We start from the raw sequence: 72,089 nt of genomic DNA on the forward strand, positions 1-72,089 counted from the left end.
GAGGTCGTTTCTCTGTGGGTGGTAGGCGGCGGTCCTGCGGGGGCTTGTCTGGCTGTATCTCAGGACTACATGAGTTAGGTCCGCAGTAAGACCGTACCTTTGTTGATGATGAAAACATCTGGGGCGCCATGAAGTAGGACGATGTTGTCCCACGAAAAGCTTGGCTACCCCAGCGGCAACGCCTTTGGACCGGGCACTTCTTTTGACGTAGCGGGTGATGTAGTCGGTAGCTACGACGATCCATTTATTTCCGGAAGTACATCCCCATTTGCTGGAACGCTTGGCGGTATGCTGCAGAGGTCGGCAGAAGCCGGCCGTGTCTTCCGTTGCTGACAGTCTCGGCCAGTGTTCACATTCGGAGCAACGTCGGTCCTGTCTTCAAGATATTTCATTAGACCTCTGAGCTCCGATCCCGAATGCTCTCGTTTAGCGAAGTCGTAGGCACTTAAAGTTCCCAAGAAGCAGTCATCGTCCTGTTCGTCCTGCGGAGGAGGGTGGAAGGAAGGCGCGAGACAGGTAGTCGGCCAAGAGTGCTTTCGAATTCTTAAATTCGCAGATTCCATCGTCAGAGGCGACCTGAAGTGTTCTTCGAGTTATCTAACCAACACAAGGCGTGAGGGTCGCTCCCAACTTTGAAGGGCCTGTCGTAGTGGTAGGGGCGAAATTTAGCGTGCAGTTCGCAGAGATAATGGCAACGCCCTCCTTTTATGTTGTGGAGTAGATGCGTTCCACCTGGGATAGCGGCCGGCTACCGCAACTGATAATACTTTTCAGTCCATTAGTTTTGCGCACAAGGAGAGCACTGAGGCCTACACTGCTTGCGTCGTTGTGGATTTTCGTATCGGCGTATTCGCAGAAATTCGCCAGCATCGGAGGCGTCTGCAGGCGTCGTGTCAATTCTTAAAAGACTTTGACATACCTCGTTTTCCACATGAATTCCACTTCAGCTTTCGTGAGGCCCGTTACTGGCTCGTCGATCAGGGAAAATACCTTGATGAGGCGTCTGTAATAGGGGTACAAGCCGATAAACCTGCCGAAGGCCTTCTTGTGCGCGGGTGCTGGGAACCGCGTGTCTGGACGAACTTCAGATTTCGTAATGGTGAGGCCCAAATACAAGAGCTCCTCGTCTGCGAAGCGGCACTTTTCTGGTTTCAGGGTTAGCCCGGATTCTTGATTGCTTGAAGTACAGCTTGAAGGCGGTGGAGATGTTCACCGAAGTTTGAGGCAACCGGCAACGCCATTATCCAGCTACACGGGGCACCTCTGCCACTCAGGACAACCAATGCTGTATTCATAAAGCGCGGAAAAGTCGCAGGTGGAGAACAAACACCAAAGGACATGACTTGGCATGAGAATAGTCAGGCAGGTGTCATGAAGGCTGTCTTTTCTCGGTGTCTCTCGTCGTTCTCGATTTCCCGGTAGTCGGTCTTGAGCTCAGTTATGTTTTTCTTGGTTCGTTTTCTCCTTGATGTGGGTTGAAGTCCCGTCAAGGAGATGATCGACGTCGATGAAGCAGGAGACAGATTGGAGGTAATAAAATCTTGAAGGTATATTGCAGCGAAATATTTACAGTCATATGTACATCTTGCCGAAGCACACTGATGATAACATAGACATCAACAGCGTCTTACTCTTCTACTTAACTTTTCTTAAGTTAGAGCTTAGAACACTGTTACTGCATACGAAGAACTGAGTCTCAATGTTGGACCACCAAGTGGTTACGGCCCAGACAAAAGTTGCGTCGTACAGAGTCTCACTGATCGATCAGTTAAGTGATTACAGCCTAGACTGAAGGGAAACGATTTCCGTCCAGTCTTAAGTACCTTGCAATAAACAAAGAAAAGGGCAGGTGGCCACTGGTGGTCCGCCTCAACATTCTCTTATCCAATCCGTTTACCCTTAGATTAAGCCACTCCCTACTTGGCTGTCCCCAATCTCGACAGCAGTGTATTTACAGTGTAGACAGGCGTTTGGCACTCTTTCCCATCATGGCTCTCCCTCTCCTTATCTCATGCTTTCAGGGATTCTCACGGTCGAAATACATCGGTATTGTAGCCCTCGCGCATTCACGCCATTTTCCCACACTCATCGAGTTGAACCCACGGGGCCAGTCGTTAAACGGTTCCGGGAAAGGAAAGGCGTTTGCGTGTCCTTGCCTCCCACGCATTCGGACCTTGCATTGCTGCGAAAGCACATGTCGGTCGTTAAAGTGTCCCCTCGAGCTACGGCGGAGTGCAGGAGATGTTTACCCGCCTCGTCATCCCACGCGTTCGGGCCGCTCTTCTCCAAGCCGGCCTCTGAGAAGACAACGGTCGCGTGACCGCAACGCCCGAGGGACAGAGGGGAGACAAGCTGCTCAAAGGAAGCCGTTCGCTTTGCATTGATAATTGCACAGCCAAAGACCATGCAGGGAGAGAGCCGAGAAAGAAGCTTTGTACAACGTACAGTGCCGCGCCGTCCCTTCTACATGATCTACTTATGAGCGGCAAACAGAACACGTGCCCCCTAAAGAGTACGCAGTGCTGTTTTACGCTCAATGATATGATAAAGCACTGCCGCGATTAGGTCTCTGGACGTTCTAACCATACAACAGTCTACACAAACATCAAACACAATTGCAAGACAACAAGACAGGAGAATACAAGAAACGTTAAGAAGTACATGCTAAACAATCAAGCACACCATTGCTGTTTCACGCAGTATGATCACTAATGTCTGTTTCTTGAATTGACAATCACACAGTCCACAATATATAGCAGCATGTGGGCAGGAACATTCACGCCCCCCCCCCCCCAGTTGGCATGGCACTGTTACTCTGATGGCCTCCATAAACTATTCTGGAGCCTCGATAATGCATCGGCATTCCCGTTACATACACCCTTCCGATGTTGTATCGACACAAGATATCGCTGTAAAGCCAGCGCCCATCATGTCAATTTCGCCCCGTGCGGAGTCGAAGTTGTAAGGTACGACAGCGGATTGTGGTCGGAAACGACGTTTACAATGGCACCGATAAGCCAGTAGTCAAACTTCTTTAAGGCCATATTATTGCGAACGCTTCCCTCTCAATAGTCGACCAGTGCATCTGGGTCGGTGAGAAGCGGTGGCTTGCAAAGGCGATAGGCTTTTCTTCCCCTTCGGCTGACATTTGCGCCAAACGTGCTCCCGCTGCCGTAGCTGATGCGTCTATGAAGAGCCAGTAGGGTTGACTCTGGAGTGTTTAGCGCCACGACCTCGCACAAAGATTGTTTGAGAATCTCAAATGCCGCCTGGGCTTCCTCCGGCCAGGGTATCTTATTAGGTACCGCTTTCTTTGTTAACAGCGTGAGCGGGCTCGTCACCTCTGCATATCCTCGGGCGTACTCGCGATAGTAGCCGCAAAGTGCAAACAGGCTACGTAGTTCCTTTTTGGCGCGCTGTTACCAGGTTCTTAATCGCCGCCATTTTTTCAGGGTCTGGTGCGTGTGTCCCTGAACCAACAATATGCCCCAGGTAATGTATGTGCGTTTGTGCAATCTGACACTTCTTCGGACTGGCTTTCAGTCCTGCCTCCTTTAAGACCTTAAGAATAATGTCGAGATGCTTTAAGTGCTCCTACCAAGTGCTAGAAAAAATAGCAATATCATCAAGATGTGCCACGGTATACATTTAATGTTGCGACAAGAGATTAATCACCATTCTTTGAAAGGTTCCCGCGGAATTTTTCAGCCCGAAAGGCATCACTTTCCATGCGTACTGACCCTCGTGCGTTACAAACACGGTGAATTTCTGAATCTTCTCTTCCATTGGTACCTGCCAGTACCCGCGCCTAAGGTCCACTGCCGTAATAAACTGCGCTCTGCCTACTCGGAAAATCAGTTCCTGAGGATTCATTATAGGGAACGCATCCGCTTTGGTGACGGCATTTAACGCCCTGTAGTCAACACACATGCGGGTAGTCTCATCTTTCTTTCCGACGCATACTACCGGGTGTGCGAACTCACTCTCCGTGGGGTAGATCAACTTCGAAGTCAAAAGTTCGTCAAATTGCCGGCTCACTTCCTTCTTTAATAGTTCAGGCACCCGAAAAGGAAACGCCTTTTTTGGCTGGTGGCCCAGTTCTATTTCTATCTTATGTTCGTCTACCTTCGCTATACCCGGGGTGCCGTCAAAGAGTGTACAATGTCTTTGGAACACCGCCTGTATTTCCGCCTGCGCGTCAGCATCAAGGTGAGCAACCCTCTCGCTCGTTAGCACTAGCTCTTCCCGCTTTATAGTGGTTGGTTGTGGAGTATATTCCACCTCCCCAAAATCACGGTCCACATCGAAGACTACCCCAATATGACTGACCCTTGCATAGTAAGGTCGAATGTCGTTGGCGTGGACACTTTTCACCTTTCCCTCAGGTGTTTCAACGCGGTAAGAATGTTCGCGCTCACGTCCAACCACTGTGAATGGACCTAGCCATTTAGGTGACATCTTACAATTCCGAACATTGTCGAAAACCACGACTGTGTCGCCAACGTTAAAAGCTTTGAGCCTGGTGCTGCGATTATAAGCACTGGCGTAACTCTCCTGATGAGATGCACTAGTTAGCTCAGCAATATTAGCGGCAGTCTCGAGTTGCTCTTTAAGTGGCTGCAAATACTTAGCGGGATTTTCTCTCAATGTTGCAGGCACCGGCATTTCTCCCGTCCACGTCCTCTGCAGTATTAGAAGCGGTCCCGTGGGATTCCTTCCATACAATAGACGAAACGGAGCTACTCCGGTTACCTCATGGGGAACTTCCCGATTAGCCCATAAAACCATTGGAATCAATTTGTCCCAATTCTTGGAGCCTCTCTGAATGACATGGTACAACATGTTTTTCAGTACTCGGTTCCACCTCTCTACAACTCCATTACTCTCTCGGTGTTCTGGGGTTGAGAATTTTGGTGTGCAGCCTAATTTCTCCAGCATCGTTTCCGTGGGCTGAGATTTAAAATTAGTGCCTTGATCGGAGCAGATCATCTCCGGAACGCCTGTGCGACTGAAGATCTCAATCAGTGCATCACAAGTCGCCTTAGCTGTCAAAGAGCGCAGTGGGACCACTTCTGGCCACCTCGTGCAAAGGTCCACTAAGCACAGCGCGTACTTATGCCCTCTCGCTGACGGTGTGTCCAGGGGTCCGATTACATCTACATTGACAACTTGGAAAAGGTGTTCTGGTCTAGTGAGCGGAGTTCTAGGCACCTTATCCGTGCGATGCCTGTCTGAACGAATTTGACATTCATGGCACGAACGACAATGCTCTAATATCTCCTTCGCCATACCCGGCCAAAAGAAGTTATAGCTAATGCGAGCTTTTGTTTTCTTTGGCCCTAGATGCCCCCCGCATAGTGACTCATGAGCTAAGTGCATCAGCTCAGTGCGCTTATCTTTGGGGACAACCAGCTGATTCACTCGGATGCCTGCTGTTGAGTAGCAGTGGTATAACAGTCCGTCTAAAATGAACATGCCTGATTTCACACTACGAGCATCTTCCCAACATTTTTTTCCGTAGTGTCACCCAACTGCACTTTGCGGAACTCTTCTTTTTCGCCTAATGACGCCTCCCTTTCTTCATCAATTTGCGCATCTTCCCCGGAAACGTCTTTCTCCTCCAAGGTAAGATTGCAGGCCACTACGTTTGGTTTCTCTACTGCTTGTCCTGCCACATGAGCAGGCTCGACCGGTGTTCGACAGAGTGCCAGAGAGCTGCTTGCCTTCAACATAAGTTTCCAATCTTCCTCGGTCAACAAACAATCTGTGCCCTCGACGAGCTCATTCGTTAACGCGCAGAGTAGGTCGACGCTCTGAGGTTGCGTCACCACTCGCGGACTATTTAATTTGACCGCCAATGTAGTGGCCTTGCCTCGACAGTTTTACCAAAAGCAGACACCAATATTACCGTGCCAAGCGGCTCTACTAAACTTCGTGGAAGCAGACTCTCCCGAATGAGAGTTATCTCGCCTCCCTGTGTCCAAAATCGCATCTGCGGATACATCTGCACATGATACAGGAATTACCTGCAGTTTATTTGTGCCTTCATCCTCGTGTTTCAGAGACTTCACCTTTGCGCTAAGGACTCCATCAGGTATTTCAATTTCCGTCTCGTGGGCTAAAATTACCTTTTAGACCTTCCGCTTTGTCTTAGTAGCCTTCTTCGGGTTGTTCTCCTTATCACTAGACTTCGGACACTCTTTAGCGAAATGGCTTGAGCCTTGACATAAGTGGCACTTCAGACCCCCTTTCTCTACTCGTGTCGCCGGCTTTTGCCCCATTTCTACAGCTGGTTGCTTTGAAGCACGCCCTTTCCATTTCGCTTGTTCGAAAGTTTGGAGCACTTTAGCGATCTCAGTTGGCCTAAGCCATCCCTTGCCTTCTCGTAGTCTCACATAATCAATACCCTCCATTCTAAGCCTCGATTTTATGCGGTCAGCAACCATGTGTTCTGCCATCACTTCTACCGTGTCGGCCAATCTCACTTGGATGTAGTAGAAGAAATACGTTTTCACGCGGGACGCGAACTGCGCCCACGTCTCTTCCTTCCGCTTTACTGCTCTTTCAAACCTCTGCAGATACTGTGCCGGAGAAAGCTTCAGTTCCGTCAGCACTGCCGCTTTAACTGACTCGTAATCTGCAGTCTCTTCAGGGTTGAGGCTACGCAGTAGGTAACGAACTCGTTCGGTTAGTGCTGGCATAACCAAATGCACGCGACTCTCATTCGGTACTCGGTAAGTAGCAAAAACTTTTTCTACCTCCTCAAACCATAATGGTACATCCGCGTCACTCGGCAGGCGGAACCCTTTCAGCACATTTGCACATTGCTGGATAGAGTCAAAACCCAGTCGCCTCTGATCACCCGTCTCCGACCCATGGTTGGACAACGTGCCATTAAGACGGTCAGCGTTCATTCTATTCTGGACTAGCCTTTCGTACTCAATCTGAAGATTGAGCCTTTGAATTTCAAGTTCGAGCGTTCTCGTATCACTTGAATTTGGCAAAACCTGAGATGCCTGCTGCATCGATTCTTGACTCGGAGTGGGCACTCTCGCCCCATCTGACTTATCAGAATTTAGAATACCATCATTTGATGGCTCTCGCCTCCGATCAATTTCCGCTACACTCGCACCTTCATCTCCATTAGGCTTCATTGTTTCAGCACCCCCGCGTGTTCTCACCATGTGCTCTACACATAAACTGCCATGCCGACTTGAGGAAGACGCAAGAAATCCTGCTCACCCTTTGCTCAATGCTCTGTCGTTCCTGGATCTCCTCCACGGCGCCGGAGTTGACTGCTGTGGGATCGTCTCGACGTTGCCGCTCGTGGCTGCTGGATGCCTTGCCTCTCGGGTCTTCTCAGCGCTGGTCCAGTGTATAATGCTGTAGAGCTCGCCGATCTCTGTCAGACTGCGCCAGCTATGCTTTTCTTGGTTCGTTTTCTCCTTGATGTGGGTTGAAGTCCCGTCAAGGAGATGATCGACGTCGATGAAGCAGGAGGCAGGTTGGAGGTAATAAAAATTTGAAGGTATATTGCAGCCAAATATTTAGTCATATGTACATCTTGCCGAAGCACACTGATGATAACAGACATCAACAGCGTCTTACTCTTCTACTTAACTTTTCTTAAGTTAGAGCCTAGAACACTGTTACTACATACGAAGAACCGAGTCTCACTGTTCGACCACGAAGTGGTTACGGCCCAGACAAAAGTTGCATCGTACGGAGTCTTACTGATCGATCAGTTAAGTGATTACAGCCTAGATTGAAGGGAAACGAATTCCGTCCAGTCTTAAGTACCTTGCAGTAAACAAAGAAAAGGGGAGGTGGCCACTGGTGGTCCGCCTCAACATTTCGCTATCCAATCTGTTTACCCTTAGATTAACGAACTCCCTACTGGGCTGTCCCTAATCTCGACAGCAGTGTCTTTACAGTGTAGACAAGCGTTTCGGCACTCTTTCCCACCATGGTTCTCCCTCTCCAGATCTCATGGTTTCAGAGATGCTCACGGTCGAAATACATTGGTATTGTAGCCCTGGTGCATTCACGCCATTTTCCCACACTCATCGAGTTGAACCCACGGGGCCAGTCGTTAAACGGTTCCTGGAAAGAAAAGGCGTTTGCGTGTCCTTGCCTCCCACGCATTCGGACCTTCCATTGCTGCGAAAGCACATGTCGGTCGTCAAAGTGTCCCCTCGAGCGACGGCGGAGGGCAGGAGATGTTTGCCCGCGCCATCTTCCCACGCGTTCGGGCCTCTCTTCTCCAAGCCGGCCTCTGAGAAGAGAACGGTCGCGCGACCGCACCGCCCGAGGGCCAGCAGGGGAGACAAGCTGCTCAATGGAAGCCGTTTGCTTTCCATTGATAACTGCACAGCCAAAGACCATGCAGAGAGAGAGCCGAGAAAGAAGCTTTGTACAACGTACAGTGCCGTGCCGTCCCTTCTGCACGATCGACTTATGAGCGACAAGCATAACAAGCTCCAGCGACGAGAACTACTTTGCGTTATGTAGTCCATGCAGAGCGTGGCCTCTCCGCGAAAAGTTTACACGACCGTCTTCGTGATTGTGTCCAGGCGATAATAACTGACGCAGAAGCGTTAGGTCCCAACCTTCTTCTTCACTAGCTCCACGCGAGACGACAATGGATTCTTTACGGCTTGATGATGTCGCCGCGCAGCATTTCGTCGACTTGTTTCTTGACGGTCTCGTGTTCTCGCGTCGAAACTCGTCACGGACCCTGACAGGTTGCTCTAGAACTTTCTTCTATTATAATGCGATGTTTTCCGACTGCTGTCTGTCGGATTTCAGCTGTAGACAAGAAGCAGGGCTCGAATATCAGAAGGAGGGCTTCGAGCTGCTCTGGCTCGGGCCTCGCAAGGCTCTTATCGACGTTGAAATGCAGTTGCAGACCTCGATTCGTAGACGCTAGTTCGGTAGCATCGAAGAGGGCGAAAACATTGTTGGCATTTCACGAATTCATCCATGTAGGCGACCGTCATAAGGTTGCGGCGCCTGCATTGGTGTCTGAAGTTTGTCAGCATTATCTTCGCTTTGCCGTCACGCAGTTGCGACGCAGGTCTGACTATTGGAAGAGCAGGTAGTGGTCGCCATCCATGATGCCTTTTGTGTCTCTGGGTTCTTCGGTGCCGACTGAAATCACAGCGCTGGAGAGAAACGGAACGGTGACCTACACTTCTGTAACTTTCAAGGCATGGTGACTGATTTTCCCATCCTGCAGGATGGTATTATCCACGGAAAGCGTAAACGACTGGGTTCTGAAGGGAATGACTACGCCGTGTTCATTTCGGCAAATCCATGCCTAGAATGAGTTCCCTCGAACAGTGCTGTAGGTCAACAAAGCACGCCGAATAAGTCTGGCCGTCAATCGTGATTCCTGACTTGCAGGTTGCAGTCGGGGTTTCAGGTGCCCTGCAGCCGTATGAATTTCTGCTTCTTCCCAAGGAGTATTTACTTTTTTCACTTTTTACAGCTTAGCGGCGAATGGGTCATTTAAGATGGAGTAGCCGGCTCTGGTGTCAGATAGAGTGGTGATATTGCTAAGGGCACTTCGTTTTGTCATTTTTATCTACTAGTCCGTTGCACGCGTAGCCTCCGCCTTGCGCAAGCCGCGCCCTGATGTCTGGGATCCTTCCAGATTATCTTAGAATCTTCTTATAGGCTTGCGCGCGCCAACTCGAACAGTTGAGATTATTCTCGAACTAACGCAGCCACCAGCGACCTGGATCGAATGTTCCATGTCGCATGTATAAATGTCCACGGGTCTTACCACAGGGCACTTTATCGATGGCCGATGGTCTGTTAGCCGCTATCAGTGTACCGTGAGTATTGCTGTAGTTTGACTTTTCGTTGTCAGGCCACAAGTTCGGCCAAAATAAAGTTTCATCTTGAACACCCCGACTGCTGACTTCGTCGACGTCACGACACTGCGAAAATATTGTTGCTATCAGTAAAGACATCGAGCTCGGTTATTCGTCGTCGTGTGTTACGGGTAGGTCGTTTTGTCGGATCACTGATGTATCGACTAGCTCTCACGCTGCTACGTCGTGTCGTCACGTCTTGTTGCGCAGGAGAAGTGCTCTCATGAAGGCGCTTTCTCGTAAACGGGGAGCTGTTATCTGATGATCGCTGAATCGTCGTCGTCGGTGGCAGAGGATCTTCGGCATTCTGTCGTACAGCAACCGAGCCTCCGTTGGTGGCTGCCCTTAGTTTTCCGGTCAAACACTGGTAGATCGACCCCTGCTTGTGCCGGTGAATTGCCGTTAATGTTGCGAGTTGCAGCGGCCGGGTGACGGTCAAATGGACTATGGTCATCGTTGCCACTGTGCACCGGGAATATAGTAGGCGATGTTCCGAGGTCGTTCATCTGGCTGCGGACGCGTTGCGTTCACTTCGAAACCAGGCAATCGTTTTTCATGGTACTGGTAGCAGCGGCACGTGTGGCCGGCTTCTCCGCAGTAGCCGCTCAGGGTGCGATTTTCAGAGGTAGGCCAAACGTTAGTCATTCTCGGTGCGCAGTGGCGGTTCACAAGAAGGCGGGATGGCGTAGATGGAGGCGGCGGCATCGTGCGATGGAACTGCCTCGGTGATAGCGCGCAGCTGCGGCTGTAATACCTGCGGGACAAGAAGTCACTGTCTGATTTCCTTGCTCACTACTTCAGCAGTCGACGTTTAGATCAGGCTGTTGAAAAGAGAGCTTCCGGAGCTCCTCTTGCAGGATAGCTTGCTTGGTTTTGTGCAGGTCGTCATTGCCAAGGGCTTGAACACCTACGCTGCCTGAAATCAGGCAACGATTATACTGTCGGGTGCGGATATCAAGCCTCTTCTCCACCGTCATCGCGTCACAGACAAATCTCAGGTGCTGTTTGGTGGATTCCGCATCGGTCCCGCGAAGAACTACTGCTTAACTCCTCGCATGGGGAAGCGAACTTTCTTGCGTGCATGGTAGGATACGTGGGCCGGAACAGTCTGGTCATTTCTTCCGTGAAGAGTACCATGTTTACGGTGGCAGCTGCACACGGGTTTCGAGCAGAGCCTCGGCCCCCTCATTGCGGACGACGTTTGTGAATGTGGCCAGGAGCCTTTCACGGAAAACGTCCCACGTTGTGGGGTGCGCTCTTATCCTAGCTTCGCCATGTCCTAGCTTCGTCTTACAAGACGAAGTACGCATGCTGAAGCAGATCCTCACTCTGCCCAGTGTTGAAAACCGGCCTTCCGGGTCGTCGGATAACGCTCCGTGGAAGGTTGGCGGTTTCCTCGGTTGTAGCATGACCGTCGCGCGCGTTGGCACAATGGCTGTTATCGTTGCCGTGGTCGTGGTCATGGCGTTCGTTTTCCGAGTCTTATAGGGTGGAGGCCCGTAGTTTTGTGGTAGACCATGTTGCCCGCGGAAAGCTGGCTGGCCGTGGAGGACGCCAATGTCTTCTTCGAGACTTGGGCTGGGTTCACGGTTTGATGGAGGCGTCCGGAACATGAATGAACGGCACCTCCACGAGATGTAACGTGGCTGCGACTTTGAAGAAGGGGGAAGTAAGCGTGGTCAAAGAAAAACTCCTTATTCGGGCAAACTTGAGCCTGGAAAATGAAAGACCAAAGTGCAAACAATACACACTGTTAGCTGATAGTGGCGAGAACAGCCGTGAGCTGTCGACTAACGTACCAAGCTGCAATGGGCGTCGCATTTATACACGTGCCATTGAAGGTGCTAGCGTTACTGATAAGTGGCCGCACAAGTTCCAAAATAAGCTCTAATGTTCACGTTGTGCGCGTAACCTTATCACAATAATATAAAATTATATGAATGGTTCCTAGTCATTTGGGCGTGGTTTGCGCAGGGCAGTACTAATTACATGAGCGTGGGTAGGGCACATATAAATAGATGGCTGATCCCTCTATCATAGGAAACGGTATAACACGAAAGTGAAACGTGTCGTCCCAGAATTAGCTGATTGTTTATGGTACATTGGTATATAAGGGCTCGTACAATGTCTACTGTTGTTTGGCAATTTTAGCACCGCTTACTGTGGACGCATTACCGTTCACGCCTAGTGGCAAATCTCCGCACCGACCACTAACGCTCATGATCATGATTTAACCTTCGCGGAAGGTGAAGTTCTTAGCATATACGTGGACACCGCATATGGTAAATCTCGAGCAAATATGGCATCAACAAGCGCATAGTAAACACTGATATTCGGTATGCACTCCTCCAAAGCGTTCGGAAACGCGAAGAGAAACGCTATGCGCGTCGTCTCTTCCCTCAAGCCTGGCCGTTAATTTTCACAGGGCAAGCGGGGAACGCGGTGTGACAGCCAGACGAGCGTCGGAGAGAGTTTTTCAGTATGGATGGATGCTTTGAGCAAGGCTTGGACTAAAGCCACCACCTCGCGGTGTGTGAAAGCGTTGACGAAAATACACTACTATTGGAAACGCGCCGAATGGGACGGTTGTAGCAAGGGCGCATTTTTTTTTCTAACCTGATGGCACATATGTCATTGTCCCGTTATAAAAAGAGCGTGCATAACATCCATCCATCCAATAGCAATGTGAAAGGAAAGTGTGAAAGATAGAAGGCGCGTTCATGTAGACCCCGTTATGTGTTCGGCGGTAGCTCAGTGAGCTAAACGCCCGCCAGCCATCGTAGCAGACCGAGCGGTCGCGGGTTCGACTACTGTAAACGGATCTTCTTAGTTCTTCTTTGCCGTCTGCTGACGTTCATTTCGCTGACGTATTTCCGTGACGGACATGCGTCATAGAAATTTTGGTGGACGCCGGTATAAAACACTTTCGTGTTTAAAAAAAGAGTGCGCGTGGCATTATGGAACACTGTAGTTTTGAAACCCGGTGAGCGTAACATTTCATTTACGTGTGTTGTCTTCCACGCTTTTCCCGGCAGCTCTCCGTTACTGCGCGTGTTCAGTTATATCGAGCATTGGCCATCTTACTAGTGCCTTTGGTTCAACTAGGTGGATTAAGTGTGGTGTTTCAATACTTTAACATAATTTCAACAACTTTTTAGCAACGCATATGGCGAGCTTTCTCCTAATAAAATAGGTCTCTACAGCCAAAAAAGACCATTGTAGTTAGTCACAACTGCGGTATTTGGTCGTAAGGGCCCCGAAGTCATAACCAGAGTTCTTCGAAAGGATAAAAATGGTTCTGCAAACGCAGTAGGCAAACCCTCACTAAGTCCTGTAAAAGGGCAGGTTATTGAAAAAAAAAGTCAGTATCGCCTCAAGGGCGAAGCAATGAATGCGATAGCAAGAAACTGGAATGTAACAGGAAGAACGGCAAGCAGCTAGGAACTTGCTGCGCGCTGCTCCAACACAAAGAAGGACGCACGAAATCAACCCACAGATACACTGAGGACTAGCGCGAATTTTCACAGTTGTTACTTCAACTGGCCCCTATTTTGGCTCTTCTACCTAGCAATTTACTCATTTCGAAAAATGCGGCCGCTGCAGCGAGCAAAGTGATCTTCGTGTGGTCAATAGCTTGAATGCAAACAAAAGTTTTAGAAATGAGGACACAAGAAATTCGCAGTGGCACGTGAAGCCACGGCTTGTGCTCCCTGCTCGCTTCGATTCTGGTCACTAAAATAAAACTTCATTTGGCTCTATTTCATACATATTCCTGAGGCTAACGTTACTGCGCAAACGCACTAATTTTTCCTTCTTACTTCTTCTTTACTTCTGTGTCCCTGCACCCATTTGAATATGATTTTTTGTGTCTGCGTATGTAATACATTACGTTTTGGTTGAGAGCTATTGTTGTGTGCGCATGTGCGGTTAGTTACCTGAGGCTTATATATGCATTCGCCTATGATAGAATAAAGCAGTTCTTAGCGCTTGTGTCGTACGTTTCTTTTCTTCGTTAGTGTCTTGTGCGCTCTCGCGCTATTTTAGCCTCAGGATTTGGGTCACGGTGTAGGTTATATATTATGATTCTAGTTCATACGTCTCATTTCTTCCATCCTGTTGCATAAGCCTACAAATGCCACAGCGTTCCCACTACCTCGCACCACAACTAGCCACAGGAAGCTCTTCTTCCCTGGCCGACTGGCCACGAGTGGCCCGGTGCTACAACTCCAAAATGGAAAACTAGCGTGGGTCGCCAGCGATACGACGCAAACGCAGGGCGCGCAACGCGGCAGCATGGCCCACGTCTCGCATACTTTTAATTTCGCCACGTGTGGCGTTCCGTGCATTTGTATTACGCTGTTAGTATCCTGCAGAACGAATGGCGCATGGCGCAATTGTCTAAGGCAGCACCTTGCGAAGCGGGTGTTCGCAGGTTTGAATCTGCGGTCACGCGCATCAAAAATTTTTCTTCTGAATAATTTTTATTTGTTTCTTTTATGTATATATGCATACATAAAAATATACAGGAATGACGGCGACGGCAACGGCTACGGGAAAAATCCGCCGAGAGTGTCCATATAATTGATATCGTAATGAAACGTACCCTGTCGAGTGGTGAAATAGAAGTTGATGAAATTCGGTAACTTTTTATTTATCAATTTTATGGCGTCTCCTTATGCCAGTGCGCTGCGGGAAAGTTCGGCGGACGGCTGTAGACAGAATACCAATTCAAACGGTTACGCTACAAATGATTCAGGAATGCTTTGGTAAACTCTACGATAAAGGTACGACACCTGTACTGCGCAGTGAAAAAATAAAGATTAACCTGTACTCATTAATAACGATGCACTCGAAATGTATACACATGACACTTTGTTAAACGTTACATCAGTAAATTATTCCGTGTAAGTTTTAATTGATAAGTGAGCGAGAATGTGAAGACGTCCCTCTTGTCATATGTTACCGTGTTTAGAGTGTATACCGATGTGAAGGGCTTTCGAAATTCACCAAGTTGGACGAACACAGGCTTTTCACTTTTCATGTCTTATGACGTATTCCCATAAATAGAGTCATGGCAACATGAAGGAACATAAATTTCAGGTCTAAAGTTCAGGTCTAAAGTTTCAGGTCTCAAATTTGAAGTGTACCCAAAAAACCCAAAGCTGAAAAAACAATCCCATTTGCGAATCTTACCTGGGCTGTAAAACAAGGCGCACTTTTCATTGAAATCCCAATATTCCATTATGTATAGTTGACCTGCATATATTAGAGGAGGAACAGTGCGTCTTGCCAGTTACAGAAGTCGGCACAACAAACATGCAAATTGACGCATCGTATTTGTTACTAGCAATGAATACGCAACATTATAGTTGGAGCTGGTGAAAAACAGGCAGTCTTATTTGCATTTCAATTGGCCCTTTGGTATATTAGATTATTGACATGGGCAAACATAGAACTCGCAGAAATTACGTCGATTGAGCTTTGTTTGTAACCACCATGACTACATTGTCTTATCTGCAGTACAACTTGGTTTCACAAGCAGTTTCAATTGCCGTTTAACCGAGCAGTGTTACACTGCTAACTGCAATTACCACAGGGCTAACGGTATTTTACTGACACAGGTTGTGGGAGTGCGCCAGTACACCTAGGTTTCACCAGCTTTTCAATGGTATTTAGCCGAACAGTGTTACAGTGCAAACTGCCATTTAAAGCAGTGTTAGCTGTGTTTCAGTGGCACACTGTATGAGAGCTCGTCCTGTGTACTTCTTCTGTCCCTTGCTCCTTTTTGTGAGCGCTGCACAGTCCTAAGTATGGGAGCTAGGTACTACACAACGGTATCACGAGCAGTTTTCAATGCCGTTTCGCCGAGCTCTCTTTTAATGCTAGGTGCAATGTTTACCCCTGTGTGCAGTGTTTTAGTGAGGCACACTATGAGAGCGAGCTAGCGCACATTGCTTCACGAACGCTTTTTAATACCATATAGTGTTACATTTTAAGCAGTGTTGTCAGTGTTTCAATGCCCCAAGGTGTGGGGGCAAGCTAGTAGGTTGGCTACGTTTAAAAGGTTCAGCGTAAAAATCGGCCGCCGTGGACCTTGTCGCTCCCTGTCCGCTGTGTCTAATTTTTTCGCTGAATATTTTACGATGATAGTTAGAACCGCTGCATTCAGCATTCACATTCCAACGGCGATTCACTTCAAGGGATATTTTTTGGACAACTCATAGTATGTCGGCGTCTGCATATAATTCGGTTGTACCGCGATCACAAAGAGCCAGAGCTCTAGCTCTCAAGGGGCCTGAAACGACATAGAGATGTGGTAAGTGCTAGTTATTGTTCATGAAAGAAAGTCGTGCGTGCAGACACGGGCACTAGAAAAGAGAACGACACGGCACAAACACCGTTTACCGACCCAAATTGCTCACAGGCGCAGAAAAGGAAGCAGACACACGACACTTGAGCGCATACTTAAGTCCGCGCCTCCTGTCAATCCGGTATAGGTACATTTCCAGTTATTAAGTAATGAAGCAATTAACTTACGTTATATTCAAATTGATAAAACGCTAGCGTACGCCTGCACATCATCCACAATTATTGACATGCCAAGCCTCGACCATAAGACTCGTTTCTTCTTTATTGTGCCTCTATAAAACTGATCGTTCATCGAATTTGGGCATGCGCTCAGTCTCGTTAGTTTAAAAAAGTGAGCTGGTGCACCCAGGTTAGCAACCTTGTATGCTCCATAAAACCCTGTTTAAGTCTGCCCTACTGTCGGCCCTACTTTGAAGCCATTGTATCTAAAAGCAAATTTATCTTCCACACAAATGGAGCAGTTAGACATTTTTGCGTGTTTTACGAAACGAATATCTGTCCTACTTTTAGTATTCACCTGGTCATTGTTTCTCCACTTCTTCGTTTGTACTTATCTAACCTATTGGCAACCGTAAAATAACATTTCCACGCCAACTCTACATCGAATAAGGAATCGAGGAGTTCCCAACCATTAACCACAGAAAATAAAATAATCGGGCAGAGGCGCACGCACTCTTGGAATCGATGTAATGCGAAGCAGTCAGCATGGTGCCGCATACGCCGTATTGATTGTCTTTGAGGAAAATCGAGGCAATCATGTCATGACATGTTGTTCATTATGTCATGTTTGTCATGCATGCATGTATGTAAAATGCGGTATACGCCATGGAAATGAAACTTGTCATGTTATGTACAATACACATGAATTTTTACATAGATAAGGCTGCTGAAACGGCTGTCAGCGCACCATGAACGTGGAATATAAAACATGCTTTGCATGACATGCATATCATGATTTTCATGTTACAACCTGTCATTTATGTTCGCAATACAGTCACGTCACGCCACGCAAGTTTAGGTACCATGCTAGCGAAGAGATCGGCAGTGCACCATCGGCATGACATATCAATTATGCCGTACATGAAATACATTTCATGATTTTCATGTTACGACCTGACGTTTATGTTCGCCATACAAGAATGCCACCCCATGCCATTTTCGATACATAACCATTTAGCGAAAAGCCCATGACTGCGCATGAGCATGGCACGTACATTTTGCCGTACATGGCATGAATTTGATGAGCTAACTGATATTACCTGTAATGTATGGTCGTCATACAGTCATGAGACGCCGCAATAATGCTGGTATACATCAAGCTAGTGCAATGGCTGCGAGCGCACCATGAGAGTTGCATGCTAGTCATGCCGTACTTCACACACACTTTATGATTTTCTTGTTGCAACTGGATGTTTATGTTCGCCATACAGGCTTGTCTCGTCTTGCCAATTTTGGTATATATATCCATTTACTGAAACGGCCTCGAGTTCCTCATGACTATGTCATGCAAAGCATGGTGTACATGATATGCATAACATGATTTGCATGTTAAAGCCTTTCATTTCTGAGAGTGATGCACTGTTGTCACGCTACAATTTTTGTTATATATTATGCTAATGACACAGTCGCGAGAGAGCCAAGACCCCGGCATGTTAATCACGCCGCGCATTAAAAGAGTGTCATAATTTTTATGTTAAGACCTGTAGTGTATGATCGTCATACAGTCATGTCACGGCATACTAATATTCGTATACATCAAGTTAGCCAAACGGCCGCGAGCGCACCATGAGCGTGGCATGTAAATCACGCCGTACATGACATGCACTTTATTTTGAGTTAAGACATGGGGTATAAGTTTATTATACAGCCATACCACGCCATAGTAGTTTTGGTATGTATCCATTCACTAAAACGCCCGCGATTACCTCGAAAGTGTCATGTAAATAATGTCATACATGACAATGCATGTCACGATTTTCAGTTGGTCCCAACCTCTCAGTTGGGACCTTGAGCGTATCTATCTATCTATCTATCTATCTATCTATCTATCTATCTATCTATCTATCTATCTATCTATCTATCTATCTATCTATCTATCTATCTATCTATCTATCTATCTAGTGCGACTTGTACGACTTGTGCTCTCCTGACCGTTTCGTTGATCGGATATATAACAAAAGCGGTATCTCATAACATGACTGTACGAAGAACGTAAATCACGGGGTCATAACATGAAAATAGTGGCGTACATGTCATGAATGGCATTATTTACATGTAGTGGTCGTCATGCTCTTGCGGCCATTTCATTAAATTGATCTATACCAAGATTTGTATGGCGTGACAAGAGTGCATGGCCAACATAAAGTCACAGCTCCTAACGTGAAAATCATGCCACGCATGTCATGTACAGCATGATTAACATGACATGGTCTTGGGGCACTCATGGTCGTTTTATTAAGTGGATACGTACCGAAAATAGTATGACGAGACATTGCTGTATGAAGAGCATTACTGAGAGGTGGTCGCATGAAAATCATGATAGGCATGTCTTGTGCGGCATGACACACATGCCACGGTCACAGTGCGCGCGCAGCCTTTTGGCCAGCTTGATATACACTAAATTTGGTATTGCGTGAAGTGACTGTAGGGCGAACATTGAATGACAGGTTGTAACATGAAAATCATGACATGCATTTTATGTAAAGCGTGATTTACATACCACGCTCATGGCGTACTCGCGGCCGTTTCGGTAGCATAATATACACTAAATTTGGTATTGCGTGAAGTGACTGCTGGGCTAACATTGAATGACAGGTTGAAACATGAAAATCATGACATGCATTTTATGTAAAGCGTGATTTACATGTCAAGCTCTTGGTGTGCTCGCGGCCAGTTCGGTAGCTTAATATATACGAAAATTGGCATTGCATGACGTGACTAAACGACGAACATAAGCGAGAGGAGGTAACATGACAATCATTTCATGCATTTCATTTACAGCGTGATTTACATGCCAAGCTCATCGTGCGCTCGCGGCCCTTTTGCTCGCTCGACAGCATCGGAATTATGCTTTTTTTAAAATGGGCATTGCCACGTGCCCTTATTCTTTTACGTTTGATGTGATCGTGTTCACAAAAGAGAAATAGACAACCACCTGTTTGTAGCAGGAAGCGACAACGAAATTCATACGGATTTCTCAGAAATAGAGCGTCTTATTCGCCACAAATTGCGTCCTGGTGTGGAGTTCGAACACGGAACCAAGTTCTTTCCGCGTCGGTCGCTCTACCATTTGAGCTAACCAGAAAGCTAGCTATTGGCAGCGTGAGGGTGAATTCATCGACAACTCGAAGCAACTGGACCCTTATTGCAAATCAGTTCTGCAGAATCCCGCAAAGTGGCGGAAGGGTTAAGATACGGAAAATAGACAACCACCCGTTTGTAGCACAACGACAGAAGGAAATCAATACGTATTTCAAAGAAATATACCCTCTTAGTCACCGAAACATTCGACCTGGTCTTTCGCGACCTATAATTTTGCACCCACAAAAACTGTTACCAGCACTTATCGCAGGTCACACCGAAATGTTCTGTCATTATTACGCGCTGGTTAGGAATAGCTAAGTTTATTCTAAATATTGCTTGGGTACCAGCAATAACGCTGGGATGTTCCATAACACATGTTATGGCACAACAGCTAACAGCTCGAAAACATAGCGAGCAGCACCCGCCCTCGTACTCTGAGACGGATTAACGGGCTGTCGGCAAGTAGGTCCCGTATAACTGCAAAACGGTGTTTTCGTGGTATAAAAACAGCGCAACCTTGTGTCAGAAATGTAGTCAAATTATGAGATTACTTTATAAAGCCTGCAATTGGAATAAATTACGTGTTTTTTAATAGCGGAGCTCTTTTAGGTCGAGGTTAATCCGTGGAGAGCGTCGTCCGCAGTTTCGTAGCGGAAATGTACCACAGAAGCAGCACAAGCTGCACTACTCCCCACTAGTCCACTAAAAAGAAGTCCGCGGAAAAAGTCTATGTGCCACGGGGAGATAAGAAAGAAAGAAAGGTCAGAAAGAAATAGAGAAAGAAAAGATGCAAAAGAAGACTTCGTAGAACACATTTGTTTGGGAGAGTAGGAGGAAAACATGTGTAAATTCATTGATACTGCCGCGGATTTGTCTATCAATGTGATGCCACCAGCTCTGCCGTTTAACCAGCCTTCGGGACGTTAAGTGAGTGAAACTGCTCGAAATTTTAGTCGGCACCGTTTGATGTGTGCAGATAGGCTTCTTGCGAGAGAACTGCGAATGACTAGCTCTCATTATTATAGTGTAATCATCGGTCGACTGGTACGTAATTGGTCTGGCCCAACGCTTGCAACGCGCAAAGTTATTTTCTTTTTTTACCGCGTCATTGCAGTTTTTAATGTTTTGTATAATCCGCAGCTATTGTGTATGCACGCACGGCATACCTAAAAAGACAGATCTCTTAATTATGTGACACATGTACAATGAGTCGGTACCACCAAAAAAGGTTGCGAATTTTAGTGTATTTATAGGCATGCTAATGAAATTGCATACTTTCAGCTTTAGAGCGTTCTGTGCCACATGCATCGTTTAATACCATCAATTTATGCCATGAATACGCTGTTTAGCCGTACAGCCTAACAAATTTAAGGATAGCTCATTCGTGCTGCAGAAACGTATACCATGTCTAGGAAGCTTGGCGCAAAAGCGGTTAGAGAAAATGAGGGCACAACTCGGTTAATGACTTCGAGACATCCAAGGCACTCGTTCATAACTACAAAAGCCAACCAACAGCGCCGGGGGCGTAGAGAGAAATTTTTTTCGGGCGGGTTCAACCATACTTCATGTATGTTTGTGCGTGCGTTTGTATGTGTGCGTGTATATATACGCAAGTAAAATTGAAAGATTTCGGGGGGGGGGTTGAACCTCCCCCCCCGGCTACGCCCCTGAACACCGCGTACAAAAGAAAATACTGGTAGTGCCGCGCACAGACATTCAAGTCTAAGCAGCAATACATAGACAGCGTGAATAATACCAAAATAATCAAATGTCATTTACGCATGGCTGTTGTAACGATTTTCCCCGAGTCCTTATACAACTCGAAAATTGAAAGCAGGACAAAAAAAAACGCCAGGCCTGCGCTGAAATCGCAGCACAGTCACAGCGAAAGCTGGAAGAGCGGCGTTTCTAGAGCACATTGTAATGCAGTAACGCAGTAAATGCACTTTGCCCGGTTGTGCCGCAGCATAAAATCATTTCCCTGTTGATTATTTCGATTCATAGGCACCTTCGTGTAAGTAGTGTGCCCGCATTCGTGTTTGGCTTCTTCTAATTTCGCAATCACCGTTATCTAACGTACTACAAACCACAGACTGGAGGAGCCACTTGGCTACTTGGTTTTCCTGACGTCCGCTTGTAAGTGCCTACATTTGCTTCAATGCCTTCCACTGCATAAGGAGTCGATAGCGGAGACCAAAAGTGGCAAATACCCAAAAATAAGGTCTGCAGCCTGTTTTATTTCTTTAAGAGACTTGAACAACGCTTTGTTCAAATGCTTAAGGCAAGCGGGCGAGACTCTGATGTTCGGCCCCGAACACATAGCGCCATCTGTCGCAGGAAAGCGCGCAACGCTAGCGAATCGTTGACCGAACTTGAGGACTAGTTTACACACGTCTCTTTTTTGGGGCAATGGCCGGGGTCACGGCGCATGCAGCTAATATATTGACTCTAGAGGAAAAGCTCCCGATATGGCCCATGCAACGAAACCTATAACCGCATGGGTGCCGCCATGATGGAACAAAACGAACGTTGCCAGATCCTGAGATGCTCGCGATATTTTACGGTAGTAATCACTTTTAATCTACCAACCCAAGCCAGCTACGCCATGTTGGCTCTATGTCAGGGAACATCTGCTGTGTTTTGATGCGTGAAGCCGTGTGTTAGTGTAGCGTTGTCTGTGCAGCTTACGCGATTGATGTCAGCTAAAATTTCTACCTTCTTGTGCATGCTTTTAGTAGGCACGCCCTACTAACAATGCATAACGAATAGTTTCTCCGTTCCTTGGCACAACGGCCACTTCACGGATTCACAGCTCGAAGCCAAGAGCGTAGGCCGTGGTCACATGGTGCTTCGACTTGCAATGAAGAGACACCTGTAGCCACATTCTTATTCAACCCGTTGCTGCCATATGTACTTCAAGGCAGAGAGCCATCTAGCAGAAAAATGTCGATTGCAGCATGCAGCGGCGAATATTAGTGAGGCGTCACCCGACAGCTTCAATCAAAACTAAAGTTACACGGCACATGAACTTTTATCGCCGTTAAAAAGAAGAAAAAGGTCACACTTTCACGGCAAGGGAGAATCAATGAAGGCGATAGCAACAAATTGTTGTGTTATACGAAGTGAGGCTGGCAGCTACCTGTTTTGCATCCGATCTCGCGTAACTACAAAACGCTGGTGTAAGAAAATACTTCCACTCAAGGGAGACATGCGCTTCGCATAGTCGCTTCGCGTTGAAAGCGCAGCACGAAGAAGGGTATAGGCCTAGTGCACTGCAGTTTCGACTGAACAAGGGGCGCCTCCCGCGGAGTGGCGCGCTACTAATCAGTCGCGGCTGAGAGCGGGTGCATACGGGCGGAACCATACCAGCTCGAAAGGACGAATCTAATTCGCGGTCGAAAAGGAGTGTATCTATGTATTGTTGCGTGTACGGCTGTCGCAACAGCTACAGAAACACTGTTGGTAAGCTGCCAAAATACAATTAAATGGATTTATATGGAAGGCTCACGAGAACGAGCGACGACAGCGTCGGATAAGGGCGGTGCGACGTGCGAGATAAACAGACGCTCTTAATTTTTGTAATGCTTTCCTTGATATTACTGCGCACATTTGCTCGTTGTGGTCAAATTCTACCTTCTTTTAGCCACGACGGAGGTCTTCGGCAGCTTGTGAAGCACCAAAACCGCATATGCAGTGCCCACTTCTTGGGCAATGATGAGAGAAGCTCGAAAGCCCTGAACTCTGCCTGTGTGTTCCGACACGTTTTCCTGCGTGCAATGGGAATGGCGACAGCGTGACCCTGCGACGAAGCGTTAAATATCTTCTAGAAGGGACACGGCGGTGGCCAGAGCGAGGCGCATGATAGGTCTGTGCAGGATGTGTGTTCGCACTTGTTGACAAACATAGACAATGCGGCGGCAAGCTTACACCATCCTCGGCGTCCAGCCTCGCGTGTTTACCTTGCTCCCATAATGTGCAATTGGTTCTATAGACAGCTGGGAAAATGTACAGAAATCATCGAAAAGCCCGAAGGAACAAGCCAGCGTGAAAAAAAGCGAGAGGACCGAACGAACATTTTTTCTCTTTCTTAGCCCGAACACCAACTAACACACGGAGACTGTAGCGAGAACGCCTGCTGAATAGCGAGAAAGGATGCAAAAGTCAAGTGAAGTTCTTCGCGTAATAATGAGGTAAAAAAAGCACCAGCCGAGCGTGCCGAGCATTGGCGATGATGTTAGATGGAGGCGCATCTTCTTCTTTTAATTTAATGTAAATAATACAAGACCTCGATAAAACTTTGATAACCTGAAGGCGGACGTCCTAGTCGACGCTCTTCATCTGAGCAGCACACTTGCAACTTACTTGGAGGGCCCCTTTGCAGACACAGTTTCCGCCCTGACTCCGTAAACATGATTACCGGCGTAAAGATCACTGTCGGGAAGAAGATTGCTTTTTATGATATCTTTCTACGCATTCAGTTCCGCGGAATCCACACAATCATGGGCGCTGCTCGTTCGGCAATGCCATTGCTCTGCTCACACACAGTGGCGTTCGCACAATGTCACGATGGGATCGCGCACGCGGCCGCTACTCGCGGCGCTGACTGTCTTAGCGCCGCAGTGCCACCATACCAGCTATCGAGGCCTATGCGAGCCGCCCGCTGTGAGGGCTGTCGAGATAGGGCGCGCGCCAGCGATCGCGACCGCGCGAGTGGCTTCTCGCGCGACAACGCCCCCCCCCCCCCAACCCACACCTCGCGTCTTTTCATGGTCGTTAAAGACGGCGGGGCGTTTCCTGCCTGCTTTGACGGCAGGCCTCCCGAGCCGGGTGATGTTATCGCATGCACCCTCCGAGCGACGGAAATAGGTCGGCTCGTTTGATCTCTGCTTCGGCCGCGTCCGTCGCCCCCGGTCGCGCGCTTTTACCCGCGGTAGAACATACGATGCGTGGGGGGATCTCACCAATTTGGACTTCATACGGGAGGAACATGACGGCGACGGCGGCGGCAACGGCACCGGCGATGGCAAAAACCCGTGGAGATTGTCCATGCAAATGCTATCGCAATAAAACAAAAAGCTTCAGTTGCGCCTAGCTGGTACATAACTTTAAGTGCTTGTCTCATATCTTCTTTGCCTTCTCTCCTGGTTAGCACTGAACTTTTCGGCTTGAACGAAAAAAGGCTGTCACATGAAGCCGAGTTGTTTGTATGTGGCGACAGAAAACGCACACGACGGGACACTAGGACAACTCGGATATACAGGACGCGCAAACCAGCGCAATCTGCTGTGAGCACACACTCGCGCGCCCGCGCACTCTCGAGTGTTGATGATGATATAGCGACGCCAACTAGTAAATTACCCGAGAAACGCTCCTTTCCGCACAGAGTAAATTGCATAAATAGCCGTTCTATTCTTTCGTAAATGCATTCAAAATGAGCACAAAACTGTATCCGCACGTTTTGGTTGTGCAAATGCGTCTTTGGGATTGATTTGGCGAGTATTGTGAGTGTTGTATAGCGCTAATTTTGGCCCATCTCTAAAGAAATATGATGTGAACAATGGCAACGTTCCAAGATGTCAGCGTTCCTGTGGTTAGTGGTCTGGCAGCCCAGCTTTTCCTCCAGAGTCAGTATATCACGGCGTAACTCAGCTCACGCGTGCGCACGCCCGAGAAACCACGTGGGTCGGCGGAAAACGTTTCTCCATTCGCGACAGCCACAAGAGGGAGCTGTGTATGAAGCCTGCGCAAATAACGAAGTCGCTGCTTTGAAGCAGCAACAAAGCGCGTCGCTCCATTCTCGCACCTTTTTTTTAATGTGTAGCGCCATAATTGACTCAAATTAGCTGGCATTTCGAGCAGTTGCGCTATCGGGAAGAAATAATGTATTTGAATCATGCATAGTCATAATCAAAGTTCTAATTAGTCATATAACGCGTTTTGTTAACGCACAGCTTGCGCAAAAGCTATGCGAAAACGCCAGGCCTGCGCGGAAAGAGCCGTAAAGTCACAGCGAAAGCTGGAAGGGCGGCATTTCTAGAGCCCGTTATAAACTCTCTTGAGCCTAGTAATACAAGTACACTAGCAACGTACCCGCTATGCCACAAGTCATTATTGTTGTGAAGTTGGGAAGCATCCACCACGATAATATTCGTCATTCTGTGGAGAAGGGAGGCACCATCTGTAAGGCATCACGTGCACTTTGTTGATGCCACGGTTGATGACGATGAAGAATTATGGCTGAGCCCTTCCTAATGGGTTGGAAGCTTTAAACGACCACTATACTCCATCTCACAATTACCTTGCAGCACTGCCGAAGCTACGAGAAGTACACAGACAGTTCTCTTGCACAGCATATATATACACCTGGGGTTCTTTAATAATATTATCTGGGGTTTAACGTCCCAAAACCACGATATGATTATGAGAGACGCCGTAGTGGAGGGCTCCGGAAATTTTGACCACCTGGGGTTCTTTAACGTGCACCTAAATCTAAGTACACGGGCCTCAAACATTTTCGCCTCCATCGAAAATGCAGACGCCGCGGCCGGGATTCGATCCCGCGACCTGCGGGTCAGCAGTCGAGTGCCATAACCACTAGACCACCGTGGCGGGGCCACACCTGGGGTTCTTTACCTAAATCTAAGTACATGGAACTCAAGCATTTTCGCCTCCATCGAAAATGCAGCCGCCGCGGCCGGGATTCCATTCCGTGACCTTCGGCTCAGCAGTCGAGCGCCATAACCACTAGACCACCATGGCGGGGCACAAGCAGCAAGGTTAATGGTCCTTAATGTGTTTGGTGCTGTGAAAAAAGAAGTTTGTGAAAGCGCATGTATGAACGCTGTCATATAAATACCTGCGTTACTCATAAACGCCAGGGAACGCTCCGCCTACAAATGAGTTTATGAACATCGAAGAAACGGCGATGTGGCGTCCCCGAAGAGGTTGCGTGGCGGCACAGGACGCGAACGGAGAAAGAAACTCGACAATTTTGACTTGAGCGTGCTGCGACAAGTAGTGCATGATCAATTCGAGAGGAGCGAAATCCCCACGGTGCGAAAGCTTTCCTATCACATCAACCATGATTAAACTCTGCCTTTACTTTCACCCTCAACAATGCATCGCATGCTGAAAATATATGTTTTCGGTTTAAGAAACGGTCCCGCAGCACCCTCTTTATTGAGGAAGCCCACATAGCTCAGTGCCGACGCTAGTGCACACGACAGATAAGGTGTGGGTCGACGAGAGTGTGAAAACTGGGGAACTAGCAAAAAAGGCAGGACTTCCAGTTGGGCTGAACAACCCAAGCGGCAAGGGGCCCCGATTGATTGTCACGCACTGCGCAAACAAGAATGGCTTTGTGCAAGGTACCGGAGGAATATTTCAACGAAAAAGAGCACAGGAGACTATCACGAAGAGATGGACGCCCCCACTATGAAAAATGATTCGAAACACCTCCACTGCCACTCCGTCCTTCGAACAGCGTGATTGTCCTCGACAACGCGCCATATCACTCCGTGAGGCAAGAAAAGGTCCCCCGCATGAGTTACCTCAAAAGGGAAAAGTAGGCGTGGCTTTCAGAAAAGGGGGTTCCATGGAGTGACGTTATGGTAAAGTCAGAGCTGATGAAGCTTAGACTGTGAAAGTAGATGACAAGTCATATCGTATTAACTGTATTGCTGCTGTACCGGACACCTCGTTTTTAAGGCTACCGCCGTATCACTGCCAGCTCACTCCCCTAGAGCTGGTGTGGAGCGATATGACGCGCTTTGTGGCTTCTGCGAACAGGGCATTTAAAATGGAAAAGCTGAAGAAACATGTTGCCGAGGCCATACCACAAGTAAGGACGCATAAGTGGAAGAACTATGTTAAACATATGGTTCAGGAAGAAGAGAAGATGAAGGAAATGGACCACCTCATTGACGATGTAGTAAACAAACAAGCAGTCTTAGTCAATGTATGGGAGAACACGACGTCTGACGAGGAGGACGGCATGGACGATGAACACTTTGACTGGCAGTGACTTCTAAAAGTTAAAAAAACTTTCCCGTAACATTTTCTTTACCAGTTACGCACTAAACATTGCAGCACGATTTTACGTTTAAATCATGTTTTGTTTACTCACTTATTGCTCAACTGAGGACACGCACAGTACGTTACACATTAAGGCACCCACAAACTGTAACGGGAACTGAATATTGAGCTGTCGGCTCGTCAATATCAAGCTCCTCTCGGCAGTACCATAACTGAGCCGTAGTGACTTTATTTGGAAGATATAATGATACACGCTGCACGAATGCTGTAATATACGTAACATTAAAATAGCCACACTGAATGTAGATGGGGGCGGGGCCGGGGGAGTTATTAGCCTTATTTATTTATTTACATTTTGAGGCGTGAAAACAACCTATGTCAACTGCGGAGAGCAAGTACCGAAAAGGCAGGCGAGCCGACGCTAAAAAGACGCCCAGCAGACGACGAGCAGACGACGCCACGCGGATGAACGCATCTTGAGGGGCTTTCGCGTTACCCATTGGCTTAGAAGCATTGCAGCTTCCACAGTGCTGCAAGATACTTCTGAGATGGAGTATGGTTACGTAATTGGCATTGTGTGACGCCCGGTCGTTATTTAACTCTTCTACCACGCTTTATAACATACCTTAAGAGTTACCGTGAGAATGAAAGACAGATAGGGGAATAACTTTATTGAGCCCATGAGAAAATGGATGGGAGCCTTATGGGCTTCGGTGACAACCAATAGTACACCGCTAGTACACCGTGAGCACACTGCAACTTCAGCACATTCTTGCATGACAATTGCGCACAGCTGTTCACTTGCTAAGCTACTCCACAAAGACTTATAGTAAACCTGTAGCCACACTTCAAGCTGCAACACCTGCAACACTTTTTCAGCATGGCCTGAAAACGCTGCCGATCGGTAGTCGAGGCTCCGGGGATCAGGTGAACCAAACGTTATATAGCAGCACGCGACCTCGAATTGACAATTAACCCTCAAAATCAGCTAGACATTGTTCCCCGTTTTCTGGACAAATGATGCCATAAAACCAAATGATCGTGTCATAAACTGCAAGTTCATGGCCATTGGCTTATTTGAGCATCATAAGCTGCATAGTTGCCGCGACAATCGCAGGATGTGATGGGCAGTTTCGAGCATAGTAAAGGCGTATTTTATAATTAGGCATCAAATAAAGTTATTTAAAAAAAAGCACTTTTTTCAAAATACCAAGCCATCCAATACGTTCCACGGCTCTCTTAGCGTGGTATATCTCATGAAAATAAGTGCGACTTAGTAGAAATTCAATATGTGAGCACTATGAAGAATCCTGTATAATCACGCATTAATAACCCAAGCGTCGCCGCGGGGCGTTTCGTAGATTGCGAAGTGAAGTCAGTCGATGAAGGCGTACATGAGCCAGTTTTGCTTACCTCGCTTCTGTGTATTGTCCTGGATATCCAACGCAGGTTTTGCACTTGGTTTACCGTATGCTTGGGCAGATACGTTGACCAGGACCGCATGTTTAGTACTTCTTTGCCTTCAATGAGAACCGTTATGTATTAGGTGATACAATAAAAATAAATAAGAATAATCATTTTGCTACGTTGTTTCACTGAAGCATGTCAGACGAAAGCAGAACGGTACGTTTCAAACGCCCTTGAAAAGCACCCTTGAATTGATAACATTTTTATTCTTGCTCTGTAACAAAATGAAAAATATATAACAATGCGTGAGCAGGTTAGCAAACATAGAAGTTGCTTGTCGACCAATTCTATGTGGTTCGTGATATCATGCCCCACAGAGGTGCCCTGCGAAGTGCTATCTGGATCTTCGCGTGGCGCATTTACCAGTGTCCACAAGTGAAAGCACAGATTGGTGCCTGGCAAAGAAAACCTTTTGTTTGAGGGCTGCTTTTCAGCGTCCGCGCGTGGGTTTCGCGTCCCCCGCTGTAACTGAGGAATCGATTCGTCCAGCAGAGGGTGAGAGAGCAAACGCACTGCGCAGCGGATCATTAATGACAAAGATCAGAAAAAGAGTGAGAGCAAAAATCAGAGGAACGTAAGCGGAGGAACTTACAACGAAATGAAGTAGTAAATCTCTCTTAACTTCGTAAAGTAAACTGTGGCCATCTCCTCCTCTCCACTAGTTCCTCCTCGGTTCTCCTGCGTTTCGCGCTCCCCTCCTCGAACGTGACACCACGTAATGTGGTCCAGCTTAGCACACTACGGCTGAAAGCATGAATAATAATAATATCTGGGGTTTAACGTCCCAAAACCACGATATGATTATGAGAGACGCCGTAGTGGAGGGCTCCGGAAATTTTGACCACCTGGGGTTCTTTAACGTGCACCTAAATCTAAGTACACGGGCCTCAAACATTTTCGCCTCCATCGAAAATGCAGCCGCCGCGGAAAGCATGAATGCGCGCAAACCAATCCCGTGCGCTTTAATAGGGCCCTAAACCACCAATGTGGCGTGGCTATAGGAGCAATTTGGAATGCGTTTTACGCCTCACAAAAATATGCAGCCGCAAGAATTATGCAAAAAGATGTGGTAGCAGTTAAGACTGTGTGAACCTGAAAGAATAAACCAGTCAAGACGATGACGGACAAAGAAGAGAAGTGCCACACACAACGACTAGACCATCAACTATGATTTATTAGCAAACAGCACCATCCAGGAAAACTAGGGGCGCATGCGCTCTTCATACAAAAGCAATGGCTCGTTTATCTTTTGGCATGAAAAATCCCACAAATTACATTATTTTTTAAGTGTGCTTCGCTTATGTCCTGTACTTGTACGAGGTTGTAAAGTACATGTGTACAACATATACAGTGTAATTTAGCGATCAACAACAAGCTTTTAGGAAATGAGGACATGTATCGAGAAACCAAAGTGCGTATTAAGTGAAACACGAAAACGTGTAGTGTTTCTTATGTTCTCTCTAATGACGAATTAGTAAATACTCAACGTTTATAGCTGTATTTACGGCAAATGGGGAGAGATTTCGCGCTACAGTGATTTTAAGCGCACGTTTTTAAGTGGCTCGGGAACTTGGTTATTTCACACGCCTGGTCTCTACGTGGTAAATGGGTCCTGCTACACTTTTCCAAGCAACCATGGAATGAATTCAATAAATGAACTTATATACCCACGAATCGACCAACGAAAAAATTTTAAGAATCCGTTCAGTACGAGCGGATTTGCAAAGATTTGTCAGACACTGCAATTGCTTTCTCTCTTCTCTCGTCCGGACAAAGCGCTGGAAGCTAAGCAGGGAGGGGTGGCGCGGAGGAAGAAGGTACGTGACACGCGCCTCATGACCTTGAGCAGTTTCAAAGACGACAGTCTTTCTTGGGGAACTTAAACGCAGAAATTTTGGTCTGTCTTACTGTTTGTCTGTCCGTCACCCGATTCAGCCACCCGGCCAACGTTTAGCCACTTGTGGAACGCCCAGCCATCTTGAATTGGTACCGCCGTTCATACTTGTGAACATTGTTGATCAAAAAATGCCCCCACCTCCCCGAAGGGAATAGTGCGGAAATGCGAATGCATTTCTTGCGCCGAGAGAGGGTACCGTTTCCGTCAGACATTTGCCTTCACCGACTTCTGCCATCGCCTTGAGAAGCGCCCAGCCAGCGAACGGTCGAGAGTGAGGCGCGAGCGGAGAGGAGGAGGAGAGGAGACGTCATAAGCATCATTTTTGTCGAGAAAAGAGGAAGCGCTCTTTAGCTGATTTTGAGAATTTATAGTAAATCCCAGGCCACGTGTGGCGCTCTAATGTTTGGCTCGCGTGTTCTCGGGAGCCTCGACTCCCAATAGGCAGCGTTTTCTGACCACGCTGAAAAAATTTGCAGTGGCTTAGCTCGGCTATGCCAGGATACACGTATCGTTAGCAAAGGTTCAGCTGAATATTCCAAGCTTTCCAGGTTGTCTAGGATTATTAGCCTTCTTCTGTTCATTCTTCGTACGCTGAACCGCTAATTGCCAGGCAACTACTTCGGGATCCGATGTGATAAGCTTCTCGGCTCTTCTGCGCCGTCGAGCAGCATTTGCACTCTCCTTCTCCATGGCGTTACCCTCCTGCAAACGCCAGTTAGAGGCACTATCAAGCGGCCCCAGCGCCGTGTCAGACGGCGACTGCAAAGCGAAGGCGAATAGCTGCGCACGGCACTGTGCGTATGGCTACGGCGGCACTCCTCTCGAATGCGGCGCAGACGAGCAACGGCGAGCCGCGCGCGGCGGTGGCGGAGTCTGCGCGCGTGCCGCCGCCAGCGTGTCTGCCGCGCCTACGACGCAAATCCTCCCGAACCCGCAGACCAGCAGCAGCGAGCCGCGCGCCACTGTCGGAGAGCGCGTGAGATGCCAGCTCCGGTGACCCAGCTGTGTGACAACACTGATCCTCGCGCATGCGCAGCACGGCTCATGACCATCCACGCGAAATCGGCTCCGGCTAGGCAAGTGTAGCTAACGCTACAAAAGTGTTGCAGTGGCCCTTTAGCCCCATCAGGCTCGTTGTCCCTCTAACAGGACCAGAAAGAGGTTGAGTCCGAGGTTCTGAATGAAAGCTCAGTTTCAGAGGCGATATACCCAGTGTTCATGTCGGAGGGGAAGTACTGCGGGACCATCGGCACATAACATATAGCATTTTTAAATGCGAAGCATTTCTTAGCGAACCTCAGGCACTTTGGCCGTATCTATCTATCTATCTATCTATCTATCTATCTATCTATCTATCTATCTATCTATCTATCTATCTATCTATCTATCTATCTATCTATCTAGCCGCCTACGTCTGGGTGCTCTCCTAGTCGTCTCCATAACTTTTAATATACCAAAATTGGCCTAGCAGGGAATCGGTGTATGACGAACACGATTCACTGGGCTTGACATGAATAACGCAAAATACCTGTCGCGTACGTCATGAAACCCTTTCTCTCAGTCACGTGTGGCCCATACCCGTAAACCAGAGTTAATGTCATGCGGGTATGTGCCACAGGTGATACAGAGTCTCAACCAACACAGTAACCGCGAACACACACATTGACACGCAAGGAAAGTGATAATAATAGAGAGTTTGAGAATTGGGGCCCCAAGGAACTTGGGGACCCAAGAAGCTTGCGAGCCGCCAGTGCGCATGCACAGAACCTAAGCCACTCTTGGGCTGTTGTGTTCGCGTTGACCCGAGACGCAAAAATCGAAAACTAGCGTGGGGCCCCAAGGCGTCTTGGGTCACCAGCGAGAAGACACAGACGCAGCACGCGCCACTCCGCAATATGGCCCGTGTCTCGCATGATCTTAAATTTCGTCACGCGTGGTGCTCCGTGCGCTTGACCCAACGAAACCTGCGTTGGCCCAATTCTCAAACTCTGCTGATCATCCGAACGCAAGAGCAGGCTGCCCAACGCAGCTTGGGGGCCCAGCGTCTTGGGTCCCCAATTCTCAAACTCTCTAATATTAACTGTTAGGGTTTATGTGCGAAAACCACGATATCATATGAGAGACACCGCAGCGAATGGCTGCGGAAATTTTGACCATTGGGTATTTTTAACGTGTACCGAGACCGCACAGAACTCGGGCATCTAGCATTTTGCCTCTATACCTGGCGACAACTTTCTGTGGCAGCACAGCTAAAGCTGCGTGGGCGGAGCTTCTGCACATGTGTTACTACGCCAAGTAGTCCGTTCGCGGGCGATTTCGGTTTTGGTTTCGCGAGCGCATAAAACATGTGCGTTTCCACACGAGTATTTATGGCTCATGAAGTTATTTGGGAATTTATGCAGATAGTTTATTCACAGATGTAGTCGAAATCTACCACATGACTTGATATACTTAAGCATGCAGTACAAATACCTGGAATCGTTGCTGAGCTCTTCTGCAAATCAAATAATATAACGCTAATGTGCTAGCGGTTCAAGTCCACGTGCAAAGCGAGCACCATTTAGTATTGTTTACATTTCTTTTTTTGGGAAAGCGATAGAACATTTTGCATTGCGAAGGAACGCATGAATCAGCTTTATTAAAGCGGTCGGTTTTACTTTTCAAAGAAAAAAGAAAGCCACAGCCCAGCAGTAACTGCGCAATCGGAAATCTTACGCAAAGGTAACAAGCCATTTTCTGAATTTCGGTGCACACAGGGTCGACATCGTCGTTTTCCTACATTTGGAGACGCTGTAACTTTCTGGAGACGCTCACGTCATTTTCTCAGGGGACGCGAAGGCATCGAAAGGCTTCAGATATCTTGGCCACGACCAGTCAGGAGCGGGCGTCTCACGTGTGTGATTATACAAACGGGTGAAACGCGTTCCTTAATCCCGTGGTCAAGAATGTTTTTTTTTTGCAAATTGCAAATCACGCTGTCAGTTGCATAATAGACATGAACGCGTCTGTTACCGAGGCAAAGCTGTGCATGGGTGATTTTGTCACCGTAAATCGCTCTCATTCAAAACGCCAAAACACCTCCCGCCGTAGAAGCCGATGGGCACGGTGTTAGACGCAATCTTCGGTGCGACTGTATAGTGCGACTTCGGTGCGACTTCGGTGCGATAGTAGGCAACCGAAATACCGACCATGTCTGCAACGCATTTTATGAAGTGGGCCACTTATTTTACGTACTGTTTCCAATCGCAGTTTTGCTTTCAAGCGGCTCTTCTTGCTGAAGACTTGAAGGTCACCGTCGTCACTGTCAAGGAAGCTATCGCGATGAGAGACCCACTTGCGATGGTGGTATCACTTGCACACTTCTTTCTCGGTGATAGTATGGGCAAATCAACAAAATAATTCACAACGCACCACTGTCTTCGTTTCTTTCTGGTCGATGAACACAGATCACCTAACGAACACGCGCTTATGCTCACTTGCAAGCTTCGATGTGCACATGTTGCAGCCGAGCGACGCCATCGTTGTTTAGTGGGGACGGAAAACGTGAAACGGGACACCAGAAAACCTGAAAACTCGAAAGAGCGAAAATCGCTGATCCTTTACGGGATTATCATTCTTACTTTCAACGCAAGCAATCTTGAACGTAATACCTATTTCTTTTCTTTTTATGTTTTCTTTTATGCTACGTATTCTACAAAAGCTAGCGTTCGCGGACTACATACAGAAGCGGAGTAAAAAAGTGCGTGGTTCGGTTGCGTAGCCTTCGCTGTGCTGCCAGAGAAAGTTGTCACCAGGTATAGAGAACTGCGACCGCCGCGGGCGGGATCGAACCCGAGACCTTCGGGTCAGCAGCCGAGCACCTTAACCGCTACCCCACCGCGGCGAAAGCAAAGTGAGGAAACTGAAGACAGAACACCCCTGGAAGACGCTCAAGTACCATCAACTCGTCCACATGGTCCGCAACGTGGACCGCGGGAATTACGCAAAAACTGGCGTCAATGCTTCCTACAATAAATCTGCTCAGATACCCAGGCCTCTCATCATTACCGGTGTTTTGAACATTGATTTATCAAGACCCAAAAATGCTTGGTCCTTATATTGCGTGAAAGATGGATTGGATGTGGAGAGGGCATCAAAAGACCTGACTGGCGTGTCCATGACAGGAGGCATCATAGATCATTTCATCGTAGGAGGCATCCAGGATTTCCACCAGCTGTACTATACCTCGCACTTAACTACACTTAGACCCCTCGTAACCGCGATCATGAACGGATCCGATTAACAAGTCCGGTCCAGCTGCTGGTGCTCACTGATCACGGTGATGATGACCTTGTTCGAGAACTGTCAAGAAGCCCTTCTACACATACACACGGGTTCGTGAAACGTGCGTTTGTTCTCCGTTATAACGAACAAGTATAAGCATTACAGCGGTAACTGTGACTGTAACGTATGTGCAGTGCGCCTGCGCGTGCCATTCGGCAGCGTATATATCTAGGGAAACCTTCCTGAATACGCCTGTCCTGTGCATCTGTGTTCGTTCTTTGTCCTGCACGGATTCGCACTATCCAGTATTGAAGAATATGAGCACTACGTATCAATTTACCACGTCTAGTGTTGGTAACACCCATGTGTCTGTTGCCATCGCTACGCAATTGTAAACAACTGGTTATATAATAGATATGCGACTCTTCAACATATGAGTGTGCGTATACCACTTCCATAATTCTCTAGCGCCATTCCGTAACGTTTCGCTCAGCGTGAAAAATTACGCCACAACCACAATCCCGCGCATGCTTCGCATAACATCGATTCCCACGGTACGTGGGATCTGCCAAAATTTTTTTTCTCGATTCGTTGGCAAATCAGCCTGATGAAAATCCGCGCGAGCAGGTGTCACACATGACATCGTTCTCAGGTCTGAGGAGGTTCAGGAAAGCTGACGACGTACAAAAATACGCATGCCAATGCATCTATGTGGGGATGAAAAATCGAACGCACGAGCATGCCCCTGCTAAGCGATACCAAGCGCGCAGACCAAACGACTCATTTTTTAGACTTGTCATGGTGATAGCCTGCTCGCATATTGTGGTGTCCTGGCCACGCACCCTGGAATTAAGAAGTAGATCCTACGCAACGCATATGGGGAGTGCTGCGCTAAATTCAATTATATCGCTTAAAAACGTAACATTGGCCGATGCGAAATCTCAAGTTTCATCGGGAGCTTACGCGAACACTAGCGATATTGCTGGAAGGTTCGTTGACAGCTGTGTAAAATACAACGCGCTCTGCAGGTTACCGACTGTCGAGGATTGCGACTGCCACTATGACTGTACAGAATCCTATGGATGTACGTTGGGTTAGTTTTCAGGGCACAGGTTCGCCCATTGGAGGGTTTCGTATCCAGCAGCGTGACTGTCGTCTTCTTCATGGTCACTAATAGGATAAAATATGCATATCTAATTTATTTATGAAGAGCAGACCATGTTCATAAGAAGGAGATCCAGTGAAGAATACCGGTGACCTCTTGCGAATACGGTAGGCATTCCCCGACCAGTACAGGCATTTTACCGCTGTCCCTAAAGCGTAAAGTGTACAACCGTTACATTCGACCAACCCCAACATACGAAGCAGAAACCTGGAGTATGGAAAAGAAACTCGAGGAGATGGATCATGCGGTCTGCGGTGGAGTGAAACATGATATGCGTAACATGAAGAGGCCGCAATTGAGCAACGTGGGTCGCAGAAAAAAACAGGGATAGCTAACATCCTTGCTGACATGCACAGTGCACAATAGGTAGCCGATGGTGTGTATGGACGATGAAATGAATAATAAATGTGGAGAAGCGCTGTCGAGGCTGGTACGATACTATGTGGGGTGATGAAATTAACAATTCAAGAACAAACTCGAATCAACTAGCGCATAAGCACGCAACATGGGATCATTGCACGAGGCCTTTGTCCTACAATGGACGTAGACTAGTATGATGATGATGATCAGGATGATTATGAAGAAAACGATGGTGATGGTGGAGGTCTTGATTTACTCATTCTTGCTTTAAAGTTTGCGTAAGAGTTGGTTAGTTAAGAAATGGTTTTTAGCGCCTCTTAACGGAAGCAAATGCGCATGGAAGACAGGTTCACAAGCTAAGGTCAGTTACATTGTGAGGCGACGGAAAGGTGCGCTGCTTTCTCTCCGTGTTGTATTAAATGTGAAGCATTTCTTAGCGGACCTCAGGCACTTTGGCCGTATCTATCTATCTATCTATCTATCTATCTATCTATCTATCTATCTATCTATCTATCTATCTATCTATCTATCTATCTATCTATCTATCTATCTATCTATCTATCTATCTATCTATCTATCTATCTATCTATCTATCTAGCCGCTACGTCTCGGCACTCTCCTGGTCGTCTCTATAAGTGTAACACACCTAAATGGGCATAGCAGGTGATCAGTGTATGACGAACACGATACACTGGTCACGACATGAATAACGCAATACGCCTATCGCTTACGTCATCAAACCCTTTCCGTCAGTCACGTGTGGCGCATTGCCGCGTGTCACAGTTCATGTTATGCGGGTATGTGCCACGGGCAATTCACAGTCTCAATCAACACAGTAACCAGGAGCATACACATTGAAACGCAAGGCCAGTGAGGAAGCTGAAGGCAGAACTCCCCTGGAAGACGCTCGACTGCCATCCATTTCATTTCTTATGAGGCTGTGCGATGGCCTCATGCTGATCGAGTATGACGTCAGATTGATTGGGAGCCTCTTTGTGACACGCGAAGAAGTCGCCGCTAAGTGCCCTGACGGCACACGGCTATACTACAGCAATGCGGACGTCGACCACTATATCGCACGTTGCCACGTACGACGCTGCGCGCAACGTGTTGCGTCATCCCGCATGCGATACGATAACTGGGCATGAGAATGAGCAGGTACACAGGGATGCCCAGACCAAGGTGGCGATGATGAACGCAAGAGGCGTGGTTGGAATGGCGGCCTCAATTTGCCTGACCGTCGGTTAGCCGTTCATTATCACGGCCAAAATCGACGTAAGCGACGGCCTCGTTAATGAAAACATGGGCACCTCGTGGTACATCGAGCGTTGGGAACACGGCAACCAAGCGCGACTGTGGCTTGAACTTGCAACGTCCACGGCACGCATTGTCGTCCCAGCGAGGACGAAGCACATGACTTCTGCACATCCCCTAACAGCACTGAAATGGGTGCCCGTGGTAATGCGAAGCACCACAACCACGATATACACCAGAAAAATATATTGTATAGGACACAATATCCCCTTGCCCAAGCAAACACCATAATTATATATAAGTCACAAAGGGCCACATACGCCCTGGTAGTCTACAATTACGACAAGCGCCAACCACTGAAGATGGTCTACGTAGCCCTTTCCTGGGCTGGCTACCAGCCTCGACGGCCTATACCTCACCAACGCAAAAGGTGACTTCAGGTGGCGACATGTCGCCAGCTCTACCGACAGCCAGTCTGTCGACTACATGACCCGGCTAGAAAACAGGCCTCTAGATATTGTCTTGGACCGGGCTACTACCTTCATGAAATGCCACAGCCACAAAAATCACCTCAGGCTCGCCGCTCTCAACGTACAGTCTGTGCACGCACATGTGCAGGACCACGAAAAAGACGCTCTGCTGACAGGAACTCGCGGGTTAGCACTTTCGAAAACCTGGAGCGATGAGCGCAGTGTGTCGTTCACAGCGAGCGGCGTCATAGCAGGTGTGGATGCGTGGGCCCATATAAGAACAGAGTGATACGCAACTTCAACGTAGGCCGCATCCAACTTCGACGGCTACCATACACAGAACACACACAGACAAGCAGCAGAACGGCGAGGTCTGCGTTGCGCACATCTGTTATATAACAAAGACTTTCCGCTCGCCGCCATCTACACGAAAACGCTCAAATACCCCTTCCACACATGCACAGGGGTTCGTGAAACGTGCGTGTGTTCTCCATCATAATGGACAAGTATAAACAATACATATCATCGTACCGCGCCTTCTGTTATTAATACTCATGTTGCTGTTGGCATCGTTACGGAACTGTAAACAACTGGTTATATAACACACGTAAGACTCTTCAACATATGTGTTTGTATACCATTTAAACATATCTTTAGCGCCATTTCGTAACGTTTCGCTAAATGTAAAAAAAATTGACACATGCCATGCCTTGTGAATATCGGCCTTGTGCAAATCAGTCATCAGTAGTCGTATGCTGCATTTTTTATCTTTGAGCCAAGCGTTACGAGGTGGATCCAAGTGTTCGAAGTCATCGAAGAGGCCTCCTGATGCCTCTCCTGAGTATTTGGATAAGCCCGAAAAGCACTTCTCTCAATTCCACAGTCATAAAGTGTTCCTAATAGGGGACCTTAACTTGCCAGGCCTTAATTGGGAGCACTTTCAATAATTTCCCGAAAACCGTAATCATTTAAATTGTATGCTTAACATAATGTTAACTCATGATCTAATACAAATAGTTTGGGAACCAACACGAGTCCAAGGAACTTCGAAATCTCTGCTCGATTTGGTTTTTTGGCCCAGACTCTTATCAGAATGTACGGTTCAAGTTGTGGAAGAATTTTTGATCACTTTGTTGTCAGTGTTTGCTTGCGCGCTATTGCTGCTATCAAATCGAATAATTCTGTGAAGCGCTCTTTCAAAGACTACTCACGTACACACAATGCATCTATAATAGAAGATTTGGAAACGTGCCCAACTAATTTTACCGACACTGATGTCAACACACTTTGGTGCCGTTTCAAGGACATGTGTCATTACTGCATGGATATGTTTGTTCCGAGCAAACAAAAACTAGTTCGCAGGCAGACATCGTGCATGACGCGTGAGATCATCCACCTGAAGCAAAAAATAAAGAGATTAAAAAAAGCGCGCATGCCTATCGGTATTCTAAAGAAACTTAAAGAAAACCTTGCGTGTGCGGTACGCTCTTCGAAAGAACACTATTTCAGTACAGTGCTGCCAAACCTTATTTTAGAAGATCCCAAATTTTTGGGAATTATATAGGCGAAAAAAATATGCCAGTGTCTCACATTTCTATCAATGGTTCTATTGTTACTTATTCTGGTGACATTGCGTGTCATTTCAAGGAGTATTTTCAGAGCGTGTTATCTTATTCTGTTATTTGTCCACAGATTTACACAATATTCCTACCCTCTGATGTAAATTTTATTTCTTACCCTGGCGTAGTTTCTATCCTGCTAAATTTAAAAACGAAATCTTCATGTGGTCCTCACAACCTTCCTAACATGTTCCTGAAGCGATATGCTGAACCTATTCCAAAGTTTCTTCGTAATATTTATCGCAATTCTTTACTTCATGGCAAACTACCGGATGACTGGAGGGTAGCCAGAGTCGTGCACGTACACAAGAAAGGTAATCGGTCTGTATTAGAAAATTATCGTCCCATATCACTTACATCAACCTGTTGTAAACTAATCGATCATTATAGCCAATCAAAGAAATAAATTTTTATATAAACATTCAGTCCTCTCAGTTACCAACACGGGTTTAGGAAACGCTACTCAACAGTTACACAATTAGTTACACTTATACATTCACTCGCTTCATATTTTGATAAAAACGGCCAAATTTATGCAATATTTCTTGACTTTAGCAAAGCCTTTGATAGCGTTCGACATGACAAACTAATTCTAAAACTCAGACAGGTTGAACTTCCGGAAATTTTGATTTTCATGGTTTAGGAGCTATTTGACGAATCGATCCCAGTGTGTAGCAGCTAACGAGCGGCAGTCTGGCTATCTTCCTTGTTGGCTCCGGGGTCCCTCAAAGGAGTTTATTAGGACCATTGTTGTTTTTGCTGTATGTTAACGATGTAGTTACTGTCATTGAACCTAGCATTCAAATTACATTGTTTGCAGACGACTGCGTGTTGTTTCATGAAATCACTTCAGCTAACGGTCAGTACCATCTTAACTCTGCTCTTGATAACATTTTCGAATGGTGTAACACACAGGAGATGAAGCTTAATGTTAAAACCATCTATCTTCGTTTCTCTCGCCGAAAAGCTCCCATTTCCTTCACATACAGGCTAGGCTCATTACCACTACGTGAAGAAACACTATACATGTACTATACAATACTTTATCGTGGAATACACATATATAGATAATGTTTGTTCTTCTGCATACCGCAAATTATACTTCTTAAAAGATAAGCTCAAAAATTCGCCTCCAGCTGTAAAAGTACTTGCTTATAATACATTAATTAGGCCAAAACTTGAATATGCATGTGTTGCTTGGGATCCCTTTACTAAAAGCAACATTACCCGTCTCGAGAATGTACGAAGAAAAGCTGTAAGGTTTGTTTATTCAAAATTTTCTCCGTATGACTCACCCACTGAACTAATGCAGACTAAAAGCATTCCATGCCTTACACTTAGAAGGAAAACCGCACGTTTAGAATTTCTTTACCTTCTTCGGAATCGGAAATTAGCAATAAACCCTTCACCCTATCTTTCATCTTCAACATCAAGACATACTCGCCACCATCACCCTAATTCAATGACACCATATTTTACATGAACACATTTATTTAATTTTTTTTCTCTCGACCTGTAACTGATTGGAATAATTCTTTGTTGCCTTTTTTCACATTGTGATTATTTCAAACCGTATTAATTATGTTTATGTATGCTCTGTTTATTGTTCTTGCCCTCACCCTGCTTGGACCTGTATAATGTCCGCAGTATTGAATGGTGAAAGAAGAAAGAATATGATCACTTTATTGAAGGCACTACCACGTTCGACGAGTCGCTCGACATGCCGCTCCCTGCGAGCCATGTGAAAAGTACAATTTTTCTTTGCTCAAAATGGACATGACCAAAAATGAACTTGCACTATATTTCTAGCCTGAGATATCATTGTATTTATGCCAAAACAGAGCATCAATGACTTCAAGATAAATATATATTTAATTACAACATAATTAGGATTAGTTACAATAACACACATACACTAACATATTATGGCAATATATTTGCTGCAGTAGACTACTGAGTGGCTTCAACGAACGCTGTATCAATTTGACACATTTACAGTCAGTTCCGAGGTGGCGTCTGAAACGGCTGAATAAATAAATAAATAAATAAATAAATAAATAAATAAATAAATAAAGATATTGTGTTCGCACCTGCACATAATGCTTTACGCCGGGTCTGCAAAAGAGCTCGAGAATCAGCACGCTGCTCTAAGGTCTCAACGCTACAGCAGCGCGGAAGCCAGGAAAGAAGTACGAATGAAGAACTGATCTACTGGAACCATCGCGGGCGCAGTTATCATGTCCAGACATCTCGTGCGCAAAGTTGCGCCTTGTATATCAAGCGCAGTATGTGTGCAAAGTTGTCAATTTATCGCCAGTCGAGCAAGTAGCTCACCGCCTTCGAGGTAACACCGACACAAAATGCGTTGTGTGTCGGCTTCGAGATAACGCCAAGCATAGCAAGCCGCCTTTGACAAACAAGGACTTCTAGTGGAAACATCGGCAAACATCGGCAGCCTATCCGCACACTTTGTGTTTCCATCTGTCAGCCCCCGTCCTGAATTTACATGTGAGTGAATTTCATTGCATGTAAGTCAAATTTACACCTGCGACATACTTCAAATCACTGATGAATGAAATCCGTGAGACGCAAAGCAGCGCCATTCTTGCATTCTTGAGATTTCGTAACGAAACACCGCGCTAGTGAAACCTCCGTAACGACAATATGGTGGAAACAGGATTCGCTCGAAAGGCAACGCGCGCACTGAAATACGCAGAACGGTACTGTGCGTTCCAGCAATTCTCATGGCAACCGACAAAGCTAAAAAACGAAGAAATCGAGAAAACAAAACATTGCCTGCGCGTAGGCGAGCCCACCTGTTTCTGTAGAGATGGCAAGACCACAAACACAAATAGGGACATGCGCAGACCTCATCGCCTGTCCTTGCTAGAGGAGTCCGGCGAAAACTAAAAGAATGGAGAATTCCGGCGGAAATATAAAAATATATGCTACTGCGCGACTTTGATTAGGTTAGATTAGGATTAGAGCGGCAACAATACCAGGATTAGAATTAGAGCGGCATTTTGCATAGACCTTGCATCTTAAGATGCACAGTACGTTATTAGATGTATGGCAAGTACTGATGTAGATACTCGTTGTATTAGATGTGCCGCGACAGAAATTCAACATACCCAAAGAATCTAAGATAGATGTATCTTCGACACTGCTCAGCACTGTTCTAAACTTACGACACTGTAAATTTTAATTTGAAATAAATGCGGACACTTCTACTAATAGTACACGGGTAGTTATGCAAGAAAGAGACGACCATTCCCCAGCAACACACTAGCTGAGGGTTATATGATTTTACTCTTGCACCTTCAATCCAACTCAGCAGAATTATTCAGCAACTGAGAAGGAGGCTATTGTGGTAATAAAGGGCTGTGTGTTACTTGCAATCTCACATCAACGGTAGAAAATTTGCCGTATATGCGGATCGCCAACTATTAACGGACATTTGGATATCTCAGAGCCTAGAGCGAAATTGGCCCGATGAGTTATCTCGGCAATTGCGGTAAGTTTCTGCTTCGGCGCCGCGAATGGTAGGGTCGTCTCATCGATGGCTTTTAGGTCAATAGCGTCGGCAGAGGTAGCAAATGTATTTTTCCTTCACGGTCTCTCAAACGTATTTTTCCTTTGCGGTGTCTAAACTACTGCTCAAGCAGCAGGCTGTAGTGAACACTCAATGGCGCTCTGGGCGATGTTTTCTGCATCACTAAAGAATGATCGATCTACGTTTATTTGATACAAATTTTCTTGCAGGCATGTAGAAGGTCATGCAATGTTATCACACAAAATCGATGTCAATTGCTCGTTGGTTTTCGGGCTTCGTTTACATTGCTGCGTTTTATACACTTACGTTGTAGCTCCTTGACGCTGGGATCTGGTGAAAGTGTAAGAATTTCCCTGGAGTGTCTGTTTCTTCCATTGAACACAGTCAATATTATTACCGAGAGATTGGTTGCTGTCCTTCAGCCAAATTACTTGGTCCGTATTCAGAAACTAGAAAATAAAGACGAAATGCCCATTTTCCTCTGCGATTACGTTCTGCCATACAAAAATACTATAATTTTGTGATAAGTATACACAAAGCTGGTTGGTTTTTACATTGCAACGGCACCCCCTTACCTTACCTCTCACCAGTGTTCTGCAATACCTCATATTATAATAATATTTGCTGGGTTTTTATTTCCCAAAACTACGATAATATTATGAGAGACGCCGTGCTGAAGGCGTCCCTAAATTTTGACCAGCTGGCGTTCTTTAACGTGCACTTAAATCTAAGCACTTGGGCCCCTAGCACATTTCCTAGCACATTTCCTGAAATGCGGCCGTCACGGCCGGGATACGATCTGCTCTCCAGTACTTTACGTAAAAAATTGTGGCACCGTTCAGCACAGCTTCAGAGAAGTTAATAAAGGGTACCATAAACACTTAGTACTTCTTAGTCTACCAAACGACCTGGTTGGTAGTAACGTTGACATTGTCTCTTCTTCTTTTCCTACTAGTCTTTATTAATAAGAGCGGAGCTCTTTAAGCTATTCGACGCGCCGGGCAGTGCGAACAGAAACTGCCAGCATGATGAACCGACACGCGCTCTCTCTTCTTCCTCTTCTTCTCCTCTGTCCTCGCCTTCATCTTCTGCTTCGCTCCCAAAACACGTCTGCCGATTTCTCCGGCGTGGGGTGGAATAATTCTGATGGTTGGGAGAACGATCACAGAGTGAGATAAAGGAAGAGAAAGAGAGAAAGAAAGAGAAAGAGCAGTTCTCGGCGAAAAAAATTTCTTGGCGAGGCAGTATTCGAACCGGCGAACCCACAATTCGAAGGCGAGCGTCGTAACCACTCGGTTACCCAGGCACGCTAGCACTGGGCAGCATATTGCCGCGCGTCTTATGTTTCATGAGTTGAAGCTACACGCTCCAAGACTGTCAGCAACGCTCAGCGCAAACCGCGCCACATTGTTCGCGAAACTTCCCGATCATTGTAGATCGTTTTGTTAAGATTGCGCGCCGCACGCGAATGTTCCAGCTTTGTCGAGAGATGACGCCGCCACCAGCGATATCGCTGGAAAGTTCGATAGCGCCTGTATAAAAGCCGACACGCTTGACCGCTTGTCAGTTGATCGACGGACGACGCCCTGTTCGCCGCTATCATTGTACAGCGTGTATTGCTGTAGTTCTAGTTCTCATTTTCCGGCCACAAGTTCGGCCAAATAAACAGTTTCACCCTGCAACGGCCGACTGCTGTCTTCGTCGACGTCACGACCACGTGACATCTGGTGGAGGTGCTGCTTCATGATCCGGACGCCACCGCGGAGCGCTGACCCAAGCCCAAGCCGCGAAGAAGACGACTCTAAGGACAACCCGGTTCCTCGAACCAGCCGCCGGCAGAAGGGACTACAACCAGAGTACGGGCTCCTACCCGAAAATGCCAGGCAGCCGAAGACCGTCACATCGACCGCCGAGGCGACGACAGACCCCCTGCCACCTACAACGGTAGTGATGCAACAGCCAAGGGAGCCACCGACTTTCCGTGGATCATCGTTTGAAGACCCGGAGAGCTGGCTGGAGACGTACGAGCGAGTCGCCACCTTCAACCACTGGGACACTGAAGAGAAGCTGCGCCACGTCTACTTCTACTTAGAAGACGCCGCGAAGACGTGGTTCGAAAACCATGAATCCAGCCTTCAATCCTGGGACCTCTTTCGGACGACGTTCCTCAATACCTTCGCGAGCATCGTCCGCAAGGAAAAGGCCGCTGCTTTGCTAGAGACAAGAGCACAGCTACCGAATGAGACGGTCACTATCTACACGGAAGAGATGACGCGACTTTTCCGCTTGGCCGATGCTGCCATGCCTGAGGAAAAAAAGGTCCGCTTCCTTATGCGGGGAGTGAAACAAGACCTCTTTGCAGGATTGGTGCGGAACCCACCGAAAACTGTCACAGAATTCCTAAAGGAGGCTACAACAATTGAAGAATCCCTCGAGATTAGGACGAAACAATACAACCGCTCAACCCTGTCGACAGGCTACACCGAGGCGCACTCGCTAGGCACCGACGACCTACGGGAAACCATCAGAACGATAGTGCGGGAGGAGCTGCGCAAGATGTTGCCTTCAGCGCAGCCTCAAGTGGATTCGATCGCCGACATGGTCCGCGAGGAAATCCAGCAGTCGCTGGGCACCCCCGATGCAGCGCAGCCGCAGCTGCAAGCAATGAACTATGCTGCAGCAGCCCGACGCAACGCCCCCGCTCCTCCACGCCCACGCCAAGACGACACACCGCCGCAGTACCGTCGCCAGACGCCGCCGCCGCCACCGACGCCCTACCGTCCACCTGTCGGCCAGACGCCGGCGCCGCCACCGACACCCTACCGCCCACCTGTCGGCCAGCGCTACACCCCGAGGAATACCGATGTCTGGCGCGCCACTGACAACTGCCCGCTCAGCTACCACTGCGGGGAGGCCGGCCACACGTACCGCCGCTGCCAGTACCGTCAGATGGGGCTACGCGGATTCGCCGTCAACGCGCCGCGCCCGCAGCCAGGCGAACGGCCTCGCGACATCGACGACTACCTCACCGGAACACAGTGGCAAGAACGACGACCTTCCCGCTCGCCGTCGCCCGGCCGTTACACGTCACCGCACCGCCGGCAGTACACTGGCCCAAACCGGGGCCGGTCGCCTAGCCCGTATCCGGGAAACTAAGGGCAGCAACCGATGGAGGTGCGGTTGCTACACGACGAAATGCCGAAGATCCTCCGCGGCCGCCGACGACGACAACGCGACGAGACCTGCAGAACACGACGCGAAGCAGACGAAGCCCTGCCGACGAAACCTCGCGAATTGAAGAAGACCCGACGACGCAACATAGAAGCAGCGGAACATACCGACGCAGCCGTGACCCGACGCCGCGACCCAACCGCAACGCAAGACGACGAACTAGCGACCTCGACGTTATCATCGACGGCCACAACGTCACCGCTCTCGTCGACACTGGGGCCGACTATTCCGTCGTCAGTGGGCCATTCGCCACCAAGCTGAAGAAAGTAAAGACCGCGTGGAGTGGACCCGAAATCCGGACAGCTGGAGGCCACCTGATAACGCCGATTGGTGTCTGCACGGCGAGAGTCACCATCAATAACCGAACTTATCCTGCGAGCTTTGTAATCCTACAAAACTGCTCCAGGGATGTGATACTTGGAATGGACTTCCTAAGTGACCATGGCGCCGTCATCGACCTGAGGTCTGAGTCGATAACACTGACCTCAGACAAAGCGCTCCCGCCCCACGCGATGCCAGGCAACCATGCATTGAATGTGATAGAAGAGCAGGTGACCATTCCGCCGCGCTCCAGCGTCATTATTTCCGTCTGCACCGAAAAACCTGCGAACCTTGAAGGCGTCATCGAGGGCGATCAGCACCTACTCCTGAACCGTCAAATTTGCGTCGCACGAGGTATAGCCGAGCTGCGTGACGGTAAAGCAAAGGTAGTGCTGACAAACTTCAGCCACGAATATAGGCACGTCAACTTTGGTACGACGGTTGCCTACATCGACGAATGTGTAGCCGCCAGCGATGCTTTCGCCCTCTTCGATGTTGCCGACTCTGCTTCGACGAATAGAGGTCCCGAACCGGATTTTGACGTCAACCCGAGCCTTCCGAAGGCCAAGCAAGACCAGCTCAACACCCTGCTCCTGCAATACAAGGACTGTTTCTCGTCGTCATCGCGGGTCCAACAAACGCCCCTTGCGAAGCACCGCATTATAGCAGAAGAAAATCCTCGACCACTCCGTCAGAGCCCCTACAGAGTTTCTACTCGAGAGCGCGACGCGATAAAGAAACAAGTCGACGAGATGCTACGCGACAACATCATCCAGCCGTCCAAGAGTCCGTGGGCGTCACCCGTGGTGTTAGTGAAGCAGAAGGACGGGACACTGCGCTTCTGCGTTGATTATCGGCGCCTGAACAAAATCACGAAGGACGTGTACCCCCTCCCACGAATAGACGACACCCTGGATCGACTTCACAACGCGACGTACTTTTCGTCGATGGACCTCAAGACCGGCTACTGGCAAATCGAAGTCGACGAGAGAGACCGAGAAAAGACTGCCTTTAGAACACCCGACGGCCTGTTTGAGTTCAAGGTCATGCCTTTCGGTCTTTGCTCGGCACCTGCGACGTTCCAGCGTGTCATGGACACCGTATTGGCCGGATTGAAGTGGCAGACGTGCCTAGTGTATTTGGACGACGTCGTCGTGTTTTCCTCGACCTTCGACGAGCATCTCCGGCGGCTTGAGGCAGTACTTCAAGCAATCAAGGCCTCTGGACTGACCCTGAAGCCAGAAAAGTGCCGATTCGCGTACGACGAGCTCTTGTTTCTGGGTCATGTGATCAGCAAGTCTGGAGTGCGCCCAGACCCGCGGAAAACAGCTGCCATCGCCGACTTCGCGCCACCCACCGACAAGAAGGCCGTGCGCCGATTTCTCGGCCTATGCGCCTATTACAGACGCTTCATCAAAAACTTTTCACGTATCGCCGAACCACTGACGCTTCTCACGAAGAATAACGTGGAATTCAGGTGGGAAACGGCGCAAGTGCAAGCCTTTCAAGAACTTAAACGACGCCTGCAGGCGCCACCCATACTTGCGCATTTCGACGATTGCGCCGATACGGAAATACACACCGACGCAAGCAGCGTAGGACTCGGTGCCGTCCTTGTGCAAAAGACTGACGGGCTTGAAAGGGTTATCAGTTATGCTAGCCGGTCACTATCCAAGGCAGAAGCAAACTATTCCACAACAGAAAAGGAATGCCTTGCCATCCTCTGGGCTACGTCATAATTTCGCCCCTACCTCTATGGCAGGCCCTTCAAAGTTGTCAGTGACCATCACGCCTTATGTTGGCTAGCTAACTTGAAGGACCCTTCAGGTCGTCTCGCACGATGGAGTCTGAGGCTTCAAGAATTCGATATTACCGTCGTGTACAAGTCCGGACGAAAACACTCTGACGCCGACTGCCTGTCTCGTGCCCCTGTCGACGCGCCGCCGCAAGACGACGACGATGACTGCTTCCTCGGAACTATAAGTGCCGACGACTTCGCCGAAAGGCAACGGGCCGACGCGGAACTGGGGGGCCTTATTGAGTACCTCGAGTGCAAGACCACCTTTGTTCCGAAGGCATTCAAGCGAGGACTGCCGTCGTTTTTCTTACGGAACGGCGTTCTCCTGAAGAAGAACTTCTCGCCCCTTCGAACCGACTACCTTCTCGTCGTGCCCTCATCATTGCGACCAGAAGTCCTCCAGGCCCTACACAACGACCCGACGGCTGGACACCTCGGTGTTTCCCGCACGCTCGCCAGAATACAGGAAAAATACTACTGGCCACACCTTGCTGCCGACGTCGCCCACTACGTTAAGACTTGCCGAGATTGCCAGCGACGGAAGACACCGCCGACTAGGCCAGCGGGACTTCTGCAGCCAATCGAACCACCTCACCGGCCGTTCCAGCAAATCGGGATGGACCTACTGGGGCCGTTCCCGACGTCGACTTCCGGCAACAAGTGGATCGTCGTAGCAACTGACTACCTCACTCGCTACGCCGAGCCAAAGGCCTTGCCCAAAGGCAGTGCCGCCGAGGTAGCCAAGTTCTTCGTGGAGAACATCGTCTTGCGTCATGGCGCCCCGGAGGTCCTCATCACAGACAGAGGTACCGCCTTTACTGCTGACTTAACTCAGGCGATCTTCAAATACAGCGAGACAAGCCACCGCCGCACCACCGCCTACCATCCACAGACCAATGGCCTCACCGAACGTCTAAATAAGACCATCGCCGACATGCTGGCCATGTACGTCGACGTTGAGCACAAGACGTGGGACGCCGTCCTTCCGTACGTGACCTTCGCTTACAACACGGCCGTCCAAGAAACGACGCAGATGACGCCGTACAAGTTGGTCTATGGAAGGAGCGCGGCGACGACGCTCGACGCCATGCTACCGAACGTCACCGACGAAGAAAATCTCGACGCCGCCGCTTACTTACAACGTGCCGAAGAAGCTCGACAGCTCGCCCGCCTGCGCATCAAGACCCAGCAGAACACCGACAGCCGTCGCTACAATCTTCGACGACGCTTCGTGGAGTACCAGCCCGGCGACCGTGTCTGGGTCTGGACACCAATACGACGACGCGGACTGAGCGAGAAGCTTCTGCGACGATACTTCGGACCGTACAGGGTACTTCGACGTCTCGGCGCACTCGACTACGAGGTTGTCCCCGACGGTATCACGAACTCTCAGAGGCGCCGAGCTCGACCTGAGGTCGTGCATGTGGTGCGCCTTAAACCGTACTATGCACGTTAACGCACCAGATGACTCTAATGTTTGCTTTCTTTATTAGTTTTCTTTAGTATTGCATTTATTCATGTTCTGTTTTCAAGCATCGGGACGATGCTTTTTCAGAGGGGGGCATTGCCGCGCGTCTTATGTTTCATGAGTTGAAGCTACACGCTCCAAGACTGTCAGCAACGCTCAGCGCAAACCGCGCCACATTGTTCGCGAAACTTCCCGATCATTGTAGATCGTTTTGTTAAGATTGCGCGCCGCACGCGAATGTTCCAGCTTTGTCGAGAGATGACGCCGCCACCAGCGATATCGCTGGAAAGTTCGATAGCGCCTGTATAAAAGCCGACACGCTTGACCGCTTGTCAGTTGATCGACGGACGACGCCCTGTTCGCCGCTATCATTGTACAGCGTGTATTGCTGTAGTTCTAGTTCTCATTTTCCGGCCACAAGTTCGGCCAAAGAAACAGTTTCACCCTGCAACGGCCGACTGCTGTCTTCGTCGACGTCACGACCACGTGACAATATCCTTGTATAATAAAGTATGGGCAGGTGGCTGGAAAGGGTAGGGAAGATGAGGGAGAGGGAAAGGAGGAGCAGCAGAGAGAGAAATGTATAGCATAGGAGGAAAGAGAGAAACAGACAGAACGAAAGAAAAGAAAGACATAGAGAATATCAATGAGAGAAAGAGATAGAAAGAAAGAGGAAGCAACAGATAGAGAGAGAGAGAGAGAGAGAAAGATGGGCAAGAAAGAAAAATATAGAAACAGCGAGAAAGACGAACAAATACACAGAGAGCGAAAGAAAGAAATAGAAATTAACAGAGATAAAAAAGACAGAACAAACAGAGATATGAGAGAAAAAGAAAAAAAAACAGAGGAAGAAAGAAAGATAAAAAAATAAAGAGAAGCGAAGAAGGCTCCGAGCTCCGCATTTCCTTCAGACATAGCACGCATGGTGCTAACCTGCCTCAATTTTTTTCTCATGCATGGAAGCAACTGTCTTTTATTTATTTTATGCGGCAACGCGACACGTTTTGTTTATTTTAATTTTTCTCTCTGTCTTGTCTAACATATTCATTTACAATACATTACTCTCTCAAAAAACTATATTTCCGCGCTGCTTCTCCTGTATTTTTAGGGGTTTTGGGAGCTGGTCAAGCGGTCATGAGCGGCTTTTTTCCCCATTCGTCCTCTGCAACTCTGTAGTGCTTTGTGGAAAAATGATGCATCCAGAACATAAATACATTTAACAGAGCTGGTCAAAGAATATTAATATGTACGCACACAGCAAGTTCGTCACTTCAGAATCACTTGATTCTTAGCGGGGATAAGAACTGTAGAGCCATGGAATCAACATGGTTTCATATAAGTAGTGTTTTACCATAATGTCGCGTAGTTGTGAGCGATATGGTGAAGAATCAATAAGTGAAACCTTCAAAGAACGAGTTATTTTACAACGAACGTCTGGGTGGATTACACGAGACGGAAAAGGACACGTGAGATGGCGCAACACACATGACTCACATCAAACCTGAAAAAAGAATAATAAATTTTGCAACATTTATTTGTAACAGCATGCTCGCAACGCCAACCTTACAGGTGACGGGTCGCCCGTCGTCTTTGCCCAGATCGTCGCGTGCTGACATGGCTTGTAAGCCTATCGGATTAGGCCTATCGAGCTGCTCAGCCTGCTCTGCCCAGTGGCGTATAGACAGTTTCCATATCGAGGTGGCCATGTTTCATCACGTCATCTTGACTGCCCTATTGCAAAAACCAGCGCCGTTCGAGCTCCCCTAGCGTGACGCCAGTACGTTTTTTTGGTCCTGGATCTCACTGGGAACACTGGTACACGCTTGGATTGACTGGTAGTTCGGTGAGGGCACAATAAAAGAGCTGGGTCGCAATGGCAGGGCTCCTGGCTTGGCCTCTGTGACGCCGACACGCGCTGGAAACGCTCAACATTTCACTGGAGTGCACTGACGCATACTGGAGCCTGCACTATTTCTGCCAGTGCCACACGCAGGTTTGTAGAGTGTGTTCGGAGGCATGTTTCGGTATCGTTGAGTATAGAATGTTTGATTCGATGGCACCGATGGACACTACCAAAACCGGTCCCAATCATGTCTCACAATTTCTAGCTTGACAGAGAAAGAGAACGATAAGCGCAAGACATTGTGATCTGTGTGATATGCGAAATCAATCTCATTTGTAATGTTTTCTTTTCGAATGTGGAGAAAATGTGGTAATAACACAAAGGAGCCAACGCTGATTATTTTGGTTATGTAAGAACACATTCCTGTCAATTGGTAATTTGGTACGCCTTAGTTAACTAACGCAGTGGCATAATTTTTCTGCTGATTGTACATTTATTTTGCCGAGCGGTTTTCAAGTTATAGGTATTGATTTCAAGTTATAGGCACCGGCATGTCGTCGTTTGCGCGAGAACACTACACAATATTCAATCATTTACACACGTATTCATCAAACTAGTCATCATAAAACCCCTCTACATGTTGACCAGTAGCAAAAGCTAAAATCGGCTATTAAAAATTGGCAGTAACAGTACAGGCAAACTGTGCCTGCTCTAAGGCCCATTTGATTTTTTTTCGGATTTAAGCTGTGAATTCTTAAAGAAAGTTAGCGCTCTTGCCATTATCGGCATAATATTTGGTGCCGGCAGCCATTCGTTTGTGTCTAATAAAGACGCAGTTGTTATTTAGAAACGATGATCGCGTCATTCTTGACTGTGCGACTTCTAAACATGAAGGCGAACGGTGTGTTCGTTTGTGAAATTGTCGTTTTAGAAAGAGTCGGGCATGTTCCAGCGTGGCGTAGTGGTAGATTACTCGGTTGTGGATTTTTATTTTTTGCGTTGATGCCTGCTATATCACTTCTTTAGCTAATGTATTTATTTATGGCAGACAGGCACCCTAGTGTTAACACTGTAGAGGCATTTTGCCCTGAAGCATCCAGCGCCTCCCAGTAAAATGCCCCTCCAGCGTCCCAGTATCCAGCGCAACACTGGGCCCATATTCCGGCTTTGAGTCAGCGAAGCGGCCGGCGGTGTACCACGCGGTCAGTGGCCTAGGCAGAAGTATAATTTGGGTGGGAGGGGGGCGCCCCCAATCCTACGGTTGGTTCAGGGTAGGTAAGTGTGGCGGAGTGTCACTTTGTGCACAGTGTCTGATGGCAGAAAAAAATTGGGGGTGGGGGGCACGGAGAAAGAGTTGACAGGAGGGGAAACTCGGCTGCTTTTCGCGCCGTCATAGTGTCACCCCGCAGAGCCGCGACGGACGTCGTGAGAGCGCCACCTGCAGAACAGCGGCCGAACTGGCGAGCCACAGCACAGACGCGGGAATCGTGGCGCCAGCACTTCTCGGCTGCTTGCGCGCTGTTGCTTGGTGCTTGGGCGCCGCCTTTGTATTAGGTAACTATATCAGAGTATCACTGGCTAAGCGCGAAGACCGTCGCCAAACGAGACAACAGACATTACGACGTGCTTTGGCTAAGCTATCCGCAGGGCCGTGGGAGAGAGGTCAACTGACTGCGATGATTTCGCGAAGCTTTCCACAATCACAAGAGCGGTTCGCTTTAGATCTTTCACCTTCGCATGCTTCAACAAACACATCATCTTTGTGAAAATGTCGTACAATGTGCGCTAATGACGCAGAAAATGCAGCGTAGCCTGCCTGCAGAAGCGTGAATAAAAGAGTTCCATACATACATATATTTAAACAAAACAAGTGATTCTCAAGTGTCCAAGCTCTTCTAGAAAGTGTTTTGTTCGGGAAAATCGTGATAACGGTTCTTCAATGTTGAGCCACAACAAACAGATACGAAAAGCTGAGATGCACACCTCATTCTGGGCGCAGCGTACCTGGAAGTTTGTAGCAGTTTCGAGGTTATCACTATGTTCGCCGTGGGCTTCCAACACGTAAGAGTACTCTCAAAGTACGCTCCAGCTTCGCTTGTTTGACGCTAATTTTATCGGTAATTGGATCTTTCGACCGGTCCTTGGTTTCTTTGTTGGGCACAAGTCAGGTGAAATTTCCTTAAAAACTCAAGGTACCGGTCCAAGGAGTCTCGAGAACTTCGGCTGGCCGAGGATACCTGAGCTTAGCGTTGCATTACGCGTGATGAGCATTCCGCTGCGAAAATACCTTTTGTAGACGTAGTAGCTTGCTGTCAGTTCTCGATCCTCTCTTCCAATAGTTCTCGCCCATTCTTGCATGCGTTTATGGTCAGTTGGAGCGTTGAAAGTTCGAACGTTTTCCGCGCAGGACTTGCATCCGCATTTGCCGCTGAGGAGACACCATATACGGCCCGTTGTCGCTTACTAGCAAACGTTTATAAAGTCATCATTCACGCCGTAGAGAAGCAGCACAGTGGCGTACATACGAAGCATTGATTCTCACTGCTCGAAGCGAGCGGCAGGCGTTGCTCTGCTGTTCCGTCGGATCACGTCTGCCCATATGTGCGTCGGAAACTTACGTTTTCTTTCCCCGCGCAGTAGTTCTGTGTCGCATTGATCGACAATTTTCAATGGTTCATGCAAATATGCTACCACAAATGCCCGTCTTTTTTTATATCGAAGAACTTAGAAATCTATCACCAAGTACAACGTGCGTGGTTTTCGACACGCGCCTGGCTAAGATTGCAGATCGTCTGCTTTTTGAAGTGAGCCAGTTTCTTCATTTCGTTGTCCCATGAAAAGCGCCTCACGAAAAATATAAATAATCAAAAAGGTTGGCGCTAACATGCTCTACATGTGCTTTGTTTCCTTCGGTCAAACACCCCTCTGGCAAAAAAAAATGTTCTTGACGGCACATGACAACGTAGGGCAAGTGGCCAGTAGCAGACGATGCCCGTGTGCCGTCGGAGACTGCGGGCGCGCGCGCTCTCCTTCCGCGGAAGAAAGCAGGTAGTTCCTTGCGTCGCCGCAAGGCGCGCTGCGCGCACGTCACCAACCTCCTCTTCCAGGGTGACGTTATCGCGGCGCACGCTCGCGTTGGTGCCGGCCCGGAGTTTCCCCTAGTGTCTTTCTTGCTCCGTGGTACACTGGGCGCGGGCCCAGTGTACCACGGAGGTACTGCATGACTGAGTTCAGTCATGCAGTAGATATAGCCAGATGTCAGGCTTCGAAATCTCGAGCAACGACGCAGTTGCCTGCTGAAGTCACAGAGAAAACGGAGGCCAGATAAGCATGTTATAGAGGATCCAAGGTGGGCACCATTGTTAACTTCTGAGATTTGCAATAAAGCCTACAATTATAGAAACACTTTACGAATATTATGTGCAAACCCAAGGCAAACATTCCTTCCGCTCATGAAAACTAGGCCATGACAGCCGACTTTCGATCGTAATCCATGTGATGTGGGTTAATCCTCGTGTGTTTACTAAGAAGCTGGCCCAATTTTGGCGTGTCTCGTCAAGCACTTAGTTCATAACTGAATGTTTTCATAAATGCGTGAGTGGCCTGAGAACAGTGGCGTAACAAGCTGCTTGCTGTGCGGGCGTCTGCCTTCCGGCGAACAATCTTGTTCCCTGGGCAGCGGCGCGTACAATCGAGCGATTTCGGCTTTCTTCAGCCTCGCAGGGTTATTAGAACAATTTCCAACGGCTGAAGCTTTCGTAGGGTACGAGGCTCCGCTTCATGGATCACAGGACGTCACACACGCAGGGTTTATAGCTGGCGTCTTCTAGGACTTGTTTGTAAAAAGATGTTCTTGTACAGTGCATTTTTTTTCATATAAGTGCGGGTAGAATAGGCCCTTTACTTCGATTTTTTCGCTGAACATCGCACATTGTGTGACCGTGTCATGGGCCGGTTAAACCTCAGGAATTTTTTTTTGAAAACAACGCCTGTCTGGTTCGTTGTGATATGCAGAAAGCGACCACAAAATATTTCAGGGAAGACGTTTCACTCCAAGGCACCCTGTATTAGTTGCTGCTGAGCTTACTAGGAAATATGAGAAGGGTATGATCGGCCGGCAGAGGCGATGTCGTCCATGTTTATGAGCTCCTCGAAAAAGTGCACCCCAAGGGGAGGCATCCTTCGCAATCACTAGATATGCAGGCATAGTAAGTCGTTACAGTGCTTGCTTTGTGCGTCTGAAGCTGAGGCAACGGATTCCCTGTGTGCCGTGCAACTAAGCAAGGGTACTAAGCAAGGGCGTTAGCATTCTTCAAGTGGCAAAATCGTGGCGGTCTGCAGACACCCTCCTCCTTCATAATATACAGAGACAACAGAGAAAACTGCTGAGTCAAACCATCGTGCATCTTGTGAAGTGCATAATTGCCGTGTATATCAATAGTGGAATGTAAAACACTGCAGAGAAAGCCACGGGCGCGGTACAAGGCTGTTTGTGCAGCGCTATAATGCAGCTTTCGATAACACCTCCCAGCATAGAGATTCCGAACTTCTACTCTTACGGCTGCCGCAAGTGTGGAATGCGCAGACCGCCAGCCGTTGACTGATACGCTTCATAATAGTACCAGAACATACAAATACAGCTGTATGATGGTGGCGGGTCCACCTATTATGTGGGTTTTTATGGCAGTGCGTTTATTGAGCATCTGTGTACTACACTTCCAGGGGCGTAGCCAGGGGGGGGGGTCAAACCCTCCCCCCCCCGAAATTTTTCAGTTTTGCTTGCGTATATTACACGCACGCATACAAAGGCACGCACGAACATACATAAAGTATGAGTATACATAAAGTCGGAGCAATAACACGCAGCCGGAGCCAATCACCTAGGCCACGTACCTGGCCTTGTCGTGCTGTATCGCGGTGCGGCAGTATATTTTAGGCCGGCGTTTCACAATCCATCAATACCGGTCATAATTAAGAACGCTAGCACTCAGTAGAGGATACCTTAAAGTATTTACGATTAACGTGACTGTTTGGGCGAGTTTGTAGTTCATCATGAACATTTCAAGAGCGCGGGAATAAACACGAATGCACGAAAAGAGATCTGACAGGGACAAGCGCTTGTCGGCGTCAGCTCTTTTTTCGTCCACTTATCTTTATTTTCGCGCTCTTGAAATTTTCTTCACGAGCACTTACAATCCAACTTTACAATTATCAGACGCAAGGCTTGTAAATAAAGCATAAAGGCCTAAAACAGAAACGTTTTGCGTACAGTGGGCCTTTCACGTGCACCTAGCGTCAAGTACGGGGGTGTACCCGCATTTCACTCTCGTCGAAATGCGCTCGCCGTGGCTGTAAATCGAATGCGCGCCCTTGTGCCCAGCAGCGTGAACAATTACCTGCTAAACTAGCGTGGCGGGTATGAGAGGGCATACAGGTGACATGAAACCTCGGTTGGTCATTCGTATGTGGCTTAAAATGGCGCGCGCCGGCACCTGCCGAACTCGCTTCATGCCCACCGGTCAGGTGACAGCAAACCCCGTGATTGCCAAATCAGATAAGGTGTGGGCTAAGAATGTAGGCAACTATGGTAATTCAGTACTGAATGACAAGTAATCAGCAAAATGATCTAGGGATGATCAGTTAAAAGAAGAAACACTGATGATTTAGCAATCTATGATATGCACCATTCAATTCCTAAACAATAATAAACGCAGAACTACGTGTTGAAAATGTACGTACCGTTAAGAAACCTGTCCAATTAGGATAATAATTTTCCACAGGAATCACAGGACCACTGGCGATGCCGCCGGCAGCGGGGCCTACAAGAAACGGTAGGAGGAAGACGAACATGGTTTGTCTGTCATAAAGCCTTCGGTGCCAATTGAAGCGTCAACAACACACTTTGCCAGCACGCAGGCGCATTTGGTTCATTTACAATCAGAATCTTATCGGAAAATAATGACGTTGTCCTTGTCGCAAAAATGGCTTTGGTAGTGTTAGGGCTGCATTGATCTAACCTCTCTGAAATGTTACTTTACAAAGAGAAGAGCAGAAGAAATTAGTAGCGCTGCCACTGAATATTGATTTGCCACGCTACTTTCAGACGTCAATAAGAATAGTGACGCCTGAAAAGACGTCAGTGATGGTCAATAGTAGAGCTCCGCCTTAACTGCCCTTCGGCTTCAAGTTGTGTTGAGCAAGGAAATTTTCCAAAAACATGCTAAGGTACAAACACACCGGTAGTGAGAATGAACCTTCACACGCATTCACCTGCGTATTGCGCTCGCATTCCGTGCGAAATTAAAAGAAAACACAACAAAAAAGAACCATTATTCTTACAATTCTATCTGAGCCTGGACGTCAAAACAGATGATTTATTGTGCGTCAGGGCAGTTAAATGTCAATCTGACAGCGGTTATCTAAAAAACAAAGAAAACGTGTAAAGAAAGCCTGCGACGGAGTTTGAGCTCGCCACCTTCGGGTCTCCCAGCGAATACGCTACCACTGCGCCATGCCGATACACAGTCACCTTTCCGTAAAAGTACTAGTCAAAAAGCAACACACCATTTCGTTTCATATTTGGATATCGCATATTCACGAAAGACGTGACCTTCATTTGTAAATAAAGCTTGGTTCTTTATTAAACAAACAAACGGCTATTGTTGTCAGACGTCCACAATCAGAGGTCATGGCTTGTGTCAAAAAAAAGAGGCTTCGTTTTTGGTGGGCGCGTACTTGATTAAACCTTTCCCAATCGTCACGCGTAGCGCATACCCGCAAACCACGGCCCGTGGTTGTATGGTGTGCAGGTATGCGACACATGTGAAACCCCAACTACCAAAAAAATGGGCATCGAAAAATTTGTACGATAAGGATAATTGGTGGAATTTTACGTAGCAGGACCACATGAGGCACGCCGTTGGGTTGGTCTCCGGATTGATTTCAACCACCTAGGTTTGCTTAATGTGCGCCAAATTTTTCCGCACATTGCTGTAATTTCCATTTTGCTCCATATATATGCAACCACAAGGACGGAGAATTGAGTCCGTACCGTCGAGCTCAGCAGCGCGTAAATTTGCGTGCTGACACAAGCTATTGACAACCTGCGCTCGCCAGCCGATTCCTACGCGCTTGCAATTGTTTGTGGCGCGCGTGCGAAAGTTAATGTGGGGCGGAAAGCACCTGCCTGCGTGACTCAGGCAATAGCAGCTGCGCGTCACACGCGCTTGGACGAATGCAGAAGAAGAGAAAAAGAAGAGGTGTAGATCTAGAACAGAAAAAAGACTGTGATTCAGAGCTGCTCGGAGGCGCTCGCTTCAGCAATATCCTGTTTTTTTCTGAGGTGCAAGTTCGCTCAACATTCTTTATTTCATTAAAGTGCGTTTTAAACTATTCTTTAGAACATCAATGCAATAAACATTTCATATTTACCGCTATGCCTCAGCTAGCAATATCGAGAGATGCGCGACCCAGGAGGAATCCCCCGATGACTGGCTGCGTATGGTATGCGCATATTCGCACCGTACCGCTTCGCTTGGACAAAACTGACATATGTGTTCTAGCGTGAGTATAGACGCCACATCATACCATAAGATGCCCTTAAGACGCCAGTGTAGTCCACGTGCATGGTAAGCGCACGACATGCACACAACACGAAGCGCGCGAAGGAGTCGATCCATCACGTAGCGATTAATAGAAAGCAAAACTAAAACGCTTCAAAAGCAGCTCCTCGGCGACTGCTTTACATGAAATAAACTCTCACAGTCTGTGGGACCTGTCGCAATTGTTTAAACCTTAGTGATTTCATGGGTTTCTCACGCGTTTGCTGCTGCACGTATGTCATAGACCGGCTGTGTGTGTCCAATTCAAGAACGAATTTGTTTGGGAAAATGCTCTTTACACAAACAGGTATTGCATTCGAGAAGTACACATGTGCCACTAAGTGAACTTTACTTATTTCTCTTGATTCTAACTTACCTCGCCATTTAAAGGTCAGTGCACATTCCGTTATAGGCATATTTACCGTTGAAACACTCGCTTGTCTTTCTGCTGCTGAACGGTTATCCGCCCTTTCATTTGGGGTGATTCAAACAAAACGTAGTACCCAGAGGCAGCGAATGGTATTACAGCATGTTCAAGTATCGCCCAATGATTTCTTGGCGCTGAGATCGATTAGTGAGAGCGTTCACTGCAGCTAAGCAATCTCTATAAATTATTCTTTTTTCCAATATGCATTCATTATCTTTTGACTGTCATACACAAGTGTAAGTGAATCTTAGTTATTACGATAATAAATAAAAAAAATCAATCAGATCGTACTGAGAAGGTCATGTTTTTGTTCTGTACAACGTAGATTGCTTCTGCAGGGCTGCTACACTTACTGAATTTCTTCAAGCCTCCATAGCGATGGTCAAATGGCATTTACCTTCTTTGTGCTGCCCATTCATTTCTCAGAAGGCGTGTTCGTGGTTTGGCATATGTGGTCTGCCGATGAGCGAATTCTCAAAGCGTAAATGAATATGAGTTGGATTCTCCTGAGCTCTCAGGATCACCCATACTCTCGAATGCAAAATAAGAAGGGACAAGTCCTGCAGGCGCCCGTCTCTGGACGTTATTATCCAGAGGACTCGGTCGTTTAAAGGGGCCCTGCAACAAGTTTACAAGTAAACATCGAATGGCTTCATTAAAAGAGTTTATTGCCTCATGAATAGACTCATGAATAGCCTAATGATTAGGATTTATTTCCTCATGATGTAAGAGCAGAGAGACAGATAAACAAAGAACTTTTCTTTCTTAACCTGTGGCTTAGACTGCGATTTTCACCTCTCAAGCACATACCTCGTTGCCTCCAGGAGGTTCACAAGGCACACGTCCATCCTGAGGGTCTTGAGATCCCTAGTGGCCCGTTCAACGTCTTTCTTTACCTATGCGAGCATATCCCCCAGAGCATCGTACTGCGACTCATACTCGTCCCGTAGCTTTCGGAAGGGATCCGAAGCAACGTATTTGTATATCCTTAGCGGGGCCGCTCGAATCCTGATCGACAACGCTACGATGTGATGGTTGCTCCTTAGAATTTCCTGCAAGTCAGTCCAGGCTGCTTCGATGTTTCTACCTATGCTTGAACGAATTACCTATGCTTGTCGGAAAGCACGGGTCTGCCAATAGGGCCCACGCACAGTCTTCTGCCGTTCGCTTCCTCAGCCGTTTGTCTCTCATGGCCCTGGCCATGTCAGGGACATTGAAATCTCCTGGCACTATCAGCGGGCTGCCGCACGCTATGGTAAATGCCGTGCCTAAGCGTTGATGAAAATTCTGCGTCTGATCCGTCGGAGGAATGTAAGCATTAAGGACGAATATGATGTGTTGATTCTGTCACTAGGCATTATATCAACTAGCTGCGCCTCCAATCGAGTGCTGGCACCAACCAGCTGTGTCTGTTCTGATCTCGTGCTCCTGGAAGAAAATTGCCCTCTTAACCACAGTGATTACCCATCGTCAACGCTTCCCTCTCGACTAGAGAATTCGGTATACCGGGAAGTTCGCCTCATCGGGAAGTTCGTAAAGGGTCTCCCGTAGGAGCTGGACGTGTGGCTTGTCCGCTTGTGCTTTCATAAACTGCTATAGCGGGGCCTTGGGGCGCTGGATGCTGGCGCAGTTATATTGCAATACACATATTCCATCCGAGATTCCCGCCATCTTATCTTTAATTAGCTGGCATCCCAATGAGCGCGGCGCAGCTGCCCGACGCTTCGGATTCCTGCGGTGCTTTGTTGACCTTAGCGACCATCTTCCGTCTGCTTACATCAAATACTTTAGCCTCCACTACCCCATCTTGAGGTTGAGGATAGCAGTTGCCTCATACTGTTTTGATGATCTTGGATTGCTGCTCGATAACTCCGAACTGTTTTATAATCGCTTCAGCTAATCGATCGAGGATTTGCGCAGCGGATCCTTTCGCGATCGCCGCGCCGGGTGTGGACGGGTACGCGGACGCCTCCTCCATCGGATCAAACGCGCCCTCGGTCGAATCTGGTGGAGGCGCCTTGCGCTTTGCCTGCCCCAACACCGGCTTTAGTGAGGGCGTGGACGACGTGCTGCCCTGACCATGCTGTGTTTCGGAATCAGTTCTAGGTCTGCCCTCAACTTTCGCATTTCCTACTAGGAGCTGAGTTGCAGTGATTTGTCGCACGCTTCAATCGCTCTGTGTATGTGCTTTCACACGAGCGAGTGCACTGAATTCAAGGGGCGGAGAGGGGGGAGGTATGACAAGTCGGCAAGAAGATGCGTCCGTTCGTCAGTGCTCGTCATAACATTCAGCAATTTCTTTTCTTTCTTTTTCCTTCGTAAGTGCGGCTTATATTAAGTGTGGTCGCGAGAGCGAGCATGTCCGGCATAACAAGTCGGTAGCGGTAACTATGCAGCTCAGCGTGCCTAAATCAGCCAATAGCCGTGGACTTTGGGTTTATGACGCGGGTGTATGCGTTTATGGCATAATTTGGCGAGAGAATAGGGAGTGCTTTTTTCTCACTTAGCTAATTCAAGGCAGTGTGCTGCGCTGTAATGTTTGGCTCGCATGTTCCCTGGAGCATCGGCTACCAATCGGCAGGGTTTTCTGGCCTTGCTGAAGAATTGTTAGAGGGCCCCTTTAACGTATGAGTCGTGGCTAAACAATATGTGAGGCTACAATGGAGTAATTGTTACGTTGTGGTTTTTGGTTTCACAAAACGTGCAGGTTCTTTATTTATTTAGAATGTCCGAGGCGTCACCTCAAGACGCTCCCCAACAGGACGAGACCGCTTGCAACCCACATTTATTAAGAACACTAACACCAAACACACAACACTAACCAAGACAGAAGATTACAGTATTGCAATACCGAACCCTACAGCTACAGCAACGTCGCTGAGCGACATGCTCCGTTCCTCAACACTCAGTTTCTAACGGACCGTTGGTCGCGGGGAGAAGTGAAGGCACGGTGCTGGTCTCACCAAGGTCAGCGATGACGATGCCTTGGAGCGAAGTACTGCAGCCGGTGAGGGGCGCCGTTGCCGTCATAGTTGAGCAGCTCAATGGTCTGCTGTACCAGCAGCCTTCCTAGGCCGCCAGTTGACCCTGAAGTCGAAGCGCCGACTCCGATGCTGTGTTCCGGCCGGAGAGCCACGTCCGAGCTCGAGCCCGAAGCCCGACTGCTTGAACCTGTCCACTGGCACATGAACGTTGGCCCAGCAGCAGCACGCGAGCGGCCCACAGCCAAGAACAGCAGGTACCCAGTAGGTTGCTCAGGACACGGGTCGACGAGGGTAGACGCCCATGGCTCGGGTCCGAAACCCGACGGCCAAGACGCGTGGCCCGTCTTCCTGGCTCCTTCCCTGCTACTCCTTCTTTCTCTTCCAGCTCGCTTTTGTCCTCTCTCTCCTCGTGCTTCCGAAATGTCGCCGTGGTTTCCTCCAATTGGTGTTTCATTTATTTGTCATTTTACTTTTTCACGCACGTGCTAGTTTCTTCTTCTTTATCTTCCACCATCATCTCACGGCGCGCACTTTAACATTCGAGCACTTCACCACAGTAATATACCACCTGCCAATGAACACTAGATGCTTGTCAGACATTTACAGTCATAGTCCCAGTGCTACCTTTGCAAGACGTTAACGCTATGTGCCGCTTTGATGACTTTACCTTTCAAACTAGTTATGTCAGCACCATAGTTAAATTTTGACCGAAAAAACACGTAGAACCTCATCCCTATTCAACATTTGCCTGATGGTGGGCATGAAGGGACCAAGCACTCATCAAAATGCTGGATTATGGTATTTCAAATGTTGCGTGAACGCAGGTTGATGGCCATATCATGGAAGGATACTGAATCTTGTGCAGACGACGGGTTAGTGGTTAATGAGCCACTGTTGGTTGGATTTGGGTAATGGGCATAGAATTCTTGCACGTTGGGTGATGGACAGGTTCGAGGATGATGACTTGTGATGTGCAGATGGCGGGTGGATAATGATGGGTGCTAGGTGCCCGATTCTTGGGCAATCTGTCAATGAATTGGCAACAGCCATTGTTTTTGCCAAGCTTATTTTGGAGTATTCTTATCAATTAAGCTTGACAAGGTGTCTTCTTTATGCCTACTTGTGGCCAAGCACGTACAGAATTCTTGTCATTGGATGAGATAAATGTATGTTGCGCCAAATTCTTGACTTCACTCTCCTTGGGGCCTTCAATCCTTGCCACTGTGGCTGTCTTGCGTGCTTCCTTAAGAAATTTTTTACGTGCTCGCGGATAGAAGCAATATGTTTTTCTGGAGCTGGCGCTACAAGCGCCATGGGGTGCCGTTCAATGTATTTTATCTGGCTGGCTACAGAAAAATTCAATAAAAGCACATAAATTCAATTTGGAGTCATGAGCTCATTGAAGCCAGTGCAATCACATTGAATGCGTGCAGCACGTATTCAACGTACGCGTGCTGCCAGTAAAGTTTCAGCAGTTCTTAGCCACAGCTCGTCTGCAAACCAGCCAGGGCAAGTAATTGTCAGCTGCAATGTAAGTAATTGCCTCGTTCTGTGCTTTTCAGACTTCATACTGCTTTTCCTATTTCACGCATATTTCATAAAAACGCGCAGGGATCCGCTTTAAAACAAAAAAAAGGTGGTTGATGCCTCCATCATAGGAATCCGCATAAAACGATAGTGAAACGTGTCGTCACAGAAGTAGTTCATTGTTTATAGTGCATTGGTATATGAGAGCTTCTACAATGTCTACTGTTGTTTGGCAGATGTAGCATCGCTTGATGTGGACGCATCGCACTCACGTTAACGCCTAGTGGCACATCTCCGTACCGACGAGAAACGCCCATGATCATGATTTAACCCTTGCGGTAGCTGAAGTTCTTAACATATACGTGGACACCATATATGGTAAATCGCACGCAAAGATGGCATCAACACGCACATAATAAACACTAATTCTCGATATGCGCTCTTTCAAATCGCCGTGAAATGCGAAGAGAAACGCAACGCGTCATCCCGTCTTCCCTCTTGCCTGGCCGTTACTTCTCACAAGGAGAGCGGGGAACGCGGTGCGACAGCCAGGCGAGCGTCGGAAAGCTATTTGTAGATATGGATAGACGCTATGAGCGAGCCTTGCGTTGACGGAATTAAATTTGTCTTTGAAACGCGTTGAATGAGACGGTCGTTGCAACGCCGCGTTTTTTTTGTCGTTGTTTTCGAGCCTGGTGGCCCAGATGCCACTGCCCGGTTTTAAAGGGGACGCTCATAGCATCCATCCATCCAAGAGCACTGTGAGAGGCAAGTGTGAAAGATAAAACCGATCCGAAGCAGCGGGCTCGCGAAGCCGAAGCGAAACGGTCAAAAGATAACGAACGCATAACGCAAAAAAAGGATAATTTATACAGGTTGTCTAAGCACTGTAAGACCTCTGAATATTCGATCTCAGCGCCAAGACCTCAATGGGCGATATTTTAACATGCTATCATACTATTCGCTTCCTCTGGGTACCAAGTATTGTTTGACTTACCCCAAACGAAAGCGTTGATGACGGTTCAGCAGCTCAACGGTAAATATGCCTATAACGGACGGGATTCAAACTGTGCGAAGAACACTAAGCTTTAAATGTCGATATAAATTAGAATCAAGACAAAACAGTAAAGTTCACTTAATTGCACCTGCGTACTTCTGGAATGCAAGGCGTGTTTTCGTAAGGAGCATTTTCCCCGAACAAATTCGCCGTTGACTTGGAATAGGCATGCGCAAATCACACACAGCAAGGCATTCACATACCTGGAGCAGCAAAGACGCGAGAAACACTTGAAACAACTCAGGTTAAAAAACTGCGGCAGATCCCACAGATCGCGAGAGTTCATTTCATGAAAAGCGGTCACTGAGGAGCTGCTTTTTCAGAATTTTTGTTTTGCTTTCAGCTAATCGATATGTGATGGATGGACGCCTTCGCGAACTTTGTGTTGTCGTGTGCATACCGTGCGCTTGCCAAGCACGTTGTCTACAATGGCGTCCTAAGGGTAGCTTATAATCTGATGTGACGTCTGTACTCACAGTAGAGCAGAGACGTCAGTGTTGTCGAAACGAAGTGCACGCTACCGTGCGAATATGCGCATACCATAAGTAGCACTCATCGGGAGATTCCTCCTGGGTCGCCTCACTGTCGACTATAGCTAGCTGAGTCATAGCAGTAAATATGATATGCTTATGGCATTTATGTTGTAAAGAGCACTTAAAAACACACTTTAAAGAAATAAAGTAAGTTGGGCGAAATTGTGCTACAGAAAGAAGCGGGATATAGCTAAAGCGAACGCCTCCGAGCAGCTCTGAATCACAGTCCTTTTTCTGTTGTAGGTCTACACCTCTACTTCTCTTCCTCTCCGTGTATCCATTGCGGGTAACGCGCAGATGCTATCGCCTGGGTCGAGCAGGTACGTGCTGTCTGCCCCATATTTAGTTTGTTTCAAACGCATGCCACAAACAATTGGGAGGGCGTATGAATCTGCCGGCGCGCGTAGGTTGTGTCAATAGCTTGTGTCGGCACGCACATTGACGCACTTCTGAGCTCGATGGTACGGGCTCGATCCTCGGTCCCTGTGGTTGCATTTATATGGAGCAAAATGGAAATTACAACAATTTGCGCAAACTTTGGTGAGCTACCCTACGGCGTGCCTCATGTGGTTTTGCTACGTAAAATTCCAGCGATTATCCTTATCGTACAGAACTTTCGATGCCTATTTTTGGCACTTGCGGTTTCACTTGTGTCGCATACCCGCACATCATACAACCACGGGCCTTGGTTTGCGGGTATGCGCTACGCGTGACGATTGGGAAAGGTTTAATCAAGTACGCGCCCACGAAAAGCGAAGCCTCTCTTTTTTGCGCAGATCTCTGATTGTGGACATGAAGTGGACATAAAGCGGATTGCGGACATAAATAAAGCAAGCTTGATTTACAAAAGTAGATCACGTCTTTCGTGAGCGGGCGAAATCCAAATATGACACGAAATGTGTGTTACTTTATTGACTAGTCCTTTTATGGAAAGGTGACAGTGTTTCAGCATGCCTCAGTGGTTGGACATTCGGTGGGAGACCCAAAGGTGGCGAGCTCGAATCCTCGAGGCTTTTATATGCGAAGCAATTCTAAGCGAACTTTTGGCACTTTGAGCGTTTTTATCTATCTATCTATCTATCTATCTATCTATCTATCTATCTATCTATCTATCTATCTATCTATCTATCTATCTATCTATCTATCTATCTATCTATCTATCTATCTATCTATCTATCTATCTATCTATCTATCTATCTATCTATCTATCTATCTATCTATCTACCCGTTCATAATGGTGAAGCGCTAAAAGAAACGGAGGCTAAGGAAGAACACAGGTCAATCGCCGCGTTCTGTGTTCTTATTAAGTATTCGCTTAAACATCATGAATGTATACCAACACGCCCAACTGGCAGTTATTCTATGCCGCCGCCTAATTCTCCGTGCTCTCATGATCGCCTCCTTAACTTCTTGTGGACCAAAATTGGCATGGGAGTATAAGAGGATTTCACGAATGACTGTCGGGTTATGGCATGAATTACGCCAAAATCCTGTCGCGTACGTCGTCTAAGCCTTTATTCCAGACTCGTGTGGCACATACCCGGTTAACACGGGCCACAGTGTACGGGTATGCGCCACAGGTGAGTGACAGTTTATATCTACCCAGCAACGGCGAGAAGAGACACGGGTAATTTAAATGCGACAGCTTTAAGAAAAACCGACATCGGCAGCGTTGACCCTACGAATGGAAATAATACAAATTAGCCAAAACATTCTGCGTGTCAATCAGGCATGCTACCGCAGAGCCACGCCAGGTCTATAAACTGGTTTGGCAAAACAGCCTATGGAGGCCTAACGTCGGTGCGACGTCAATTGTGGTTGTGGTGTTGGCTATCTAATTTTACAAGAAAGTACTAAACACTACATATATACTCCTACGATACAGGCGTCATATCACAATAACGTCTGTGGTTCCAATGTTTCCTCCGCTTTTGTCGCAGTCTAATAAACAATGCACGTGTTCCTATAATTCGGGAAGCTATATAGAAGCATTGCTCGACTCCAGAGGAACACATTAACAAAAGTTACATATGATATTCACATGAGTGCACCATGAAATGCACTTAGTTTCGAAAGTACTGATGTATGTTCCCCAACGTGAGGCCTGGCGTTACGTCCGATCATATGTTAACCTTTAAACGCCAGTGTTGTCGACGTGACTGGAAAGCCCACGACGGGCACAGAGGTACTACACTTACAAAGACCCGTCGACCCACATCGTAACGCTGGCTTGAAGCCATAAAACACAGCATAGAAGAACTCGCTGAGTGCTTCGCATGATACCACTTCCCACAACGCGTGGGATCTGAAGAAGTTTCTTATCCGTTTTTTTTTTTTCAAATAACCGCTGCCAGATTAACACTTAAAATGCCCTTACGGATAATGAATAATCTGGTTTGACGTCCTAGCTCACTTGGAATGGTAAGAATATTGTTTCCTTTGTGTTCGCATGAAATGCGAGGGTCATACCCAGAGGAATGCGTGTGAAGGTCCATTCTCTCTACCCGTGTTTTTGTACCTTAGCATGGTTTTGGAAAATGTCCATCCTCAACACTACTTGAAACCGAAGGGCACTTAAGGCTGAGGTCTGCTACTGACCATTACTGACGTCTTTTGAGACGTCAGTCTTCGTAGTGACGTCTGAAAATGGCATGGCAGCGCTACTAATTTCTTCTGCTCGTCCCTCTGTAAAGTGACATTACAGTCGGGTTAGATCAATGCTCCCCGAGTAGTACTAAACCCATTTTTGCTACAGTTTTGAGACATTTTTCGACATTTTTGCGATTCTGATTATAAATTGACCAAATGCTCTTGCTCGCTCGCGAAGTGTGTGGCTGATGCTTCAATTGTCGCCGAAAGCTTTATGACACACAACGCATGTTCCTCTTCATCCGATCGTTTCTTGTAGGCCCCGCTGCCGGCGGCTCACCCACCCACTCCTCCGGTGATTGTTGTGGCAAATTATCAGACTAATTGGACAAGTTTATTAACGGTAAGCACATCTTCAACGCGTAGTTCTGCGTTTAATTTCGCTTAAGAATTTATTGGTGCATACCATAGATTGCTAAATCATCAGTGTGTCTTCTTTTCACTGATCACCCCTAGATCACTTTGATGATTATTTGTCACTCAATTCCGAATTAGCGTAGATGTCTACATTCTTAGCCAACACCTTATCTGATATAGCAGTCACAGGTTTTGCCGTCACCTCACCGGGGGGCGTGAAACGAGTTCCACAGGTGCCCGTGCGCGCTATTATAAGCCAGATACTAACGGCCAACAGAGGTTTCATGTCACCTGTATGCCCTCTCATACCCGCCACGGTAGTTTAGCAGGTAATTGATCGCGCTGCTGAGCACGGCGAACGCATTTCAACGACAGTGCACTGCGGGCGCACCCGCATACTTAGACATAGGTGCACGTTAAATGCCCACTGTGCGTAAAATTTTCGTTTGTAGCCTTTATGCTTTAATCAGGAGCCTTGCGTCTGATAATTCTAAAGTTGAATTGCAACTGCTGGTGAAGAAAACTTCTACAGCGCTTGAATAAAGATGAATGCACGAAAAGAGAGCTGACGCGGACAAGCGCTTCTCTGTGTCAGCTCTCTTTTCGTGTATTCGTGTTAATTCTCGCGTTGTAGAAACGTTCTTCATGATGAACTACAAACTCGCCCAAACACTCACGCTAACCGTAAATACTGTAAGGTATCCTCTACTGAGTGCTAGCGTTTTAATAATGACCGGTATTGAATGATTGTAAAACGCTCGCCTAAAATCTAGTGCCCCACCGCAACACAGTACCATAAGTCCAGGTGCGTGGCACGGTGATTGGCTCCGGCAGCGCATCGTTGCTCCGACCGTTCAATCCTCACTAGGAGAGAGCGTAGCAGGAGCAAGTGGCCACGCAGCCACAACAGCGTCGCTGATTGGTCGCTTACTAGGGTCCCTATCCCGCGCTGTGTGAATGATTTCAACAATTCGGAGCCCTTCAGACATTTTGTGAAGAGCGAAGACCTGCGAAGGTGGGGAAGACTCCGACGGAGAGGCGTGGCATGTCCGTTTGGCTTCACTTGCGTGATCGTCGTCGGTGGCGCTAACTTGACCGCGCCGAGCAAACTCGCGCTGCTTGGCGCGCCGATGTTCCTCGTGCTGCCACTGTTCCTCTTTGGAACGTGCAATAGGCGTCCGTGTCCAAAGAGCAGCTGAACACATCGTAAGCTCGATCTCTTAAATTACGATACAACGGACTGACGCGATTGGTTGACGAAGCATATTCGAGATTGTCGATTGCATCTAAAGATGGCTATGCTAATCGCAACGTACGTAATAGCACGAACGCACTCACGTGACTGCCAATATGAGCTAGGTCAAGTAATGAAGAGGCAAATCCTAAGTACCTGCAAAAGCATGGTGTGGGGCACGTTTTTCAGATCCTAAGTTTGAAGGCGCCGCCAAGTTGCCGTTTCATACGACGCCGCTTGATGGCGCGGCGTGGCTGTCTCAAAGAGGGCACCTCAAAATCAGTACGGACTCCCCCAAGAGCAGGACGGCGATACGTCCCTTGTCCAGGTGAGTGCTACATCGGGGCGAAGCTGTTGACGCGGACGGCGGCTCTTCTTAAGGTGACGCGCAAACGTGAGGCAAAGGTGACGTGCAACATAGACACACGCGTCAAACTGCAGATATTAAACGAACTGAGACACGACATTGAAGGCGAATGCTATAGTGCGTGTAACGTGCTCCGAAACAACATAACGGTTCTGTCGTAGTTGTTGCCACCCTAAGTCTTAACTACATGTACTCCTTGATCTTTGCACGAGACAGATGGGCTGCAAAAAGTTACACCATGACCGCACTAGAGGAGAGGTGAGGCCCGCGTCGTGTATGCCCTGTAGTGCGGCCGTGATTACTCATGAGAAGAGCGCACGCGGAGACCCCGGTGTAACGACCAGACAAGTGTCGCATACCACCTTTGGATCTTTGGATGGATGGATGCTATGAGCTAGCCTTTTGCAGTGGTTTCTAGGGAATCACGAAAAAAATCTTCTATGGAATCACTGTACAATTCTATGTCCAGACGAAGCGTAGTACACAGGTGCTCAAGAAACGCATTGCCATGAAAACCCACATAATAGGTGGACCCGCCACCATCATACAGCTGTATTTGTATGTTCTGGCACTATAATGAAGCGTATCAGTCCACGGCACGCAATCGGCGCATTCCAGACTTCGGAATGTCAGTGCTCGGAGATGGTGTTACCGAAGGCTGCATTATAGTTTTTAAATTGTGATCGCAATTTAAATTGGAATACCAAGCAGCCGGTACCCAGACCTTGCTGCAATATTGCGGTGGACAAAAAGCGCTGTACCGCGTCCGTGGCTTTCTCTGGGGTGTTTTACAGCCGAATGATGATATACACGGCAATTATGCATTTCACAAGATGCATGATGCTTTGACGCAGCAGTTTCTCTGTTGTCTTTGTATGTTATTGCCACAGGCGCTCCTTTCTTTCTATGCTTTACGTTACCGCCCCTTTGCTCGTGTTACTACTGCCTTGCGCAAGCGATGCCAGAATGTCTAGAGCTAGCGCGACAAGAGCTAGCGCGACCACTAGCGATAACGATCGAATGTCCGATGCCGCATGTATAAATGCTAACGCGTCTTGCC

The 72,089-nt window shown here is 47.7% G+C and overlaps 1 long non-coding RNA gene across 1 annotated transcript; it reads right to left on the bottom strand.

Moving 5' to 3' along the window:
- Window positions 1-28,995: 28,995 nt before the first annotated feature.
- LOC119405974 (uncharacterized) lies at window positions 28,996-58,537 on the bottom strand. The gene is made up of 3 exons (XR_005186487.1): window positions 58,033-58,537; window positions 43,939-44,081; window positions 28,996-29,104 (listed from the first exon to the last, which is right to left on the bottom strand). It is a non-coding gene; the product is annotated as an uncharacterized LOC119405974 (long non-coding RNA).
- Between the last annotated feature and the right edge of the window lie 13,552 nt (window positions 58,538-72,089).

This window comes from Rhipicephalus sanguineus, chromosome 9 (genome assembly GCF_013339695.2).
Source record: "Rhipicephalus sanguineus isolate Rsan-2018 chromosome 9, BIME_Rsan_1.4, whole genome shotgun sequence".
Lineage (NCBI taxonomy): Eukaryota > Metazoa > Arthropoda > Arachnida > Ixodida > Ixodidae > Rhipicephalus > Rhipicephalus sanguineus.